This window comes from Diadema antillarum, unplaced genomic scaffold (assembly GCF_040938485.1).
Source record: "Diadema antillarum isolate AM-2024a unplaced genomic scaffold, OU_Dant_1.0 seq00001575_RagTag, whole genome shotgun sequence".
In the NCBI taxonomy this organism is placed as follows: Eukaryota; Metazoa; Echinodermata; class Echinoidea; order Diadematoida; family Diadematidae; genus Diadema; species Diadema antillarum.
This window is the reverse complement of record NW_027272295.1, coordinates 482,997-555,085: the sequence shown is the minus strand read 5'-3', so window position 1 is coordinate 555,085 and position 72,089 is coordinate 482,997. Positions and strand designations below refer to the sequence as shown.

Here is a 72,089-nt window from a genome sequence, read left to right as displayed (position 1 = left end):
CGAGAAATGTTTTCCTGGAAGACACGGTCATATAGAAGAAGTCTCTTCCATCAATTTTTTAGGTTTGATTCTGGATAATAAACTTACCTTGGGTTTGCATATTGATTCTGTGTGTCGTGTTATTTCAAGGAATATAGGTATTATTAACCAAGTTAAATTTTATCTTCCCAAGAATGTACTTTATATGTTATATTCTACTTTGATACTACCTTACTGAAACTATGGTATACTCCCATGGGGAAACACTTTTTCTACTTATACAGACAGAATATTATTATTACAGAAAAAAGCTCTTCGTATCATTTGTCACGAATCGTGGAGAAGTCATACTAATAATTTATTTCACGAAAATAATATTTTGAAAATGTTTGACCTTTATCGTTTGCAATTAGGACAATTCATGTATAAACTCACTAACCATTCTCTCCCCCTTGTGTTTGATTCCATGTATATGACGGGACTGCATTCTACAAGCCCTGCTTTGTAGCAGTCCCCTCCATTTCCAGCAATATTGTTCATGCATTCACAACAGTGACGTAAAAGTTATTTGCATCTTTGTTGATAATTTACCTGTATCTCTTTTACAATGTTATTCTGTTCATCACATTGTGGTACTGATTTCCTGACATTTGCGTAATCGAGTATTTCATTGTATTTCTAATTATTTTGTTTGTTGGAAGTGAAATAAATCAACTTGAAAACTGAGAACGAATTTAGTATTCGTCTATAGTCTTACCCACTTTATGTTCCATGGAATGTGTATTACATTTTTTTTTTTGTATATATATTGTACTTGGGTGTGGGAGGGGTGTTTGAAAGTCTTGATGTCTTTTTTTTTTCTCTGGAAATTTAGTAAGCACTGTTTTGTTATAAAGATTTCCTTAACATAACCAAATAAGTCATGAATATCGCTGCACAACGACAACGTAACCACAGTTTGTCTATTCCATGACCGTGAGTAATAATTTTCTTACTCTAATGTTTAACTTATCAATCTATATTGTATTATATTTGTGGTATAATTATGTTATGTATTCTTAACATCTATGAAGTTTATTCACATTTGAGTTGCACAAATAAGATTTAAACCTCAAGTTCAAGATTTCATAAATCTTTTATCACTGTAAAGCAAATTAAAGGATTACGAATTTTTTCACAACTTGTACGTAATTCAATTTCAGTTTTCCCCAGTCATACCAGTGTACAATGTAAAACAGTCCAATATGTAATAACCTTGCTGTCATGATACACTGACTTAGCAGGGATCGTCACAGAAAACAATACTGTCCATAATCATTTATAACAATCTGTAACTATCCGTAACTATCCGAAAATATCTGCAACTCTCCGCAAGTGTTCAGAACTATTATGTGCCAATTCGTAAGAATATCCGCAAGTGGACGCAAGTATTCGCATCTGGTCGTATTTGTCCATATCGCCCGCATTTTTCCCGGTATGTTTTGAATAAATTTTCTAGTGACGGCAAAGGATCCGCGGGAGTCCGCAGAAAAAATGACTTTTTTGGACGCAACGCCGGACGCAGAGCATTATGTGGGGCTTAAAAACGGGAATGAAGTGTACTGAGAGCGTCATACAATCAGGCCTGGACTCGATACGAGAGTAGAAAACGTAGTGAGAGCATCGTTAAAGCGGGAGATCGAGCTTTGATCAGGGAAGAGCGGCGCATGCAGCGGGACCACGTCGTCGGTGTCTAGATTACTTCCCGTTCTTGTGCCGATGTTACTACGCTCAAAACCATGTTACGCTCATCCCGCGATGTTTACACTGTCACTATGCTCTTGCCTTTATACCATTCAAAATAGGTCAATTTTGATCGGGGAGATCGGGAAGAAATTTTGAACAGGTTCAAAATTTCTTTCCGATCTGAAAAATTGCCTGCTCCAACCCAGTCCTCCAAACGCTGCTGATACGATGCTTCCGATCCCCGTACGCTTTTGCCACTCTCTCCCAATCTGCTAGATGGGTATAGATCGGAGTCCAGGTCGTGATAGTGGAACGGGGGCTTAGCGTTTGTGATTATGTGTTGATTTCAGAGTCGATTATACATATTTCATGCTATGTCAAGCACGGGAAGTAGTTGTTTGCAGCAGTTTCAAAATAAGCCGTGATTGAAAGGTTGTGTTTTGCCGGCAGCAAGACATTTTGGTATTGGTTGTGATACATGTCTGCTCCGTGGAAGAGTAGCTTCGCAGTATATTTCATGCTTCATCGTACACATAAGATACCAGTATCGCATGACAAGACTTTTCAGAATTCTGTTGTAACGCCCTTTGCTTGTCTTCGAGATTGTGAGATATTATCCATGGACATTAAACAGTAGGCACGAGATGTGGTTTTTCACTTTGTCGTACAGAATCTGAACCTGAGATGGATATCCACAGACACTCGATATACCTACTTATGAAAAAACTTTTGTCACTTTGTTTGACCGATGGAAATGAGAAAGGTGGCTTTTGAACTTTCCTGAGGAAGCGATGTCACAAACTGACATCTTGCTGTAAAGCAATAGGTCTTATCATTATTGTCAATTTAATTTACAGTCAGCCTGAAAATTATTGCAAAATTAGTGCAGACACTAGATTTTTCATTGGATATGAAATTGAAGTTGAATCAAACTTAAATTTCATGTCAAAAGACATTTAGCTTGGTGTTTATATTCTAATATGTTGAGAATATGGCAGGCCATGGGACCAAAAACAAAAAAGGTTTTCTACATTGCCTAACAATAACAGAGCCTAGAAATTTGCAATATGACATATCTCTTCACGTACAGTGAAAAGGCGGCTATGATTACATGCTTCCAGGACATTTTTCTGACTTTCAAATCACAAGAATTCACTTTCATTCCCAGAATAGGAATGAGAGAATTAACACCCCCCCCCCCCCAAAGCAAATTCTTCCAAACCCTGAATATGACCTATTATGCAGTTGAGTTCATTGCGCGACACATGTCGGCGCGATCTAGGCGCCCAGTCAGAAGGGTAGTGATATGTAAACATCAACTCGAAAATATATTTGCCCATCACACTCCATCAGGCAGGTGTTTGCTCCAGGGATGTTAAAAATCACATCTTTGTATCTCCGCTTGCTTCAATTTGTCCATATGTTAGGGAAAGAAAGATAGATATAGGAAGAGAGAGCCGGAGAGAGAGATAATCTATGTATGAATTGTACAAGTGCACATATAAGACTTGTCAACATAATGATATGTGCTGTTTGAGAGTATAGTACTCGCCTGATAATCTCAAACTTCATTATAGAGATAGCACCGCCTAAATGCAAAGACATTCAATGTCACATTAAAAAAAAAGGGGGGGCACTATAATTCTCATCTGACAATCAGACCTCAATAGCAAGACTACCGCCACTGTGCAAAGACATTTAGTGTAACCTATTTTTTTTCCATGTATGTTATTCCTATAGCTTTATCGGTGTATCAGGGCAATTACCCCCCCCCCCCCCCCCCCCCCGCCTAAATACTGGTTAGTGATAAGGTTGGAGTAAAGATTAGGGTTGGGTTTGGGTTTAACGTTTGGGTTAGGGTTAGAATTAGGTTTAGGGTCAGGGGAAGGGGCTGGGGTAATTGCCCAGGGGATAATTTCCTAGGGAGTAATTGCCCAAGACCCCTTTATCGGAACTGGCAACCTGCTTTTTGGGGGACATATTTTGACTGCATCATGTCCATTGTCTGTGATTAGTATCTGAAAATTATTACTAAATCCAGAGATATAATCACAAGAGCCTCATTTCATTAATGGAATGGTCATTTCTGACAAATCATAGATGGATTATGCAAATTGCAGAGCCTAAACATTTGCCGCTGGGCAATAGGACAGCACAATAGGACGGCACTATGCTAGCATTCATGGGATATTTGCATCAACCAGCCACCGTCGCGACGGAGCCCTGCTTAACCCGTTGAGGACGGGCTGATTATGCTATAACACGCATTTCCCATAGAAACCTGCCCGAGTATACTCGGGACTCGTCCTCAACGGGTCAATGGGAAAAAGTTAACTTGTATCCAAATCTTCTGAATGTACATGGGGCCACTGTGTAAAACCAGTGAGCAAATCGCTTTCCTTTACACCTTTTGATATTTTACCAGTTATGTGAAACTGTCATCACACATTGTCAAGACGTACTATAGACCTATTAGGAGAACCATGGATTAAGGCGGAGGCATACCAGTCGCCATAGCGATATTTCTAGTTGATTTTTTATTTTCCTCTTGGCATTCCGACATATTCGATTTTTCATCATCCATTTGGCTGGTTAGGAATATCAATCACGATCAATTAATTATATCTATATATTTTGACCCCTCCCCCCGAAAAAAAAAAAATATATATACAGAGCGTATCAAAAAAAAAAAAAAAAAAGGTAATCCAACTTTAGAGGGCTACCATTTCTTAATTACCATGCTATGGGGAGAGAAATGTTGGTTGTGAGGAAAAGGAAACTTTGAGTAACAAAAAAAAAAATGACGTTCATCACAAATTGGTAAAGAAAATTGAAAAATGCTTATTCACAATAACCTCATCTACCAGATCATAAACTTGCATGCATTATGTAACTTTATGTGTGTGTGTGCTTTTTTTTAATTTTATGGGAACATTTTACTCTTGTAAGTGATTTTATACTTATTTAAACATTCATTAGAACAACTCAAGAGTCCTATTGACTCCAAATATTTAGGACCCTATTGATCTGATGTCTTAAATCCTCTCCCTAAATGATCTAAAGCAATTCATATATATTTTTTCAACACTTATTAAATGAAAACTACAGGAAATAATGATAGATAATAGCTGTTGTTTTTTTTTTACTAAATAATCAAACCCATGAAATACATTATTGAAATACAGAGTGTTATTGACAACTACAACAAAATGCATATCTATTTTAATTCATTGTCCTTCTCAGCATAACCATATTGATTATGAAGATCCAGCCGAACCATTCCTGAATCCTCGTACCCCCCCCCCCCCGCCCACATCTTTGCCCCTTCTTTTGTAAGATAATCATAGAGAAATATTTTGTCATTTTGTCATGAAGAAAAGGCTTGCAACTTTCAATAAAAACATGATTTCTTTTGTAGAAAATCAAATTTTACAGAAATTTGTATTAGCATTTTTGTGTTTTCTTTTTTTCTTCATACCATATTCTTCTTGGAAAGGGTTGCAGACGCAAACTGAAATTAAGAAATGGAATTTGAAAATATAGAGAAGTCTTTACCAAAAAGTTTGCTTCCGTCTTGGTTTGTTCGGTCTTCCTGTATACCTTTATTGTATTGTTTATTTCCAATTGAACAAAGTTCAAGTTCAACTTCTTCATCGATGAAATGGATATTATGTTGTCACAACAACCACCACATAATTAATTCAACTTCGCGCACGGAAAAAACCGCGGTTCGACATACATAATACACTACATGTGCACTCACCTGTCATATCACCCTGTCCCGTTCTTATTCTTGTTTGACACAAACAATATAATGCATTCCAGTTTGTATAGAAAAGCTTTTCCTGATTTTATGAGGTATGAAAATGAATGACGTGTCAGATTGTTAGAATGAAAAAAGAATGAATAAAGAATGGGCGCCAGTAGACTTGCGCACTTCAAGTCACCTTCGATTTTTTTTTTTTTTTGAGGACCACTTTACTACAAAATAACTCTTCAAGCTGAAACCCCACCTATTTGTTTTCTTTAGTTCTTTTTAATGATAATGTGTCCCCAAACTCCTATGGGGGTTAGAGCATCATTACACTAAGAGGGTACTTCTAGTTACTTCTTAGTTATACACACTCCAAGATCTTTCACTATTATTTATATTATCATTGTTACTATTGTTAGGTCTGTCACTATCGTTTCATTATCATCATTTTTAACATCATCTTCTAATGTCGGCTAGCAGGACTTTCATTGAAGACAATTTTGAATTTATAGATATTATTTGTTCGATGGCAAAATCTCCAGACGCTTCCATTATTTCAACAGAGAAAAAGGAATGTGAATCATCCATCTCCCCTTCCTAGTTATGTAAGTAATTTACAATGCGAAGCTATTCATGCCTTTTTATTAATTTACGATTAGCGATGAAAAGGAAAGAAGAAAGTAGTCAAACAGAGAAGGCAATGCTTATTATCATCTTTCGTGAATGATAATGTTTCTACTTTTCTCCTAGCGCTTGAAAAGCGTTTTCCTAATCATTATGACACAACTTTGATTCGATTTCATCTCGCTGAAAGATCGATGCTTTTAAACAGGGAGAAAGGATTTAACATGATCATTTTTCTTTCTTTCTTTATTTGAGCATACTTCCATCAGCAACGAACTACTTCTTCTGCCTCTCTTTCTCTAATATTAGGTCTTGAATAGCAAAACAAACCGTCAGGAGATTGCAGCTAAAATGTCTCCATGACCATTCCATCAAAGCATTCAGACGCACGAAGTTTTTACAGTGTAATCAACTACAAAGGACAATTTCCTCATCAATTCAAGGCATTCCACCAGTATTTCTTCAAATCACGTTACCATTACGCTTCCCAGGATTTGAATGGGTTATAAGAAAAGTATAACAAGCCCTTGCCAAAAGATTTTATACAGATTTTTGTTGTTGTTGTTATTGTTGTTGATTCAAGCTGTTTTCCAGGTACCGTTAATACTTGATGATAGTGGTTCCATTGGAAAGACTCAAACTGGCCACATTAGTATTACCAGGGTAACCGCGGTCCATTCGTTTGTAGCCATCTGAGACATGTGATAATTGAATTATCACATGGTTCTTTCTTTGCCATGATTTCTAAGGCGTTACTCTTTCAAATTTTGTTGGTGAAAGACTAGCTCGTGATCATCAGCAGATGTCAATGTACTTTTGCTGAGAATGGGTAATGTTCTGCCTTGAGTGCAACCAGATGTCGTGTGTTTCTGATGAAAGGCTTTGCAAGAATGTTTCGGGTCCGTTTTGTGTCAGTGTCTATGTGTGTATGTGTGTATGTATGTGTGTGTGTGTGTGTGTGCTGTGTGTGTGTGTCATTCTTGTTCTTTTGATGTGGCAAGATTGGATATACGTTAACACTTTAATTTCTCTCACTTCGGAGCAACAAGAATATTGCTTGTTACTTCAGTGTAGAGATTTTGACTACTAGTGTAAAAAAAAAAAAGTTTTGTTGAAAGAAGGTTAGTTTCTTAATTGGCAAGTGCATGGCAAATGAAGTGGAAGCCGGTTTCTCATTTCACGCGTGGGTTACGTAAACCTACGCAAAATTAAATGAAACCAATCACGAGAGGTTGGGATAATCAGTACGAACGACCAGGTAATGACAAATTTAAATTTTACGCCGATACGAGTTACCAATCTGAACACGCCTATCAAATGTTCACGTCTCCGCGAAGAAGCCTTCGTCGAAGTCATCAGAAGAAGTGTCGACAAGCACAAAACAAAACAATAAAAAAGATAAGCAAAGCGCACACACAAACCACACGCAAGCACCAGTGGCGTATCTAGGGAAAATGGCGCCCGGGGCAAGCGCGAAAATTGCGCCCCTAATTTCTTAAAGGACAAGTTCACCTTCATAAACACAAGGATTGAGAGAATGTAGCAATATTAGTAGAACACATCATTGAAAGTTTGAGGAAAATCGGACAATCCGTTCAAAAGTTATGAATTTTTGAAGTTTTTGTGCAGTAACCGCTGGATGAGAAGACTACTGCAGTGTGTAATGTCACATGCGTACAACAATATAAGGACAATATAAAGAGAATTTCACAAAAATATCATCTTTTGAAAAAAGTACACATTCCCTTGACTCGTTACCGACATATGTTATGGGTAATATTATTCCCCCTGCCTTTAGAAAGCGGCAAGTCAAGTGCTCTTTTATTATGCGAAAAAAGTGAAAATATGTTGAATTTTCTTTACATTTTCTTTATACGGTTGTACGCATATGACATTGCAAGCTGTAGTAGTCTCCTCACCCAGCGGCTCCAACACAAAAATTTTTAAAAATTCATAACTTTTGCATCGATTGTCCAATTTTCCTCAAACTTTCACTGATGTGTTCTATTAATATTGCTGCATTCTCTCAATCCTTATGTTTATGAAGGTGAACTTGTCCTTTAAAAAGTGTTCAACCCCAACCCCATCTCGGTAGGGACTTTAAACAAAGTCCACATGATATGCTTTTTCAAGCACTTTAAAGGGGTCTTTTGAGGGTGATTCAAATGTAATGAATTTTGATAAATTTTGGCGAGCGAGCGCAGCGAGCGAGCCGAAAATTTTGGTATTTCAGCTTACAAAAGATGGAATTCTTGTCATTTTTTGCTAATCAAATCTTACAATTCCAATCAAGATATAGTGACGGCCTTATAGATAACGATTTATACCAACAAACTGCATGAGGAATTTCAAAAGTACTCTAAATTAGTACGCGCGAGTTAGCCGAAATTTGTAAATTTCCACGTCATCATCACGTTTTGTTCTTATCTCTTTGTTCTTTTTTGTTTTTTTTGTTAAATTTTTGGCGAGCGAGCGCAGCGAGCGAGCCGAAAATTTTTGTATATCAGCTTGGCAAAACATGGAATTCTTGTCATTTTTTTGCTTATTAAATCTTACAATTCTAATCAAGATATAGTGACGACCTCATAGATAACGATTTATACCAATAAACTGAGGACTTATAATACTAGTACTCTAAATTAGTACGAGCGAGTGAGCCGAAATTTGCATATTTCCGCGTCATCATTACGTTCTTATCTTTTTTGATTTGTTGGTTTTTTTTGCGCCCCCCCCCCCCCCCCCATAATTATGTTCGAAACTGTTGGCGTCCTCTCTTGATCCAATCGGCGATCGCTTCAGAACGAATGAAATTGCAGCCGCTGCTCCGTGTAACATTTTTTCCTGCTTAATATAAAATGACATATGTGAACACAATAGACATTATCATTTTGTGCGCGTCATCGTCACGTTTTGTTCTTATCTTCTTCTTTTCTTTTTTTTTTTTTGGATAAATTTTGGCGAGCGAGCGCAGCGAGCGAGCCGAAAATTTTTGTATTTCAGCTTACAAAACATTGAATTCTTGTCATTTTTTGCTTATTTAATCTTACAATCCTAATCAAGATAATAGTGACGGCCTTATAACGATTTATACCAACAAACTGTGGACTTGAAAAAAACACTCTAACTTGTACGAGCGAGTGAGCCGAAATTTGCATATTTCCTCGTCATCATTTTTGTTCTTATCTTGCTTGATTTCTTTGCGCCCCTCCCCCCCCCCCCCCGTATGTTCGAAACCGTTGGCGCATTCTTTTGATCCAATTGGCGATCGCTTCAGAACGAAAGAAATTGCAGCCGCTGCTCCGTGAAACATTTTGCTTGCTAAATATAAAATGACATGTGTGAACACAATAGACATTATCATTTTGTCCACGTCAGTATCACCTTTTGTTCTTACCTTCTTTATTTGTATAAATTTTGGCGAGCGAACGCAGCGAGCGAGCCGAAATTTTTGTATTTCAGCTGACAGAACATGGAATTCTTAATTGTGTGAACACAATAAACATTGTCATTTTGTCCGCGTCATCATCATGTTTTGTTTTTATCTTGTTTGATTTGGTTTTCTGCCCCCCCCCCCCTTTCCGGGCGTTTTTTTTTTCTTCTTCTTCTTCTTCTTCTTGTTCTTTTCTTTTTTTCTTTTTTCTTCTTCTTCGTTTTTTTTTCTTTTTCTTCTTCTTTTTTTTTTCGTTTTTTTTTTTCGTTTTTTGCGCCCCCAAGGATGAGTATAGTTAAGCGCCATAAGTGACAATGTACTGGATGACATAACAAGCAAAATAACATATGATATTTAAAGTGATTGTCGAAACGATCCGTACTCTTCTTCCATCTTTCTTTTAGGTTTGAGGATTAGAGTCTATATATTCAATAGCCCGATGTTAATTGTTAGTGGTGGTAAATATTCGAAATTGGAAAGAAATCTGTATCGGGTCATTGTATTTGACAAACGAACATCTAAATAATTTGAATGTTGCCAAAATCATGTTTAGTCTAGTGTAGTACAATCAGTCATTCGTTTATGTCGGTTCATATAGATTAACATTCACAGGCAGTCCGTTGTCCTCATTCATTATTTGAATATGTTATGAAATGAAATGAAATTTGAAATGAAATGATATGAGCGTCGTCTTCATTTCATTTCATTTCATCTCATTCCCATACGTATGTAAATGTTCAATAATTTGACTAGAAAAAGCAGGGTGAAAGTATACGAGTGAATTTATCAGTTAATAATGTCTATGTGATACTGGCAACACCGCTTCTATAAGCAAAGTGGAATTAGATGAGGTAAAAATGTATTAAACAATTCGTAGTTAGCATAAAGACGATGCACCGCTTTCTCCTTAGCTCCAGTTTTCCACAGACATTCTAACTTCGATGAAGAATTACTGCAAACAATTGATAATTTTTATCCACCTTTAAGGATGAATTAAATCCTCGGAATATCAAGAACAGATCTGCAAGGAGGTCCTTAGTTATAGAGTTGGAATCACTTCATGCTTGAGCAGGTTTATTAACCAGAAATTATGATATGAAAATTGAATATCTTGTCTGCCAATTTTCACATCTTAGAATATGCATTTATGGACGTTTGAAAACTTTGCATTCTTGATACCGTAATTGGAGCACAGTCATGAGCGTCGTTGAAATGCAGAAGAGTATCAGGCGGAGACAAGAGCAGAAGGCCGTATTTCTCATTAAAGGGATGACGCAGTTTCAGTTGAGACGGGGATTACAGGTTTTCAACATTTTTTGATGGTTATTTTTTGAGATCTACAATGAAAAAACTTTCATGAAATATGGAAAAGCATATAATTCTTTAAGATGAATTCAAAGTTTATTTGATAAAAATTGGTTTCGAAATGGCTGAGATATCCTAAATACATTGTATAGCAATCCAAATAAAAGGTGGGACTCATCTTTTATCAGGATCGCTTCGTTTACTCCGTTTTGGGTTATCTTAGCCATTTCAAAATCAAATTTAATCAAATAAATTTTGAATCCTCTTAGAATTGTATGCTCTTTTACATTTCGTAAAGTGGTTTCGAAGTATCTTGCAAAAAAAAAATAGTTAAAAGCTGAATCCTCACCTCAGCCAATACTACGATCTCTCTAAGTTATACAATAGTTAACTGGGTATAGTCTTCTTCTTCTTCTTTTAATTGCAATTACACCTTACGACACCGGCCCGTTGAGGCCAAATCGTAAGGCAGGTTTTGCTGAATACCCACAATTCGCTTTCTTAAACAGAAGAACAAACGCAATTTCACCTTTGAAGAAGGGAAAGCAGAAGCCATACCTAACAACAGATTGTATAACTTTAGAAAATATTTTTCTTTTTTGTGAGGAGTTATGTAGTCACTATGAGAACATGTAAAGATAACAGTGTCTTTTGTCAGTAAACATAGCATACAATCATAATTTGTGATAAGCTGACGTGAATGCACTGTAATGGATTTGCCAAACGTGCAGTTCTGATATGGGTAAACTGTATTAATATTATTAGGCAGAATCTGTACAAGTGTTATTAGTTCTTGTCACATCATTATTACTAATGTTACGTAATAATGTAAATAATGATATTTACGCCATCCAGGGCAGTATATTTGGCGGACAATTGCTGACAGGAAACTTTATCTGTAATAAATGACTCTTTAGGCATCTGAAGACAGCAGAAGTGCCATCGCATCAACTGTATTGCAGACGTAATATGGTATAAAACCATTACCAATTCTTGGTGTATCTAGACCCGTTCTTCAAGAAGATAGTTATTTGGATCTTCGAGAAAGTGCACAGATCTTTCGATTTTGAAGTACAGTCACCTCAACTTTCCGGCGTCATCTAAAATTCAAGAATGTCGTGCACACTCTTTCAATATCCTGAATGTTTGATTCATGTTATTCATAATATCCAATCATATCGTTGTCACCCAGTTCCCTAAGCTCATTCTGGCAAGGCAGATTCATTTGCATTTTTACTTCTTTTCTTAACCTCACGCTGGCACGGCATACTCATTTGCATTCTCTCTTGTTCAGCCTAGTGCTGTAGTAGGTCTCCGCGCTTGGCTAATTTTATTAAAGTCTCAGTCAGGTGTTTTAGCTAGCTGTGCTGGGGCTGTGCACAGTTGATATAGGCATAGGAATGCGGTAATTAAAGTGTTTTTCAGTTGCTAGGTTACTTGGCAGGGTAGGAGATAATTGGTTAAGTTTTTTTGGGTGTGTGCAGTCCTGTGTTTCGGAGAGAGTTGTGTGAGGGAAAATCGGTGCACTCCATACTGAACCTTTGAGTTGAGAGGTTGAGCTCTTCATCCTCACAGTGGTGTGACTGGATGTGTGTGGATTCTGGGTGTGAGAAAGCCACGACTTGGATCCCCCCACTAGCAAGTAATTGTCAGACTTGCAATTTCGGGACTTCCTTTTGGCTGCCACAGCACACCAAATCACATCTCCAAACCCAAGACCACAGAGATTCCGTAAGTTGACATTTTATGTATTTGTTAAGCAGCTGTAATGATATAGAGTGTGTAATTTGATAGCATAAAAAGGAATAGTTTTAATGCTTAAAATTTTTTGTCACATTGCAGTAGATGTAACAGTTATAATTTCAAACTGGTATGAATTTAGGATAGCGCATTGAAAGCAAGTACAATAGTGTTGTTGATAAGTGCTACTACATTTTTTGTTAAAACGTTTGTTAGTCTTTTGTACAGAGCTCTGGAAATATGGCAGATGAAATTATCATGTTCATTTGGTGATAAGACAAAAGGACATTAATTGCTCCGTATAAGTATTATCGTATAGTGTTGCATTTGTTTATACGGTTGTACTCATAAGGTGTTTTTTTTGCATGTATCAATTGAATATAATCGGTGTAAACAATAGTTTTTATGTTATTTGACACTTTAAAATGTGTCCGCTTTCTGTGTGAATTGACACTTCAGATTGAGTCCACTTTTTACGCTCGTATTTGGCAAGTGGTTTTTCAAAAAAAAAAAAAAAAGAAAGAAAAACAATTGTTATACAGACACATTAGATGACCGTAAAGTGAAGTGTTTATAATTTTATATATTGATGGTTAATCGGTTTTCTTTTAAAGCAACAGTAATTGTATATGAGAATGTTACGAACACTTTCTAGAAAGCATTTTGGTATATTTTTATACAGTCATCCCGTTCCTCGTCTTACTACAAACTTAGCTGGGCTAAGTATAAAGCTCCATGTCTTCTTCGTAGACGCCGGCCATTGGCCAAGACTGTTAACTCCTCGAACTCCACGCTTTCGGCAAATTGGTCTCGAACGACCTCGATTATCTCCGACAACGACCTCGTCATTGATTTCGACTCGCCGACGAACTCTCTACCACCACGATTACTCACGCGTGATCTCCCCCATCGCGGAGCTGTATATTTCCGCCCCCATGTAAAGTCGGTATCATTTTATTGGTGCACCTTAGGGTTTTAGGTCAAGTTACCCAAAATATATTGTAAGATTTTTGAATACTGAAACTGTTGCAAAACCATAAAACCATCAAATTTATAATGAAAATACGGTCTATGTTGTAAACCAAAATAGTACATTTGACTGTGATTATTGTATTGATAGTATATGTTTTTGAATATTTGAGGGGAAAGATGTATCATATTAAAAATCAAGTTAATTGACTGTGTGAAACTTATCCAAAGTTTGACTGGCTTGATTCTTTGAAGTTGTGCCTTTTTTTGTACTTAAGTTCACAATTGACAGGTTGTTGTTTTTTTTTGCGATATTGAACAAACTTCACTAAATTGTTTAGTCGATATTCAATTGGCAACAATCAAGTGACAATCGTGGTATTGTAATTATCATGGCGTCAAACATTCATGTTCCTTGGAGAATATATATAAATAAATATACATATATATATATATATATATATATATATATACATTATTGAGTACTCAACCTAACGCAAGGCATCAATAGCAGTTTTGTATCAGTTACTATTATGAATGAAGATGCATTAGCTTTTCATCAAACTTTTCCCCTTACATGAAGCCTATGCATACATTCATTCGCAAGATACACCAAATCACGCGTATAATCGGAATGAACTAATTGCTGGGTACCTTTGAAAATTCTGTCGACAATGTTAGAAGCATATTTTGTATCAGCTTTCGGATCGTCAAGATTGCCAGTGAAAGATGTTCTTCGTATAATAAAAAACGCGATTTCCACTGCTAATATCATTTCAGCTGCATCATTTTATTGTATCTATTACTTTTGCAAGTATGTATCATGTGCAAAGGAATTTAAGATTCATAAATTTGACAATTATAATGGAAGCGCTGATGGTGATTGCATGAAGCGCGTTTGTGTTAATGTGTGCGAAAGAATGTGTGATGGTGTTTTAGTGTGTGTTGGGCAGTGTTGGGATTGTGTGATTGTGAGATTGTGTGTGCGTATGTTGTGTACATGTATGTGTGTGTGCGTGTGCGTGTGTTGTGTGAGTGTGTATGTGAGTGATTGTGTGTATGTATGTGTGTGCTTGTATGTTCTGGCGATGGCTGTTCATTTCTATTACAGGTGGTAAAGGCTTTTACCTCGGATGCCTCCTGGTTGGCGCCACAATCATGTCAAACGGACAAAATATTTAACAGCTATTAAAACCATCCGCGTTTTGGGGAGCTTGCAGTCAGTTCAGCAAGTGAATATGGAATTATGCAATAATATCTTCTTCTTATTAAATATCAAAAACGTTTTCAGTTGCTATGAATATAGAAAGAATAGTGTTAGGTGTTTGCGTGTCACCAGGGAGGTGTTTTGCACCTCCCTGGTTTCACGTTGGATATTCCGCATCGCATTAATACCGTGACATGTTTATTTCATTACTATTGTCATTCAAGGATACAGCGCACCTACACGACCGTAAAAGGGATTCGTCATGGGTGTATCAAACATTTACACTGCTATTTTCAAATGTACAAAATTGGATAACGATATACATTTATCCCAAAGAGATTTACCGCCCCCCCCCCCCCCCTTCAAAAAAAAAAGAAGACTTTTCATTCCATTGATGCACGGGCGATTTCATGCTCTAGGAAGCTCATATCTGTTTTCTCGACATTGGTCGTCTAAAGCGACAGTTCGAGTGGTTTCACATTTAGATTTTGTCTCAAGAACGGCTGAGCGTTATTTCTGCATCGGTCCTCTGCCCGTCTGTACCGAATAAAGCCCGACAACCATGCGATGCAGCTTGAAACTCGTTCAAGCGACCAGGGAATACGAGATACGTTTGTCAATGTGCCTAAAATGTTACTTGTATTGAAAATTTCAGGGTCTTCCCGATTATTCTGATTCCACATTCCATACGTTTTAAGCCTATCTGATTCGATTTGCTACTTTCGCGAATACTCTATGGAATGACCCGTCAGATATGAAAATGATCATTCTGCACGACATCCCGACAGGCGTTTCAATGACAGCGCATCATTATCAAATGAAAATAATCACCCCTTTTTTCACCTTGTCAAATTCCAGCATCCAATGTTGATTTTGATAAGCAATGAGTTTCAATCCTGTACTAGTAGTTATAGGCCTATCTGCTAAAATACTGGGAGACATTTCGAAGGGATCGACTTTTTGCCATAATTTATCAAAAGAACAGTGCTTAACGAGATTTTTGTAGGCGGCATGCCAGCTTGGCAATTTAAAAGGGGCTTTCCCACGGACACAACCTTCAGCGTTAAAACACACACGCACACACACACACACAATTGGTACCAACATTGAGTGTGAAAAATAATGAAAATATTTTCAGGCGCAAAATTGGTTTTACAGAGTTGTGCACGTTACATTCACTCTCATGTTTGTGTGTTAAATACTATTAGCATTTTTATGTGTGTATATGTTTCTGTACATATCGCCGTTATATAACAATCTTCTCACAGAACACAGTTACCATAGGGGTACATGCAATGCAACATGAGAACCATGAATAACGTATTTTCGTTCTCCTTTACCATAGCATTGCGAACATTTCACTTTTAAAAGATTTAATCTCTTCTCTCGCGTCCTCTATTTTCTCACTCATCTTTCAACGTGAACAATGCCATCAGCTTTCAGGCCATTATCCACCCAATACCCCATTTGATATCAAAGCAGTTCAATGAATGCATTCAATACAAAGACCTGTGTAGGGCGCGGCTGGTTTATTCATCATTACTGTCTACATCTCACAATCGCTACTACCATCAAGTCCCAGAGGACACATTTTTATGATTTGATGCCGTATTTTTTTTAATCATGTTATGAATAGTATTCCATAACGTAGAATAAACTCTTCTCTTTCATTATTTTGAAACCTATTTTGGTCAGAAACCATCGTTTACGTCAGTTAAAGATGAAGCCCTAAAATGTTAATTCTATGATTGGCCCTGACATTGACAATGCATTCTGGAAGAATAAACTTAATGTTATGTTTCGGTCTTATATTCACGAATTTTATATTTTTTCGGATGTAATGCAGATTTTATGCATTTAGGCAATGTCAATTAATCTTTATCTATTGTAGGATATGTGGTAAAAATTCATTACTGCCAATTTGACGAGATGATATTTTCTGAATCTATTGTCCCAGGCTGTGATGGTAAACCATGCACTGCTCTCTCCCATTATAGTTACCCATGGATACTGACACTCGCCTTAGCTAAAAAACAAAGTCAGCGTTGATGCAACCTCCCTATATACGGTGCCCCTTAAGGGTACGTCATTAACTGCTGGTCAAGTGCATCTACATTAACGGGCCTCACAAACAATTACAATGTATTATTCTTTACATGCAATGACCTACACGCAATACAGTTTATCATTTTCTTTTGCCTTATCTTGAGAAAATCAATGTTGATATAGCTGTTAATCACTTTAAAAAGTATGTGAAAAAACAGAAAGAAAGCTAGATTTGTGCAGTAACACGGGGCATGTATGAAAGTGACTGTGTAAAGCGAGAAACAGTGAGGTAAATATACAATCATGTAAGTGATATTTGGAACCAAAATGAAGAAATTAGTGTCAAAGGTCTGGCAAAAGTAGCCACCATATTGAGGAAGAAATTAAGTCTTGGCCTTTGATCCCAAGTTTGGCGTATTGATGGCAGCTGATGAGATGTGAAATGAAGTGGAGAGGCAGTAGAGGCAGAACTGGCCGAGTGGTGGACGCGCAAAGATGATGCACGTATTTGTAGCCTCATAGCCATCACGTGAATGGATCTCTGACGTTCGATGTACGTCTCATGTGTCGTCCATTTGTCCCTCGTGCGTTTTGTCCTGTGGGCATGCAGCTCATATTCGTTTTTCATGCGTTTGCGCACGTTCCACTGTCCTGTACTCAATCGCCCCAGGTACGTTGTATCTTCATTTTGTTTGGCCCCTAGACACTGGCGTAGCCAGGGGGGGCGATGGGGGCGATCGCCCCCCCCCCCCCCCCTAAGATTTGGACCGGGGATTTGGGAGGCGGAAAAAAAAATGCATGTATACTGTATATGCATGCACATGAAGCGGGTCTCCTTTGCAACCTTTCATCAAATAAGATATTTTTTGAATATTTCACTCAAAGTGTGCACCAGATCGTTGAATTTCAATTCAAAATATGCAAAATCTCTCGTGCTTGGGAGGGGGATACCCCCTCCCAAACCCTTCCCCTCTGTGCCTCTTTCCCTAGCTTAGTACACTTTTTAGATTTACAAAAAAATATGAATAATTCTCAGTGCACAAGACTTATAGTCCGGGAGCCAGCGGGGGTCAGCCTAGCTGAAAAGGTTACCAATTTTTATGTATATAGCAATTTAGTACATATGCCCCTAAGTATGGAAATGCACGTCTGGCTGGTCATCGGTGGTGGGTGTGGCCAGGAGGGCCAAAAAAAGGACCCCTCAAAATTAGGCTAGCCTAGCTGGAAAAGTAACCCCATGAAAACAGTTGGAACTTGTTCGTTACACTTACAGGATAAATGAATGACCATTGCCAGACGTTTTAAGTGGTGGGGGGTAGCCGCCAGACGCTCTTAAAGGCCCAACTCCAGCTAGGCTAGCCTAGCTGAAAAAGTAACCTCATGAGAACCACCGGAACTTGTTCGTTACACTTACAGGATAAATGAATGACCATTGCCAGACGTTTTAAGTGGTGGGGGGTAGCCGCCAGACGCCCTTAAAGACCCAAATTTTTCCAGCTAGGCTAGCCTAGCTGAAAAAGTAACCTCATGAAACCCACTGGAACTTGTTCGTTACACTTACAGGATAAATGAATGACCATTGCCAGACGTTTTAAGTGGTGGGGGGTAGCCGCCAGACGCTCTTAAAGGCCCAACTCCAGCTAGGCTAGCCTAGCTGAAAAAGTAACCTCATGAGAACCACCGGAACTTGTTCGTTACACTTACAGGATAAATGAATGACCATTGCCAGACGTTTTAAGTGGTGGGGGGTAGCCGCCAGACGCCCTTAAAGACCCAAATTTTTCCAGCTAGGCTAGCCTAGCTGAAAAAGTAACCTCATGAAACCCACTGGAACTTGTTCGTTACACTTACAGGATAAATGAATGACCATTGCCAGACGTTTTAAGTGGTGGGGGGTAGCCGCCAGACGCCCTTAAAGACCCAAATTTTTCCAGCTAGGCTAGCCTAGCTGAAAAAGTAACCTAATGAAACCCACTGGAACTTGTTCGTTACACTTACAGGATAAATGCATGGCCATTGCCAGACGTTTTAAGTGGTGGGGGTAGCCGCCAGACGCCCTTAAAGACCCAACTTTTTCCAGCTAGGCTAGCCTAGCTGAAAATATAACCTAATGAAACCCACTGGAACTTGTTATTTACACGTACAGGATATATGCATGGCCGTTGCCAGACGTTTTAAGAAGTGGGGGGGGGGGGGGTAGCCGGCAGATGCCCTCAAAGACCCAATTTTACCAGCTAGACTATAGCCCTGGCTGGAAAAGTAACCTCCTGAAACCCACTGGAACTTGTTCTATGTTGGTATATCACCTGATAAACACTGTCTACATAGTATTCTGCATGGTGTTCTTTCAATAATTTTCCACACTTTTGAGCTATATGACCACCAAATTCACTCCTCAGATCATCTAATGATTGCTGTCAAGTGTTAATATTGGTGAAGTCCGACTACGTCAACAGTCAAAAAGTCAATGAACTAGGCCTTTACCATTTGAAAATCTCTGTAATCACAAAGTCGATACGTGGACGAGACATCACTTCGCTTTTGCCTTGTTAGATGGTGAATATTTGTAAGCTTCCGTTTCTAATTCATACAGCACCAGCATACAGTCATGTCTGAGAATAGCGGTAAAGAAGATTAGAGTCTTTGGCAACAAGTGCAAAATTAAATTCTGTGCCTTATTTGCTAAACAAACGTGGTAGGAGGACAACGACCTGTTAGGCAATATGGCGGACCAATAGCTCTATACTATTTGTGTTATAGAATAAATGACAATGATGTAGTTCTGAAGCATACTTTTCATTAGATGCTTTTGCAGTGACTCAATGTATACTTTTAATCGAACTAAGTATATATCCATGACTTGCTCATGAATTACGGCAGAACGATTCGGTGAGGAAAGTTTTCTGTCATGTCATTACGGAAGTAGTGAACGTGTCAATATTTTGCTATTTGTTCCATAATTATTTCTGAAGTGGTTAAAGGTATTTTCCTAAAACATTTTTTCTTTTATATAATACCTACGTTGCATCCAAATGCCTATTCGTTAAAAAAATGCGGGCCGTGTATTCAAAGGTCAAAGATCATAGGTTAATGGAAGTAGGGCATACATTGTACAATATTTCACTAAGTTGTTGGTTTTTGTTTTTGTTTTGTTTTGTGTGTGTTTTTTTTTTTTTTGGGGGGGGGGCATGATTCAAAGTGTCCTGAAACCTTGTATAATACATGTATTTAGTTTTGTAGTCACGACTCTTGCTATGTATGATGCCAAGCTCTTCCCGCTCATACAAGTGCAGCCGTTTCAGGGAAATAAATATGATAATGATTGGTAATGCTGAAGTGGTTCATAACATTCCATTGATACTATGTATAGAACAGAAAGTGAATTTGACAATGGTATATGATATCCGCAATTTACTCTTTGACAGGTTCTATCATCCGATTAATAATGCATAAATTGAATATACAGTATAGTCCCCTATTCAGTAACTACAGGTTAAGTTCGATAAGCTGCATTCATTTTGCACGCGACCATGGCGTTATAGCCAAAGATGATTGAATTCTGTAAATCTCTGTGTGCCTGCACAGGATTGGAAAACGAAACAACTTTCTGTGTATAGAACAACGAAACAGAAACTGGTGCATGCATTATTCTCAGTCACTTTGTTATGCATAATGATGGTTTGCTCATCGCAGTTCCGGAATCTCAGCTCGAGGGACTCGAAATCCCAAATCAGTCGGCATGCGTATATCACCCAAAACAATATCTGAACACAATTATAACTGCAGTCCTCCATAGTCTGTATTGGTTGCCGATAAGGGCTGGTATCAAGTTTGATTTTCATATTATTTACAGTACCTTGTATTTTAATGTTTTCATCGAAATGCCCGTATACGATATGCGTATCTCAGTTAACTCTTTAAACCATAGTTGTAATCTACGTGCCAAGAATTTCATGTTTTCAATAAGCGTGAACTCCAAGACATGTCGAGATAAGGACTTTAAGACAAAAACGGTTTGGCATCGTCATTATAAAACGAATTCCCCTTTTACAAGACACGTTTTAGATTTTAGATAGAAATATGGATTCGTTTGAATGCATACAAACAGCTTCTTAAATCCTCTTACATTTTGTTTTTAAGATATGGTGTATACTTTAGAAGTGTAAGAAGCATTCTCTTGTTTTAGAGGCTTTGAGTACTGGTAAGAAGCATATGTTATTCTTATAGATTATGTGAATAAGTACGCATTCAAGAACGTTTTGAATAAAACGTATCCAGACAACTGCATTATCATATTTTCACCTCTTCCTTCATGCAGATGTATACTCTTGCCGAGAAGGTTAACTGTTTGATAGATATGATAGTGCTCACCTTATTGAAAAGGTAATTGGGTAAATTTTGGGTTTCAGTATATTATTCAAACACAACTAAGTTAACTTTTACATTAACATTTTCACAACTCACAAATTCCACACGCACACACATTTCATGATTTACAAGATTCAAGTTACACTAATCCTATTTACTTTGCAGAGTGCAACAACAACATAAGTTATATACTGAGCAAATAGGCTTACATCAGTTCGCACTATTCAAGGTTTAGAGTAGTTAAGGAACTAAATCGTACCCGATTATGTGATGCTAAGTTGCACCTTGAGATGATGGACAATATTGCCCCTATAAAGGAGCAGGCAGTGACACTGACTTGCTCCTTTAAAGGAGCAATTTTGCAGCAGTTATGGAGCAAATAAGCACCACATAGGTGCAACATCATACCAATAAAACACAAGATTGCACCCTCACGAGAGGGTACATTCTTGCATCCTTCGGGCATAAAGTTGCACCTAAAGGTACGAGGTTGCGCCTTTTTCAAGGGGGCAAAGTTGCTCCCGAGGGTGTAACTTTCACCCTTTCTTGCGGGTACAAAGTAGCACCCAAAGTTCCAAGATTGCACCCTCAAAACAAGGCACAATCTTGGAACTTTGGGTGTTTCTTTGCACCCTCACGAAAGGATGTTTAAGTTGCACCAAGATGTAAAGGCTACACGGGGTGCAAAGGTGCGCCGAAAGGTAAAGGGTGCAAGATCGCGCCCTCAAGAAAGGTGCAACTTAGCACCACTCAGTGTGGGTGGAAAGATGCACCCTCAAGAAGAGGCGCAATCTAGCACCACTTAGTGTGGGTGGAAAGATTATACCAAGGGAACATTTTCGCACCCTCAATAAAGGGTTCAACTTTGCACCCTCTCTGCAGTATTATTTTATACACACGTGAATTCCTTGTTCCTGTGAGCTACGTTTAATATGAGCGTGACCCAGTATTAGACACGTGTCAAGCCTTTGCAGACACAGAATTTTTTTCTTCATATTGTTTAAAGGTCATTTAAAACAAATTTAAATATATATTCATTTCTTTTAAGTTAAGAGGAGCAAATGTGGAGATCATGACCTGTGATACATGTTACGGGAAGTCTATTTTTTTATGTGTACTCTTTTTTTTTTCAACTACAAGGAATTACCTATGAGCTAATTGGATAAAGAAGCTGAGCATTCCTTTTTTTTTTCATCAGTTAATGTCAGTGCTGGTGTATTATTCTTGAAAAGTTGGCATCTAAATGTCCTCCAAACCAAGTACTTACTGTATAAAATTATGTTCCTGTGAGTTACGTTTCTTATGAGCATGACAGATTTGTAGACACGTGGTTACAAACACTAAGTTTCCTTTGCTTTCATCGTTATCAAGAAGCGATTTTGAACAATTTCAGATGTTCTGGTTTTTTCAATTTCGTTACGAGAAGGCAATAATGATTTCATGTAAATCATGTTAAGGAAAGTTGATAGTTTGGTTATTTTATCATTACTCATCTTCGTCTTCTCAACAAGAAGATGATACACATGAGCTCATTTGCTAAAGAAGTTGAAGGATGTTTAATTGCTGGTAACCACGTAGGGGCTTTTGTCATAACATTTTGCATCTTAATCCCTCGAAACTAAGTACATGCAGTATTAGTTTATAGATAACATAATATTTTTGTTGTTGCTGTGAGCTTATTCATATGAATTTTAGACATGTTTCTCGAAAGGTTTCTGTCATATGCTTTACTGAAGAACAGCAAATGTTGAGTTTATTGGCAAGAGAGGTTGATCATTACTTTACATTTAAGTTCATTGAAGTGCCGGAGCATAAACTTGTCTGAAATATTAGCATCCAAAACCCTCCAAACCAAAAACGTGCAATATTAGACACGACAGGAATTCCTTGTTGTTGTGAGTTATGTTTCTTAAAAACACTGATTTTTTTTCTGCTTTTGCAATGTACTATGTTCAAAAACACTCTTGAACAATTTTCAGATTTCGTTTCTTTCTTAAGAGAAGAAAACGGTGAGGTCATGTGAAGCATGTTCCTATAAATTTGATTTCGTTAATAATTTTTCTTTACCCATCTCCTCAACCATAAGGTGATACGGTACCTAAAAAGTCATAGGCCAAAGGTGTTGAGCTTTACTTCCCCTTTTTAAAGCAAATTTAAGAGCTGGAGCATTATTTTTAAAAAGTTGGCATTTTAAGCTATGTACACCGAGGACGAGTCTTACTGAATGGATTTCTTGTTGCAGTAGAATTGTATTTTTTATGAGCTTGATGGAGTATTAGACAATTGTATAAAGTGTTTGCAAAAACTGTTAATGTATTCCCTTTTGCTAATGTCCAAAGAGTTCATTTGCCAAGTTTTGATTGTGTTTTGTTTTAATCATCGGGGGTTTGTTTTATCATGGTCATAGAGGAAAGAAACTTGATTATAAAAAAAGCCTTCATATAAGAAGAGATACTGTAGGACACAATTTCATAAAGAGTTGTGATTTTCAAAATTTCCAAAATGCAATTGATGAATATTTCTCCCCAGGGCACAGAAAGAAAGTAATTTTTGGTCTTGTTTTTTTTTACGTCAGTATGTTATAATACCCGCGGGTTTACGCCCATCCCACCAATTTCCATCCGGATACTGTACCCGGCCCTGTTTTTTTTTTTTTTTTTTTTTTGTTTTTCATTTTTGTTTTACACTGCAAAGAAAATGAGAACACTGATGTTTGAGAAAAATCCCGACATGTTTGATTGGGCAATTCTTTTTTATGTCTATTATTCTTTCCAAATAAGTTTTTTGGTTATCACTGAGGACAAATACAGATACCCTATTTCTTCTGCCAAAACCACAGCACTGTATATTCTCATATTTCTACAGTATTTCGTCTCAACACTTGCATGCCCTATTGATATTTCAAAGCATGTTTCCCTGTGCGCTCAAGAAACTCCCCCATTAAAGGGCACCTCCGGGTGATTCTCAGATTTTTACATTTGTACAACTATGAATCAGTTATACTGAGGACAGAGTTTCAGAATTTGTGATAATTGGGATGAAGAATAAGAATATTTTCAAAAAATAGAACAAATTGCAATGAACAAGGATGATGACATGGGAGAGTCACCATAAGAATGCATGAGTTGGGGCTCAAGGAAGCAGAACAAAAGAATAAGGCAATGCATAAATTATAGACAGGTGAACTCGCAAGCCAGCGGTATTGTTATGGAATTACATTGCTATCATTTCTGAAATATGTGAACCTTATAGCTGGTAAAATTGGGTCTTTGAGAGCGTCTGGGGGCTACGCCCCACCACTTTTAAAAAGCGTCTGGCAACGGTCATGCATTTATTCTGTAAGTGTAAGAACAAGTTCCAGTGGGTTTCATGGGCTTACTTTCCTAATTTTCAGCCAGGCTAGCCTAGCTGGTAAGAGTTTGGTCTTTGTGGCGTCTGGCGGCTATTGTCTGGCAACAGTCATTCAATTATCCTTTGAGTGTATCACAAGAACAAGTTCCAGTGGGTTTCAGGAGGTTATTTTTCCAGGTATATATAGGCTAGTCTAGCTGGTAAAATTGGGTCTTTGAGGGCGTCTGGCGGCTGCCCCCCCCCCCCCCCCCCCCCCCACCACCATTTAAAACGTCTGGCAACGGTCATGCATATATCCTCTAAGTGTAAAGAACAAGTTCCAGTGGGTTTCACAAGGTTACTTGTTCAGCTAGGCAAGCCTAGCTGGAAAAAGTTTGGCCTTTAAGGGCGTCTGGCGGCTACCCCCCACCACTTAAAACGTCTGGCAATGGCCATTCATTTATCCTGTAAGTGTAACGAACAAGTTCCAGTGGGTTACATTAGGTTACTTTTTTTCAGCTAGGCTAGCCTAGCTGGAAAAATTTGGGTCTTTAAGGGCGTCTGGCGACTACCCCCCACCACTTAAAACGTCTGGCAATGGTCATTCATTTATCCTGTAAGTGTAACGAACAAGTTCCAGTTGTTTTCATGGGGTTACTTTTCCAGCTAGGGTAGCCTAATTTTGGGGGGTCCTTTTTGTGGCCCTCCAAGTTCCAGTGGGTTTCACAAGGTTACTTGTTCAGCTAGGCAAGCCTAGCTGGAAAAAGTTTGGCCTTTAAGGGCGTCTGGCGGCTACCCCCCACCACTTAAAACGTCTGGCAATGGCCATTCATTTATCCTGTAAGTGTAACGAACAAGTTCCAGTGGGTTACATTAGGTTACTTTTTCAGCTAGGCTAGCCTAGCTGGAAAAATTTGGGTCTTTAAGGGCGTCTGGCGACTACCCCCCACCACTTAAAACGTCTGGCAATGGTCATTCATTTATCCTGTAAGTGTAACGAACAAGTTCCAGTGGGTTTCATGAGGTTACTTTTTCAGCTAGGCTAGCCTAGCTGGAAAAATTTGGGTCTTTAAGGGCGTCTGGCGGCTACCCCCCACCACTTAAAACGTCTGGCAATGGTCATTCATTTATCCTGTAAGTGTAACGAACAAGTTCCAGTAGTTTTCATGAGGTTACTTTTTCAGCTAGGCTAGCCTAGCTGGAGTTGGGCCTTTAAGAGCGTCTGGCGGCTACCCCCCACCACTTAAAACGTCTGGCAATGGTCATTCATTTATCCTGTAAGTGTAACGAACAAGTTCCAGTTGTTTTCATGGGGTTACTTTTCCAGCTAGGCTAGCCTAATTTTGGGGGGTCCTTTTTGTGGCCCTCCTGGCCACACCCACCACCGATGACCAGCCAGACGTGCATTTCCATACTTAGGGGCATATGTACTAAATTGTTATATACATAAAAATTGGTAACCTTTTCAGCTAGGCTGACCCCCGCTGGCTCCCGGACTATTATCACTTACATTCCGAAAACTCAAGGTTCCCTCATGTATGAGGGGAATTTCCCCTTTTAATCGACCCTTTCCTCCCTCAGCCCCCCCCCCCTCCCCCATCAGTTTTGTGTGTGTGTGTGTGTGTGTGTGTGTGTGTGATTTCCCAAACGTTGATTCCATCAAAAATGCGTAGATGAGATATCTCAATTTCAACCTTAAAAAGGCAAAAGCTCGATCGGAAGGGAAGGGTGGGGATAACACTCACCCACGCCTTCTCCCTGCTCCCCCGCCCCTCCCCCCCCCCCCCTTCCACCATGCATAGAAGCATAGACTGTGCTATACCCAGATCGATTTATTTCAATTCTAAAAACGCAAAAGCTCCGCGAGCGGGAGGAGGAATCCCCCTTCCTCTATACACCTCACTAGACTTTATACATACACACAGATGGTGCACATTCGGAATAAGAGCTAAATTCCGTGATTTTATCACTTCGATGAAAAAGTATTGCACCAAAAATTTGCAACAGATCGCTGAATTTCAGGTCTGAAAACGCAAAATCACCTTCGTGTGGAAGGGGATATGCCCCTATCTACACCCTCGTGTGCATGCTTTTTCTGTTTGGCTGCTGAACAGACAATGTTCATGATATCCAGTGTAAGAATTAATACAAGAAGATTATTTAAATGATACCATTTTATAGGCAAATTGTTCAATAATAATCTACACTAAATTATACTGCAACTTAAAACAAGTGGGACTGTTTCATCTCGTTAAAACACGCAAAAACATGCATCAAATTGCACCATTTGCAACATCAAAATGCAAAAAGTTCTCACCGTGGGAGGGGGTACACCCCCTCCCACACCCTCCCCTCCCCCCTCGCTCTCTCCGCTCTCTCGGGTTCAGTCGCGTTCATGATATTCAGTGAAAAAAGTAATACAAGAAGCGTATTTAAATGATAGCATTTTATAGGCAAATTGTTCAGTGATAATCTACATCAAAATATACTGCAACCTTAAACAAGTGGGACTGTTTCACGTCGATAAAACGCGCAAAAACATGCATCAAATTGCACCATTTGCAACATCAAAATGCAAAAAGTTCTCACGTGGGAGGGGGGACACCCCCTCCACTCCCCCTCGCTCGCTCTGCTCGCTCGGGTTCAGTCGCGTTCATGATATTCAGTGAAAAAAGTAATACAAGAAGCGTATTTAAATGATAGCATTTTATAGGCAAATTGTTCAGTGATAATCTACATCAAAATATACTGCAACCTTAAACAAGTGGGACTGTTTCACGTCGATAAAACGCGCAAAAACATGCATCAAATTGCACCATTTGCAACATCAAAATGCAAAAAGTTCTCACCGTGGGACGGGAGACACCCCCTCCCCTCCCCCTCGCTCGCTCTGCTCGCTCGGGTTCAGTCGCGTTCATGATATTCAGTGAAAAGAATTAATACAAGTAGTGTATTCAAATTATACCATTATATAGGCAAATTGTTCAATGATAATCTACATCAAAATATACTGCAACCTTAAACAAGTGGGACTGTTTCAACTCGTTAAAACACGCAAAAACATGCATCAAATTGCACCATTTGCAACATCAAAATGCAAAAAGTTCTCACCGTGGGAGGGGGGACACCCCCTCCCCTCCCCTCGCTCGCTCTGCTCGCTCGGGTTCAGTCGCGTTCATGATATTTAGTGAAAAGACTTAATACATGAAGTGTATTTAAATTATACCATTATATAGGCAAATTGTTCAATGATAATCTACATCAAAATATACTGCAACCTTAAACAAGTGGGACTGTTTCAACTCGTTAAAACACGCAAAAACATGCATCAAATTGCACCATTTGCAACATCAAAATGCAAAAAGTTCTCACCGTGGGAGGGGGGACACCCCCTCCCCTCCCCTCGCTCGCTCTGCTCGCTCGGGTTCAGTCGCGTTCATGATATTCAGTGAAAAGACTTAATACATGAAGTGTATTTAAATTATACCATTATATAGGCAAATTGTTCAATGATAATCTATATCAAAATATACTGCAACCTTAAACAAGTGGGACTGTTTCAACTCGTTAAAACACGCAAAAACATGCATCAAATTGCACCATTTGCAACCTCAAAATGCAAAAAGTTCTCACGTGGGAGGGGGGACACCCTCCTCCCACACCCTCCCCTCCCCCTTCACTCGCTCCACTCGCTCGGGTTCAGTCGCGTTCATGATATTCAGTGAAAAGAATTAATACAAGAAGTGTATTTAACGTATACCATGTTATAGGCAAATTGTTCAATGATAATCTACACTTGACTGCTACCTTAAACAAGTGTGACTGTTTCACGTCGATAAAACGCGCAAAAACATGCATCTAATTGCACCATTTGCAACACCAAAATGCAAAAAGTTCTTACCGTGGGAGGGGGACACCCCCCTCCCACACCCTCCCCTCCCCCTTCACTCGCTCCGCTCTCTCGGGTTCAGTCGCGTTCATGATATTCAGTGAAAAGAATTAATACAAGAAGTGTATTTTACTTATAGCATTTTATAGGCAAATTGTTCAATAATAATCTACATCAAAATAAACTGCTACCTTAAACAAGTGGGACTGTTTCACGTCGATATAACGCGCAAAAACATGCATCAAATTGCACCATTTACAACATCAAAATGCAAAAAGTTCTTACCGTGGGAGGGGGGACACCCCCCTCCCACACCCTCCCCCCACACCCTCCCCCCTCGCTCGCTCCGCTCGCTCGGCCTCGGTCGCTTCGCTCCCTCGCAGACTAACCGCCCCCCCTAAGATGAAATCCTGGCTACGCCGTTGCCCCTAGACCGTGCATGTACGCTCCTCTAAAACAAAAAAAAAAAACAAAACAAAACTTTACACTTTGTCCACCGGACTGACGATTTGAGCAACGAATGAGCAAAATATCATCCGCTTCTTCTACGATGGGCCTATCCGGCACAGTGTGACAGGGGCTTAAGCAATTGCCTGCGAGCAGCAAGCAATTGCTTGTTTTTATGCATACGGATTCAAGTAAAAGGCTAGCACAAGCAATTGCTAGCTTCTATGCATCCGGCCCATTCTTTAACGTTATTACCAAATACAATGGAATAAAAGAAATCAGCAATACACTTTTTTTCTGGTTATAAAGAGAGAAAGTACAACAAATGATATATATATATATATATATATATATATATATATATATATATATAATATATATATATATATTTTTTTATTTTGATGGGAGATCTTGATTGATTTCTCGAAGATCACAGGGGAGTTTTTCAAATAATCTAGTGATTTTTCATTAGTCTTCTTGATCTCTCAGCGAACACTCTGCTGTCTTTAAAGTCCCATATAGAGTCCTGAGAAATTTGTTGGAATGGTACTTTTTGGTCTATCAATGATCTCCCAATGGCGTTTAAAAGCCATTCCAAATAGACAGTATTATGGTCTTGGAGACTGCTGACGGATCTTGTCAATTTGGGGTCTCACACCTACAGTGGTCGCTCAAGGGTCTCTTAATGTGGAATGTGGGTCTAAGATACGTGCATAAATAAAAAAAACATTTAAAAGAATCTTGACTGAAAAATCATTAAAGACACCAACTAGAAATGTCGCTATGGCGACTGGTATGCCTCCGCCATAATGCATGATTCTCCTACTAGGTCTAAATAGTACATGTGGACAATGTGTGATTACATTTTCACAAAATTGACAAAATATTAGAATGACAAGTTTGTCACAAATGTGCTGAATGCTCACCTTCCTTGACCTAGGTTTAATTGGATGAATAGGAGAGCATGTATTTGGGATTTACGGACTTTAACTTGACTTTGACCCATTCATACCTTTATGCATTGAGTAATTTTCAAGGTATGGAGAAAAGTGCAATTTCTGTATTGAATAGTAAATTGTTACCATTTTCATATCACCTTTGACTTTAAAATTCATAAGATAATCACTGTCAGGCAGAAGATGCATAAATATGTGGTACGTTTCAGGATAACCGAGATATGGAGGAAAAATTTAGTTTAGCACTTTTACTTGATCTTTGACCTTTTGACCTTTGAGGCAAAAACAAAAGAAAAAAATTTCCAGATAGTCTCTATTAGGTTAAACATGCATACACCTAGTGTAAACAAAAAAAATCCTGCTGGCATTGCATAAACATGAGGGAAAAAGTAAATTTTGAAGTGTTGCCCTTGACCTCTGACCCCTAACCTTTGACCCCATGAACCCTAAATTCTCTAGATAATCACTGGCAGTCAGTACATGTATATACACTATGTTCCATGAAGAGACCTTAAACAGTTTCCAAAGTACAGAGAAAAAAGGTGAAGTTTTAATATTTTTACTTGACCTTTGACCTTTGACCTCATGACCAAAACTTTTACCAGAGAATCTTAATTGGGTAATAAATGTATACACTCAGTTTCAAGACAACATCTTCAGGCATTGCATAGATATGATGGAAAAAGTGAAATTTTATGTATTTTACCTTGACCTTTGACCTTTGACCTTGAGCATGTGCACCCAAAACTTTATAGGCACAACTTCACCCCCAATACACATACATGCCAAGTTTCATGACCTCATGACCAAAACTTTCACCAGAGAATCTTAATTGGGTAATAAATGTATACACTCAGTTTCAAGACATCTTCAGGCATTGCATAGATGTGATGGAAAAAGTGAAATTTTATGTATTTTACCTTGACCTTTTGACCTTTGACCTTGAGCATGTGCACCCAAAACTTGATAGGCACAACTTCACCCCCTAATACACATACATGCCAAGTTTCATTAGGATACCTCAAAAGGTTTTGATAGTTACCTTGTCCATAAAATTCATTACGGACGGACGGAAGGACGGACGGACGGACGGACAACCCGAAAACATAATGCCTCCGGCACCACTTCGTGGCGGAGGCATGAAAAGCCCTTGTATTAAAGCATTCCAAAGTTGGAAAAAATACATTAATACGAAAACTGTATTTGCATACATCTATACTAAACTCATATACAGACGCACACACACCATCATCATCATCACATCATCTGAATTCAGTTGATTGGCACCTTTTGCATTATCGGATAATGTCGTACAATACATCATTTTGTAGTTTTCCAAATCAACAATACATTTCAATTTTTCCTTACGTAAGTGTCATTTCTCCATTTTTGTGTTTTTTTTTTCTTTTTTGCAATCCAGAAATGTTCTTTAAATCACGAAAAGACAGTAAAGCCCCTTTGACCTCAGAAAAAAAAAATCAACGTTCGTTTAGTCATTTAATACAAAATACCTGGCATCCAATAACACATGTTTCAATATTAAGTTTTCACAAAGAACGCATATTATCTTTAAAAAAAAAAACCAAAATTCAAACAAAGTTATGTTCTTTTGTGTAAATCACCCATGGAAGGAGTATGAACTAAAATCAGAGTTAGAACTAGTCTTTCAAACCAGAAATAAACTGGAAACCATGATGGTCAACCCCGTATCTCTGAATGGTATGACTCTTAAAGACTGATTGCAAAATGTTCCTATCTCCTCTTGAAATATGTTGCAAAACCTATTAACAAAATAATATCCCGTATCATTATTCTCATCCAGATATCTTCATTGGTCACTGAAGTGCACTTAACACCAACGACCAATTGTGTATCTACCACTTTATCATATGAATGCTCTTTTTGTTTGTTATACATGTGATAATACGCATGAACTTTACTTTTGTATAATAACCCGCCACTGGATACTTATATACTAGTTCTAACTGTAGTTTAAGACTTTTTAGTAGTATTTCAACTTTCTGTAGTTTCCAGGTTTAAGCCTGATATTATACTCGTATTACCTCGTATATTGTGCTTACTTACTGTATACATCAATCCTACTATAGTTTTTCATGTGTATGATTACATACATGTACACATCATGACTTAGTTTTCTCTTTGTTTAGAATTAAAACTATTGTATATGAAAGTATTAATGTTAAGTCACACTGTCAGTCCTTTTTAGGTATAATGTACATTTACCTATTCTTTATCATTTCTTTTTTTTGCAACCACTTGTTCAGTGTTTGATGTCATGTCAACTCTCATGTAGTACGTACATGATGTGGTCGAAAATATATCCATATATCATGATAACTTGTTTGTCTTAGCCCCCCCCCCCCCCCATTTTAATATAGATATTGCCTTAAATGAGTTACTACATGAGGAGTATTGTTAAAATTTTTACTCTGGCTTAGTTTACTTTGGTATGTTAAGGACATATTGAGCGATGGCTCCCAAAATCTATAGCAATACAAAAAAATGTATGATAAGATGGAAAAACAAGGAAATACAAAGAAAAATAACCTTGGCTTGTATATTTCTTTTTGATAAATGCCAGCTCATATTAAAGAGAGTGATAGTTAATTGTGGTTACAAATATGATAAAAATTCTAAATTTTCCATATGTATAATACATGTACGTCCATCACGGACAAATTGTACGTCCAACCGTGTACGTCCGTCACGATAATAAAACGTAGAATATCTCCGTATGAATGAATAAACAAAGCTTGATTTTGGTATACCTTACTATCATTTGACATCTCCTTTCTACAGTCATACCTGAGTTTGAAGAAAAAATCTGAATAAATCACAGAAATTTTTATTTGAAATCAAGAGATTGGAAAACAGCGTCCATTTTTGTACGTCCAACCAGAGGGTGTTTTTCCACTTTTTGAAGGTCACAGGAAGGGTGTTGCCCCAAAATTTTATGTGAATGTTTTCTTTTCATAGAGGTACATCTTTTGGTAGGAAAAAATTGTCTTAATAATACTTGTTTTTTGTCAAATGTCATTAAAGGCTGTGAAATGTACGTCCGTATTCACGGAATTGCCCTTAACGAAATTATCATTTCGTGGACGAAATGTTCATTTAGTTACAGACGAAATATTCCATGCGACACTTGGCGCTCCATGGTTTTTGTCCATGGTTTAAACCATGGTTTCATTTGTACCACCTTCGTGAATTCGGGCCTATTGTGTAACGCTGGACAGAAATGAACATTCATAATTTGACCTTCATGTTAGTAGGCCTTATAGGGCCTACTAACATTGAGGTCAAATTATGAATGTTCATTTAAACCTTTTTTTTTCAATTGAATGGTCTGATTTTGATAAAAGAAGATATTAACAGCTCTGAAATTCGACTGAACATTGTGTTTTATACCACTTCTACATTTAGTGTCGAACATATATAACATGACAGACCAACTTGTCGCATTCTGGTCTGTCCATCATGCTAAATGTGTATTACATACATGTAGATCAGTACACCTATAAGAGGCCTAATGAGGCACCTATCATCTTTTATCTTTGTGTCATTATGTATAACATTTATATTCACAAATCTGTTATGCTTTTATTCCATGTTTGCTTGTATTTTCATACATCGAGAGGGAGGTTGAAGGATTGAAAAAAGACAAAAAGCAAAATAAAATTATGGTACAAATTCTACTACAATAAGCTTAGGTTACGCAAATTCTTGGCCCCTAATCCCTGTATTGCCCTTTTAACAAAAAATGAATAAAATAATAATGATATACACAACAAAAGAGCCCGATGAGATATTAAAAAAACAACGAAAAACACCCCCCCCCCCAAAAAAAAAAAAAAAAAAAACCAATCACACAAACAAACCACGAAATCAGTATTTTACCTGCAACATGTTGTGGATCTACAGTAGAACTTAGAAGTACTAACTTTAGTACAGCTGTACTAGTAGAACCTAGTATTATAATTGTACCTGATACTACTAGTACTACATTACTATAGTAAACTCCAAAAGACTCCAATCGGTACACAATGCACGCGATCAGTCAATGCCCAATGGCGAGATGACCATTCAGCCGGCTACGGAGTCTTTGATTAGAATATGTTCTTTTCTTTACAGTACTTAGGCCTATAATTATTATAACTACTATAACTAGTATGGGGACCGAAAATGCACACGTAGGTAGCTTCTAAGGTTGGTGACTGAAAGTACAAAGTCCATACATTTCGACGCACTTCACGTTATTTGACGGCTCATCATATAAATACAGATTAGTGCTATACTGCTTACAGGCAGATACAGGCAGTATGTCTAAACATACTGTGCATTTCACTTTAAAACAGCGCATCTCATTCACACGTTTGAAAGTTTCAAAACGAGGAGGTTGTTCACATACGTTTCAGGCTTGTCCTACATCACCCTGCTGATAGGTTGAGTGGTAAATCTAAGAAGTTAGGCCTTTTATTTTACACATGTTAGTTTCACTTCCTCAGTACAGTACACCAGTGAGGGTTTTTTTTTTTTTTTTTTTTTTTTTTTTTCCAACGGATAACGCATATGCTCTACCCTTAGACTCACGGTATGTACGCACAGCTGACCGCGGGTTCTGGTCGCAGTGGGTTTTCCCCAGTTGCCCAAAGAGCTTTTCCCGAGTAATAAGTGCGGAGTTTAAAGAGTCCGCACTCTAGCAGTCACTGGGAAAAATTTATTTGGTATAGGGCTCAAACGGGTAGATAATTCCCCATATATAGAGGCGTGTGTTAAAATTCAAAATATAGTGTACAAAAAATTCTGTAAAATAGCTTCGAGAAATGAGGTGTTTCATCTTCACTATCCTGGATAAGTGAGATATACCTTTTCATCCATCAAATTTCCAAGGCGGGTTCTTCGGCTCAAACTCTGTCCAAGGGTTCGCAAAGCCAGACTAGGAGTTCTTTTCACTAAAAAAAAAAAAAAAAAAAAAAAAAAAAAATCACCTATTTTCTGTACATGCACCCAATGAAATATATTAAAGTCCCCTCAAATTTAATGAGAAAAGCTTTTATCTTCCAACCAAAATGCAGTTAAAACTTTCATACTCAATATCTACAGCTATTCAGTTTTTTGTTTTTTGTTTTTTTTTGGGGGGGGCAAACTGCATTATCGATTTTCAATTATTTTTTTCTTTATTTATTTTGGTATCTTTGGTACGAATTTGTGAAGGGGTCTGGGACATCCCATTTCATTTACAAGTCAGAGCCCTAAATTGTTACTTCAAGTACGCAAAGTCCGCCTTTTCTAAATGGGTAATGGCAGCCCCCATGAAGTCTCTAGTACCATTATATTCGCCCTCGAGAGGAAGAGAGGAGAAAATAACTGGTTTTCCCCGTTCGATTTCCGCTTCCGTCCTGGAATGTCAAAATGCAAATCCGCATGCGCAGATGAACTCAAATCACAAACGCCAATGTGTGTGTGATGCATGCACTCATTTTTTTCTTTTCTACTAGTATTCACAATTCTTAGTATTTTGCTTGATTATTTTCAGATGAGTTATTTTCTCAACATTTCATCCAGCGACATGTCTGTGCTAGAGCACTTTTCTGACTCGGTGTTCAACTGTGTGTTGTGTGTGTGTTGTGCGTGTGTACGTATATGTATGTACAAGTGAGTATACTATATATATATTGTAGTTGCTCCGCGTATTGGCAGTACTAGAAATAGCAATGATAATGTCTCAACAGAGGAATGCATTAAATGCCAATCTTGATTTTAATTGAAAATCCGAATTTTTGGAAAAAATTCGGATTCTTAATTAAAGTCAAGATTGGCATTTAATGCATTCCTCTGTTGTGAAATATATATAGATATGTACATTTATACATACACTGTATAGGCCTATATATTCCCACGTTATGTATGCGTGATGTATTATATATCCCCATTTATTCCCACGTTAATTACAGCTTATATTTTGTATTTATTTTGTATCCTCTGGTAAGTTCATACTCGACTGGAAGAGAATAAGTAACAATGGTTTACATTATAGCTTCAGGAAATTTTAGGGAATTTGTAGAGTTATTAACTAAATCCAAGAACAGGAACATATAGTAATAAATCGTAATACAATGGATTACATAGGAATTTAGGAAGTGTTTAATGGGCGGCCGCGTAAATGAAATTAATTGACTTTGGCTGAGATAGGATTGCTTCCAGCGTAAGTACTAGTAAGTTTAAAAAAAAAAAAAAAAGCAATCGTGGAGATTTGCTTTAACCTTGTGTAAAAAAACAAACAAACAAACGTTTATTTTCTTCATTGTTGAATCCTGAAATCTTGAGTTGTACAACCTTAATTATGTGATTTTTTTTTTTGTTTCTGTACGACTCACTTGCTCAGTTTCTATTCTCATACACCACACACCCCACCGACGAAGAACATACGTACATCATTCATACATACACCACATTTTACTCCTCCCCTTGAATATTCCATCTTCCCTCGATGGTCCTATACTTTCACCAAAGATGCACAAATTGTATATAGAAAGTTGTATATACAGCGATTACATCAACTCATTTTGTATATTCGTATCAATTGGCTGCTGTGGAATAAAGTCAAACTTCACAAATTTTTAACTTCCCTGTTTTTCATCAAGATGTTTGTGTTGCACCTCTCATTCTTTAAAGATTACCTTTTTATCTGTCCAGAACTGTTATTTGATTTTTTTTTTTAATGTTTCCAAGAATGGAACTTTAACAAGAACAAAGAAAAGGATGAAACGTGTTATCTTGGGTTAATGATTATTTATTTTCACATTCAATCACAGCGAATGAACATATCAAGAGCCATCATCTGGGTGCAATAGCCCGTGGTACCTATGCATGGTAGTAACATGATAAGAGTACGCGCAATTAACACAAGAGGTACCACCGCATACTTCTTGAATTTACTGAAATAATGCAGCACAGTATATATTCACCAAGCACCTATGTTTAAAGATTTGACGCATAGCATCTACTTTATCAGACCGTTTATGACTGCTTTACTGCAGGAATATGAGCATGTCAATAACACAGAATCAATCATGAGTTATACGTAGGCCTACAATCTCGAAGTGCATAATATAACACGATAGTGCACACTTAAATTACAAGTATAGCAGGTCTACAACTGTTCTATTCATTAGGAAAACTGATCATCGAAGACATGGCATACAGACTCAGACAATAAAAACACACAAAAATCCATGGACACAAAAATGAATTGCAAGTGTTGCATTACCATTACAGGCTCTTAATAACACCATAATTATTCATGCTCTTGATAGAAGTTTGTTATTCCATACAAACGACTTCAAACACAAAATGACGATGTGTATAGGATTAATACAGTTAACCTTACCTAATCGAATCAAAAGGGACCGGAGAAAATCGATCTACTTGCGTGAAGTTCAATTTACATGATATACGTAATTAACACGTGTAATTATATCCATCCACTGCAGGGTAGAATTTTCCTTCGACTTAACCAGTTTTTCGATGTCGACTTAGGCGAGGTTGACTGTAGTACGTAATCTATAGAATTGTACAATAGAGGGGTCTACAATGTGTAATAATCATCACTTTCCTAATTTTCACTAGCAAGGTTTTTAAGGAGTGCCTAATAAACATAGACAACAAATCACTGTTACACATTTTCTCAAGATTTCACTCTGAAGAGATTGCATGTATAGTTGTCCCATTTTCATTCTCCACCCGTAAGTACATTGTTATAGGTTGTTACTGACTATGATGAGGAGCCACAGGTAACATCGAATAATGACACGGAACAGTTACCACTTTTAGGAGAAATTAATTTTCATGGCCGAAAGCTTTGGACGAAAACATAGTCAGCCACTTTTCTCCCCATGCTAGCCTCGTTATCCACACACAGACACACACGCACATACATACACACACATACACACACACCCTATACGTAGAAAGAGCCACAGCAAAAAAACAACAACAACAACAACAACAATGCAAATCTTATGAAAAGACAGTTTGGTTGATTTGGACAAACAATACATCTCTGTATGGTCTACATTTTCAGATTAGAAATAGGATTTAAAATGTAATGCAAGAATTCACTACTTCATAAGTTTCTTTTTTTTCCTTACGTACAGTGTACACGAGCTAGATTACAAGGGATAGCAGGTTCATTCCTCTCAAGTCGCATTAGGACTTGTACACTACCGCCTCTACAATTCTGCCTAACCACTTTCTATCTGGTCAATGCATGTTATGATGCGTCTCAAACTGCTCACGGTAATTCACCACAAAGTACTTCTCTGGCAGTTTTCTTTAAAAGAACAAGCTTTCGTAGCAAATAGGGTTTTTGTTCTTGTTTTTCTTAATATACATGAATTTGATGTCAAAACTAGCCCATCTCCACATCTTCTCAAAATAATTGACCAGAATCTAACAAATGGCATCTAATATGTATTCACAAGTGGGTCGGTCTTTTCTTTTTGTATTACATCTTTACAAGTTATAGACAGCGTAATGCAAACTACAAATCTGAATGGCATTGCCGATTGTGTAAAGAAGGTTTATTGACTTAACGACAGCCTTTACTGCTTAGAAAGGATCTTGCACTTCCCTACCACACACTTAGTGGACACTTTTGGGCAGAGGTAATGAAAATAAAAGGCAGCAAAAGCGTCACTAATATCAGGAAAATGAGGCAGCTTTGGGGATTTGAATTAAAGCGGGTCACAGAATCACATGTGCGTATGAAAAAGAGTGACAGATGTCATTGTCTTTCAGTCTCCCATATGTTTGTACTAAATTACTCTGAAATTTTTCTCTGTCAATAATTCAACAGCTAAAATCACCCCCCCCCCTTCCCCCCCCCCCCCCCCCCCCCCCATGGTCATCACTGTTGAGGTCAAAAAATGCAAAATCTCCTTGGGGGAGAGAGGGGAGGGGGATACCTCCCTCTAACACCCTCCTCTTGCTCTGTTGCTCCGCTCCCTCACATGTATTTTCCTAAGTTTTGCCTCCCCCCCCCCCCCATCCTAAAGACAGATCAACACCCCTGTCACTGTTAAAGAGAATTGCTAAAAGTAAAGAACAGTTTGATACAAAGAATACAATATCTTGTAGAATTCACTGCAGAAATCATGAGCAAAAAATCAACCAGAGTATAATATCATTTGTGAGGAGAGGAAGAGGAAAACTTGTGGGACCATGACATCATCAATTAATCTGGGTGCCGTGTAAGATCATGACATTGGCGGCAAAATCAAGTCTTCCTCTCTATTCTGGCAGCACTTGATGGACTCAAAAGAGGAGATACCAGTGACTTTCTGCAGCCATTCCCAAGTATGTTCGGTGTTGCCGTCCACATGACGTTCAGGTCTCAGTCTTTCCTTTGAAAGCTACGTCCTCAAGCTACTCTTTTCTCAAAACATGTCTCTAAGAAAATGGATCTGTCTTGTAATAATAGTCCTGGTATAGGCTGTCTATTAGTGCCAGCTTGGCCAGGAACGTGGTCATTTGTTATGCTGATGACATCCCCACCTCATCCAGTACCCTATTCAGAGTCTCCTGAAACCTCCGGAGGTTGTGCTGTGTTTACCTCAGACGCCTGGGACACTTTATCAACGGTCACAGCACAGAGCACAAGTCTGGAGCGAGTTTGGAGATGGTCAGGAGTGAATCGGAGGTGTACTTTGCATCCCAACTGTGACTAACGTATATATTGTGGTGAAAACGATTTGGAATTTTTTAGTGTATTTTGTGTTTGTCTCTTCTTAATTACACTTTCACTGGCATTGTTATGTTTGCTTGATTGTACAGTCAACTTGAACATGGAGTCATTTTTATTTCTAAGTGTAGTCAGCAACCAGGTACCATTATCAAGACATCTATTACACTGCCAGTACATTCAACTAGATTCTGCCACCCAGATGTTAACTTTTCACCAATTCTCCATTCGTTACATTGGCTGCCTGTAGAAAAAAAAAATTATCTTTAAGATTCTGATATCAGTACCTCATTCATTTCATCCACCCCCTCCCCTCCCCCCCCCCCCCCCCATACCTACGTGACTCTATTCTGAAATACAATCCAACATGAAGTCTACATTCATCATCAGATGTACTGTTACCCAAAACACCCACAATAAAACATGGATTGGGGAATTGTGCTTTCCAAGTTATGGGACCAAAATTGTGGAATCACTTTCCTATTCAGTTACGGCAATTATCATCTACACAAACATTCAAATCCAAACATAAAATATATCTGTTCCTCTCACACAATATAAACTGCAATCACACACTACAACTGCAATCTATAATATTCGGAACATAATTGTGTTCTTTATCTGGTATGTGTTTGTTTGTCGTTTGATATTTTCTTCTCTGTTGTCATGTTTGTATATGTATGTATCATCTATCTTTTCATTTTTTGAAGTGCCATGAGCACCGAAAGGTGGACCTGTACACAATACAAGTAGCCACTATTATCATTAGTAGTAGTAATAGTAGTAGTAGTAGTAGTAGTAGTAGTAGTAGTAGTAGTAGTAGCAGGAGCATTACTCTTCACAAACCAGCCTTTGTCAGGTTGTTGTCCAATTAATGATGCCTACATTTCTTTCACACAGAATTTACTTTATATACATATACACATACATACATATTATGGATATACATATGCTCTGGATTCAGCTTTAGGGAGACATGATATGCTCATAATTACTATATATTAAGGATCAATCACATGCTTTACTGCTGACATTGCTTATCTACACACTGTCTTCCTAAAGCCATATGCAGAGAGATAAATACATGTATATATGTATTAAATGTACACCAGAGTTTGACATTAGCAGTGGCCCAGGGACACTACAAGCTGATGTCAGACCACCAAATTTCCTTCATAGATGTCTGATCAGGCATCTTAAATTCAAAAGAAATTTTCACATTTCATTTTATTTCGGGTTACCAGAATTTTATATTTAGTGGCCTGAACGGCCCATTAGTGAAAAAACTTAGTGTCAACCCCTGTATACACACACACACACACACACACACACACACACACACACATACACACACACACACACACACACACACACACACACACACACTTATATGCAATTGTATATATATATATGATACTCACAGTGTAGCATACAGATTATAATTAAGTAATCTGTGTCCGCAAAGGAGGTGAAACAAAAACATCTTGTCTCACAAGAACAATATCAATATTGACACAGGTTCAGTGTTGTCCAGTTGAAGCAAGAATCATTGTAGGCAGACACATTCATAATACTCAGTGACATATTCACATTTTGTCAATCTCAGAGCCCTTCTTTACATTACAAGTATGCATGATGACAACACTTTAACTTCTCATGTACAACCTACAATCTAACTATTTTCTATTCAGAGTCACAGTTGAAGCTCGATTAAATATACTCAAGTCAGTATCATACGTGTTTCTTTTTGCACAATATAATATGAGAGACTTTTATTATAGACTATAAAGCTGTATATCAATATATTCCTCTTGTTATCTACATACAAGGTAATACATAATTATGCAACACTACTGGAATGGATAGTTTTGAGACGGGTTGGACACATTCACACCTCATGTTGATACAAGATATCCACTGTTGATTTGTAGTCGACCGGCAAGTCAAAATCCACCTCCTGGGCACCCAGTCTGGCAGCACCGATAGCGGACGATTCTTTCAGCTTCAGTAAAGTGAAGCTCTTGATGTCTGGGCAGGAAGAATCTCCTGACGTCAGCCCCGCAATGAAACCTGCAGGAGAACATCAGTCATTTTTTTGGTCATCAGACAAGGTTCTTGTAATAGTGTACATATTAGACTCCTGTTATGACAAACTCTTTGGAACAAAGGACTTTGGTTTTTACACTTGTATATCATACTCTGTTACTGCATCAGTGTGGCAAAAACAACAACTAAAAGAAAAAAATCAAACATTGAGTCCAGTAAAAAAGGCTCATTGACAAGTTTTTGTTATATCAGTTTGTTTCACTGCATTGTACTGGCCCCTGTTTGCAAGCTACTCTGTAAGGTTGGTTCAAGATCATATTCAAATTTAAAGAACACCTCCAAGCCAAATGATTGTTCCTAAGTACTAAAAACCAGTGAGGTTAGCATGATGGGGCAACAACTTGAGCATGCAAACTAGATTCCAAAATCTGAAATGTATTTGGTTTTACAGGTTCAACAAGGTAACTGAATATATGAGTCAGCCAGCCAAAATCATACTGAACTCACTGAAAGAAAGAAAAAAAAAACATGCAAAAGAAGCATATGTGTCTAATTACATTGTCACCTAAAGATTGGGCAGAAAAAAAAATGTGAGGCATTGCATAGATATAGGTGAAACAGTGAAATTCTAAGAATTTGGCCTTGACCTTTGACCTTGAACATGTGCAACAAAAGTTCATGGGCACAATTTTGTTTGCTCATACATACATATGCCAAGTTCCATGAAGATATCTTGAGCCATTTCAGAAAATGGTTTTTAAGTTATACTGTCCACAAAATTGATTACGGACGGACAACCCAAAAACATAATTATGCCTCTGGCGACACTTCGTGACGAAGGTATAAAAACCATGAACTTACCTTCCTTCAGAAGATCCCAACTCTTCCACACTGAGCCAACACAAACAATCCTCAGTCCATTCTCCCCTTCCAAGAGACTCTGTAGAGAGCATGGTGCACAACAAGATCCAGATCATTGAACATGTTTCCTTTCATTAAAGTGGAAATGTGCCCTCGCATACATTGATGGTAGAATGTGGGACTGTAATGATTTGTTTTGTTGTTTAACAACATCTGCCACACATGGAGAGCAAAGCTGGCACGACACCCCACGACCTGCCCAACTCGTTATCACACACAATACATCTGTCCCCCCGGGTGCGAACCTCCCAAGGAGGGAGTGGGTGTCATTAAATCGGATTCAAATGGGAGTTGGGCTTTTCAACGCAGCCATGCATTGGTGGGGGCTACGCCCGTCAGCAGCCTGCCCGTGTGGTGCACCAGAACAGACTGCTCAACACATCGTGAGTGAGTGCCCTGATCTCTGAACACCTGACAACATGGACCTAACACACCCTACCCCTGAGACTGTACCTTGGCTAGAGCAACTGAAAAATGTTACTTAGCTGCCGCTGCCTCATACGAAGTTGTTTAATACCTACATCATTATAGTATAAGATATCCCACTGTACTTGAGGACTGTGCAGTGACATCAGTAATATGATGTCGTACACTCCTGTCAAAAAGAGTACGGTTGATAATGAACTTCTTGTTACACAGAAGTATGACGTCAGGTCTCCAAATCATCATCTATATACTGTAAAAGTGGAAAGTTTCATGGTGTTGAAATTTGTGCGCATTTCGCGCAAAGAGAAATTAGTGCAAAAATAAAAGCACACAAATATTTTTCCTCGTCTATATGTTCCAGTGGTTGATGTCTTGATTCTGTGGAATTAAAAACACGTGAAATTCTTCTTACCCAGCCAAGTGCGAAAAAATATCAACTCTTACAGTATCTCTGTATGCTTTACCATTTGGCTATAATGCAATTTTAATATAACAAAAGAAAACTGCTAGTCCCAAGGAGTTTGTTATGTTACTACAGAGATATTACAGCTGAGCGTGATACAAAACATGTGATTACATCATTCACAATTGAGCAGTTTAAAACATCTCCGATCAAACGTGCCGAAGCATTACACGTACACTCACCTGATCTATGTGTGGAGAGACAGCGACTATATGTTTGCCTAGCAGTCTTCCAGCTTCGCGGAAAATCCATATACAGAGGGGGTCCTTGTCATCCCTGGCACCTGACACACACAAGCACACACAGCACAATATTACAGGTAGAATCACTCCTTTGTGTGACCTTTTTTAATCTCATAAAAATTAATTCTCATTACTATCGCCCAAAAGCAACCAATACCACAACACTTACATCAAACTGCCCAGCTTGAGGGAAAAATTCACAGAATGATGCAGAGATTTTTTTAAATTACAAATTGCCTGTGCAATGAGTGCAATTTTTTTTCCTTAAAAGAAAACAACTCTTAAAATACTTCAATATATGTTTGTATCTAACTGCTTCAAATGCCAAATAAGGAGTCACTGCTTGTCTCATAGTCCCATGAATGGTGAACATATGAGGCCTGGTGCAAACTCTTAGTACACTTTATCTATGTGGTCAACTGGTTCTCATCACTCACTGCCCAGAAGGAAATATACTGTAGTGTCAGTTTCAGCAGTGCCTGAACAGCTACATCCACAAAAACAACCTATTAGATGATTTCCAGCAGTAACATCCGATCATCGGTACAAGGATCATGTTCAGTGGTGGTAGTGGGGAGGAGGGGGGGGGGGGGGAGGGGGGAGGAGGAGGGGGATAACATTTTAATCAAGGGCAGATTCTGAAAGAGCAGACACTAAGCTTTGTATATCTCAATACAAATTGACTTTCCTGATCTATTTTAATAGTGGGGTGGCTTAGTGACAAATATACTGATAATCGTGACACGCCGGACAAAAGTGTCATTTTTTCCTCAGACATTGGTATATATATGAGGATCAAAATTAGGGGGTGCTCCAAGAAATCCGCTAACAGAAAAAATGAGAAAATGCCCTTAATTTGTACATAACAATAATGTCTGAATTCAAAGACTATACACAGGGCATTCGCCAGGTTTCTGTACAATGCAATGCAATGTACATGGTTGCTAGTCTTAAAATTCAGACCCATAATACGACATATTATGTGCATGTTTACAGTAATACACCATTTTTACTGGTTTTCCTATGGTAACAGGTGGTTAGTCTGTGTTGCAGACCTGAGGGAGGTGTGTTGGAATAGTCCAGTTTTCTTAAGCACCTTTTCATTGAATAATTTCATATAATTTCTGGTAAAGGATTTTTTTAGTACTGTCTACCTCCTGTAGAGAAATGGCAAAGAGTGACATGTGACTCTGGCTCAGATACTTTAAATCTTGGGCAATGACTGAGCCAGGTGTAGGACTATGTCACAGTTCATTTTTTCTCCCAGAACTACTAGTTTACCAGTAGAAGAGCTGCATATTCCATTGAGAACTTAAGGTTTTGGGTATTGCCCTACATATTTCCTAACAAATTTAACCCGTTTCCTCCAAGATTGTGTGAATTCCATAGGTTTAGCGCAGGGATTACCTGGTTCCCGTAAGCAATTTTTATAGTCCGCACCTCCCCTCTTTATATGTTTCTTATTTCTTATGGGGGTTATTCAAATGTTTAAAAAAGTTAAAAGTCTGCTTTCATAGATAAAGTTGAATTTAGACAATTTGAATATTTTTAAAGATATATTGATATTTGTAATTTCACTCATAAAGACTTAAAGCGGTTTGAATATTTTTGGTCTGATAGCTATGTATAGACATGTTATTAAAAAGTAAAAGCAATGTTTGATTGGTTCACATTATCCAAAGAGGGTGGGATGTAGTTGGCTGGTGAACAAAGTCTATGGGGAAGTTTAAAAAGTTGATAGAAATAAAACAAAATCGGCATAGAGCAGAATCTAAATCACAATATGATATGACAAAATTCCCGACCCCAAAGGCGGTTGATTCTATGATGCTTTATGTCAAAATACATTCCACCCAAAAATACATGTGATTGATAGGAGGAAAAAGTATAGCACATTAAAAACAATATAGTTCAACTAACCCCATTAGTCCAGCAGCATAATGAAATGATTGTTAAGTTTTATCGCCTTGTCAATTGAAGATGATGTTACATAATGACAATTATCAAAGTCAGGTAGATCTACTAGTATATCAAGAAACCAAAAAGAAGGGGTGGGGTGGGGAGAGAAGAATGAAGTAAGTTATTAGTATCTGTAGTTTTGGTTTTCAGTATATTCATTTTAATTTCCTTAATTTCCGTTAGGTCATCATGGATTGGAGCATTTGTGTACTAGTAATCTGCCAGGAACAAACACAAGAAAAACTTAAAGGTCCTATATATACACTTTTGGGAGAGTGACTTGAAAAAAATGTTCAGGATATCACATTTTATGCATAATATGTGTAGGTCTGGGGGCATTTCATGAAGCATTTTGTCCGACAAGTTGTCGGACAAATTTGCTCTCTGCCAATCAGATGCAAGGATTTCTGTAGTTTGTAACAGTTTGTCAGAAAAATATCTGACCAAACTGCTTCATGAAATGCCCCCCTGTTGTATCACAAGACATCCTACCATATACAGTTTTTGCAATCAAAGCAAACATATAAAGAGATATCAGTATTTTTCTCATTAAAGCATAAATGCGGACGGTTTAGTCTGGAAACATGTTATCATAGAAATATTGTTCACATTTTGTGTTATTAACAATACTTAACATTGATTATACAGATTCATTTTTTTTTTTTTACAGAGGTTCTTTCTATCCGTAACTCACACTTAAGAATAATTTTCAAGCACTAATTTTGGGTTTTTGCCTTTAATTATCCACAAAAAGGAGGACTCAATGCATAAAAGGTGTATGCTTTATTTTTGGAAAATGTTGAGGAGATCAGGAAAATAATATATATTGATGTAGATTTTGGACCTGAAGGAGCAGTTGAAGCATTTTTAAGAAACAATGCCTTGTGGAATCGTTCTTATCATCAAAAATTAATAATGACAAACTCAAATGAAAATTGGAGGGGGGAAGAAAAGATGAACATAATGACATGAGACAGCTTGGTAAAGATTAAACGCTAAAATAGACAATGCAGCCTCTTTTCTCAGTTCATACTTATCCAGAGTGTGTGCTTTCTTTCCAGTACCGGTATTATTATTTAGATAGGTTAGGGGAATCCCTTTGAATTGTGTGATACATCATTTTAAAGCTTACAGTCTGCTCTTTCAGAATCTGTCCTTAAAGGACAAGTCCACCTTCATGCGCACGTGGATTCAGTGAATACAACAATATTAGTAGGACACATCACAGAAAGCTTGGAAAAAATCGTACAATCCGTTCAAAAGTTATGATTTTTTAAGGTATCTGCACAGTCGCGGCTGGATGAAAAGACTACCACAGTGTATGATGTCACATGCGCACATTCTAAGGAAAATGAAATGAGAATTTCACAAAACCATACTTTTTGAATTAAGTTCACATAGTTTCTTTGACTTGCTAGTGACGTATGTCAAGGGTAATATTATTCCCCCTGCCTTCTGAAAGAGAAGTCGAGTATCCTTTTGTAAGCGAAAATAATTTATGTTGAATTTTCTTTATTCATTCTTTATATCGTTGTACACATGTGATATTACAAGGTATAGTAGTCTTCTCATCCAGCCTCGACTGCATGAGCAGAAACTTCAAAAATTCATAACTTTAGAACGGATTGTCCAATTTTCCTCAAACTCTCACTGATGTGTTCTACTATTGTTGCTGCATTCACTCAACCCACATGCTATAAAGGTGACAAATCTTTGTCTGGCGACTTTTTTGTTGATCAATAATACCAACCCTGATGGAAATCTCTTCAAATTCATAAGTTCTGAAGTCTCCTTTAAGTTTAACCAAAATCTATATATGTAGTTGCCATGGCAACATACCACTTAACACTAATGAAAAGTATTTCAAACCTCTATACATCCCGTTGATCAGTTGTACCTATTCAAATGGAATCTCTTCCAAACTGGAAAATAGCCTCCTGTAACTAACTTCAATTAAAAACCCTAGTTTTGGGTTGCCATGGCAACGCACAAATCAACAATTATATTTGACCCCTGGTTTATACTCTTGGTACCTTCTATACAACGTTCATATCAAATTTTGTGAAAATTGAATCTTCCTACCTGGAGAAATAAACAAAAACATGATTTTTAGAAAAAGTTCATTGACCTTTGACCTTTGACCTTTGGAAATTTCACCCCAAATTCAATCAAAATATTTTACTTGTTCTCAATATTCTTCCTGCCAAGTTTTATCCAGATTGGATATTCCTGACCGGAGAAATAGCCAAAAAACCTATTTCACAAATAAAGGTCATTGACCTTTGACCTCTAACCTCCTTCCCAGCATCAATTTTCTTGGAGCACCCTATTTTTTGAGAAGGTACATCATGAAGTACCTTTGGTGAAAAAATCATGCTTTTGTCCGCCGTGTCACGATAATTTCACTAAGCCACCCCACTATAATAAATAATGGAAAGAAAGTACACACTCTGAAAAAGTGTTTACTGAGAAAAGAGGCTTTAAAGTTTAGGGTCTATTCAAGTACACCAAGCTGTGCTTTGTGCAATGAAGAGGATAAAACACAGAATGTAAAACTCCACAGCAACCACAATGAAGGCATTATTACAGTAGATTAAGTTGAAATTTTGCATTACCTATTAGCACATTCTATTCGAGACTAATACTAACTCTCAAGCAGGAGCATCGTCCTTTAAAAAGTTTATTAGAATTGAAAGTGAAGAATATGTTAAAGGTTTTCAAAAAATGAAAAGGGGCCTCTACGATACACCTAATCACACTATTCCACAGAAAATAGTGTTCTCAGGAGGAAAAGCTGCAAAACACCAACTTCCCATTGGTTTCATGACTGCAAACTTTAGAATTATGTAGAAGGAAGAATTTTCTCTCAGAAAATGAGAAAAATTCAAAGATTGTCAAGGTTGACCTACAAATGTGCATTTCACCTATTTTGAGTCCTCATGTAAAATTCAGTCATGTGACTCTTTGTTGGTTTTGTGATGCAAGGTCACATACAATAATGACAACAGTACAGAGCTGGATCTAAGCCTGTCTCCAGCCTCACAATCCATTGTAAGAGCTATGGGCTTATTTTGCACAGCCAACTTCCTCTTTGCATATTATATCATTTCCTCACACCGGAATTGAAGCAGAATCTTCATGTGACACTACTAATAAGGGTGGGATTTCACGGAGCACGCGAACGATTTGCGAAGGACGCGAATAGCAAAATCCAGCATTCGTATTTTAGTCTGCAAAAGATCGCCAAACGAACGTGAGGGTTCGGAAGCGTCGTCAATTGTTCGCGAATGTCGTTTTTACTTCGGCGAGAATTTCAAAAAAGTTTGAAATTTTTTGCGAACCTTTTCCGCACACTTGGTCGTGATTTGCTTGTGAATTGTTCTCGAAAGTGTCTTTAAAGCCTCGTCATATGCACAAGACCTTCGCAAGACACGCGCGATGTTCGCAAAATGTTCGTGAAACCCCAAACAGACTCCGAAACTTTGGAGAATGTCTTGCGTATCTTACGCGAAATCTGCGAAGTTTTTCCGATCATTTTACGACTTAATCGCAAACTGTTCGCGTACCTTTTGAGACATTCTCGAGAACGTTTAGCGCACGTTTGGGGGATGTATGACCTATACGTTTTCTACAAATAAAAATCGTAACATACATCTAAACATCAAACAATTATTAACAACTATAGTAACAAAAGAAATTAAAGACCAGCAAAGAGAAATAAATGTTTGATATACAAAAAAAAAAATCGCAGAATACACTTAAAATTAATTTAAAATATGTAAAATTTCATTTGAACTATAAAGATTATGTGTTGGAGGAACTGCAAAAAAAGATCAAATGCTTTACTAGTGGAGATATGTCCTAGGAAAAAAATGTAGGCAAGCACACGATAGAGAAATGAGAGAAAAAGAAAGGAGAAATAGAGGAAAGAAAAAAATTCAACTCAAGACAGCTTCCACCTCTCCTTGGGTACATTTTCTCCCATGATTATTGAAAATTTTTCATTGTTCGCATTTCCGTCGCGTGTTCTTCGTGTACGTAACATGCTGTACTTTACCAATGATACACACGACATTCGCACATACGTCGTGGAAACTTCGCACAAATTTCGCAAGAATAGTTTACGGCGTCATTGTCGGAAAACATTTGGAGAAAAACTTTTCCGAATGTTGGATTTTGTCATTCGCGTCCTTCGCAAATCGTTCGCGTCCTCCGTGAAATCCCACCCTAAGAGAAGCAGCATTTCATACATTTGCTTGCTACATGAGTGCAATGAGCTAGTAGCATACAAATTAAAGCTGATTTTTCGTTTGTTTCCTAGGACTGGGCCACTCAGCATCTTGACAGTCATTGACAAGTTTTTCTTTTGACAAAGCAAGGGTATTTTCAATAGTTCATAATTTTAAACTCAGATGGAATGCCTTGCCCTCTTGTGTAAAAATGAAACTGCAGTGCCTATGCATACATACATTACTGTGGCTTGTAGTTGTGTGGTAGCTTGCTCATTCACAAAACAGTTTTAAAATAATTGTGAAACAACACGTAAGAGAAGAGACAACCTGATGCATACATAAACAACTGAAACTATACCTGTGATTTACACAAGAATGCATGGGGAGCTATAATTGTGGCTTAGTGGACATAACCATTGTCTCTTAAGCCTGACTTCCATGGTTCAAGTCCCACTACAGCAGCAGTTCTGCCCTTAGGCAAGACATCTAATCCTCACTGCCTAGTCCTTTGGCAGGGAATTACTGGTAAACCCATAAGAAATGTGGCAGCTTGCTCATAAACTTTGAATGAATCCAAACACACACAAGTGGGTGCATAAAGGGAAAAGGGTTAAAGGGATGGTATAGTATTGGTTGAGGTGCTGATTCAGATTTTAACTTTTTGCAAGATACATAGAAACCACTTTATAAAATCTAAAAGAGCATACAATTCTAGAAGGAATTTAAAGTTTATTCTATGAAAATCAGTTTTGTTTTGAAATAGTTGAGATATCCAAAAACAAATTAAAACAAAGTGATCCTAATTAAATATGGGTCTAACTTTTTATTAGGATCACCTTGTTTTGGATATTAGCTATTTCAAGACCAAATTTCATCAAATAAATGTTGAATTCCTATGTTGTGTACTCTTTCATATTTCATAAGATGTTTCTCATTACAAAAAAAAAAACACACCCAGAAGCCCATCTCAACAACAGGGCAAGTGCCGTAATGTGTCTCGCCCACAAATGTACACCTTTTTTTCAGTTTGTTCACAAATGGACGTATGGATCAAAAGTTAGGAGTCATAATCAAATCCACAGTACACTGGGCCCTAAAAGTTCATTGACCCCTGCCTGTGACCTTTGACCTTGTGGTGACTATCAACTCTCCAAGGTACATCTACGATCCAAGTTTGGTCACAAATAGACTTACAGATCAAAAGTTATGACCCATAATCAAAACGCGCCCTACAAACTTAACATTGGGCCCTAAAAGTTCATTGACCCCTGTCTGTGATTTTTGACCTTGTGGTGACCATCAACTCCCCAAGGTACATCTTCCATCTAAGTTTGGTCACAAATAGACTTACGGATCAAAAGTTATGGTCCATAATCGAAACACGCCCTAAAAACTTTACATTGGGCCCTAAAAGTTCATTGACCCCTGCATGTGACCTTTGACCTTGTGGTGACCATCAACTCCCCGAGGAACATCTACCACCCAAGTTTAGTCACAGACGGACTTATGGATCAAAAGTTATGACCCATAATCAAAACGTGCCCTAAAAACTTAACATTGGGCCCTAAAAGTTCATTGACCCCTGTCTGTGACCTTTGACCCTGTGGTGACCATTAACTCCCCAAGTTACATCTACCATCCAAGTTTGGTCACAAATAGACTTACGGATCAAAAGTTATAGTCCATAATCGAAATACGCCATAAAAACTTAACATTGGGCCCAAAAATTCATTGACCCCTGCCTGCGACCTTTGACCTTGTGGTGACCATCAACTCCCCAAGGGACATCTACTACCCAAGTTTGTGCACAGACGGACTTACGAATCAAAAGTTATGACCCATAATTGAAACGCGCCCTAAAAACTTAACATTGGGCCTTAAAGGGTGTGTAGAGTTCTGGTCGAGGTGAAGATTTAGCTTTTAACGTTTTGTGAGATATTCAGAAACCACTCTATGAGATGTCAAAGAGCATGCAATTCTAGGGGGTATCAAAAGTTTATTCGATGAAAATCGGTTTTGAAATGGCTGAGATATCCAAAAACAAGGTGAAACAAAGAGATACTAATAAAGTTGGGGCATGTCGCCTTTTACTATTAGCACTTTTTTGGATATCTCAGCCATTTGAAAACCAATTTTCATCAAATAAACGTTGAATCCTTCTTAAAACTACATGCTCTTTCATATTTCATCAGAGGCTTTTCATTATCTCACTTAGGAATGTTCAAAACATGAATCCCTACCTCAACCAGTACTGTACAGTCCCTTTAAAAGTTCATTGACCCCTGCCTGTGACCTTTAACCTTGAGGTGACCTTCATACTTGGTAAAAGGTAAAACTTTGTATGGCTACTCTTCCCTCCAAGTTTGATTCAAATTGAAGCCCAGTGTACAGAGTTATTCAAGTTTTTATAGCGTTTCGGACAGACGACGGACGACAGACGGACAGACGCTGCAGGCGATCCCTTAGTCTCCCCTCACCTCCGGTGGGCTCGACAAAAACTGTACTACACCTTTAAACTGAACCTGCATATTTTTTCTTTGGACACACACACACACACACAGGTGGGAAAAAAAAGGACAAGAAAACTACACAGGGAAAGAACAAAAGTGTGATGTACTCACCTTCAGACAATCTTTTACAGAAACCAGCAAACTTTGACTTGTCAAAGCTGGTGTAAACATGATCTAGTAAGCCAAATCGCTCTGTTATCTGGAAAAAACAACAACAACACAAGGCGTTTGTAGAGACCTTAATGCATGTACTGTAAGCAGTTTGACCTACATGAAGAACTTGAACAGCAAAATAATTACTGGTGATTTACGTATTTATATGGTACAAATCTAGATACAAGAAATTCATGGAGCTGTATGTTAATAGAGGTCTTGGAATTCCAGCGTTCACAAGAAATTGAAAATTTTCCTGAGAAATACATACGAATAATCAAGCTGGAAAATGTGGATGAATGATAGACCACACATACCAACTTTCACCTTGAATATATGATTTATATAATATATGAAGATGAATGTTTCTATTTTCTTCTCTTTGTAAAGGTCACTATTATACTGTGAATATCTATAATTTCTTTGTCCTTTTAAGTTAACATAGAATATTACCAAATGCATATGTCCACACCATGTACATAAGAATTCCGTCATATTCTTTTTTCAAATATTTATACGGAGAGACGCACAAAATCAATTATTTGATTCATTAAAACACATATAAAACATCAAGAGCATGTAAATTATTCTTTTTAATTTGATTTGGAAGTAATACATCAATTTCCTACATTTCCAGCACAAAGTTTAAGCACTAAACAATCTTAAAAGTGATGTGCAGCAAATGAAAATAAAGGAACTTTACCCCATAAAACTTTTCCATGGCACCCTTCACATATTGAATGTCATGCGGTGGACTGGCAAGATTATCAATGGCATCAAACACAATCTTGACAGCCTTGTGTGATATCCAGTAGGCTGGGATGAGGAGTGAGAAAAAAAAAGAAATAGAAGTAAAATTCACACAGATGAAATGATATCAAAGTATCTAAAACTAGATATATCGCTACGGCGACTGATATGCCTCCGCCATAATGCATGGTTCTCCTAATAGGTCTATAGTACAATGTCTTGACAATGTGTGATGACAGTTTCAAACAATTGGCAAAATATTGAAATGACAGGTTGACACAAATGTGGTGAATGTTCACTTTCCTAGAACTAGGTTCAATTGGATGAATGATTAAAATGTCAGAGTGCAGGTATTTGGGGAACTGATGATTTTTTACTTGACTTTTGACCCTTTTATAAGTTTGTGCATTGAGTAATTTTTCAAGGTATTGAGAAAAAGTATAATTTCAGTATCAAATGGGAAAATAGCATTATCTAAATCTGGCCTTTGACCTTTGACCTCACAGTTCCAAAGAGAATCACTGTTAGGTTGAACATGCATAAATATGTAAGTCTCATGATGATACCTTGAGTTACTTTTGAGATATGGAGGAAAAAGTGCAATTCAGCACTTTCACTTGACCTTTGACCTTTTGACCTTTGACCTTTTGGCAAGAAACTTCCCACAGAATATATATTGGGTAATACATGTGTACATCAAGTTAAAAAAAAACCTTCATTCATTGCATAAATATAAGGAAAGTAGTGATATTTTGAGGGGTTGACCTTGACCTTTGACCTCCCTGACCTATGACCCATGACCCCCAACTTCCCTAGATAATCACTGCCCATCGGTACAAGCATATATACTAAGTTCCATGAAGATACCTTGCACCATTTGCGAGATATGGAGAAAAACATGAAATTTCAATTTTTTTTCACAAAATAACCTGTGACCTTTGACCTTTGACCCTGTGACCCTAAAATCCACACAAAGTATTATCCCCCAAGGATATACCCTCATACCAAGTTTGATGTAAAACCACCACACGGTTCTTGAGATATTGACAAAAACAAAACGGGACGGACGGACGTACGGACGTACGGACGGACGGACGGACGGACGGACGGACGACGGACGGACAGACGGACGGACGGACGGACGGACGGACGGACGGACGGACGGACGGACGGACGGACGGACGACCCGAAAAACATAATGCCTCCGGCCACTTCGTTGCGGAGGCATAAAAAACAATTAAAAAAAATCATCTCTTACAGAAAGACCAACAATACTTAAAGGATGGTATAGTATTGGTGGAGATGAGTATTGGGCTTTTAACTTTCTATGAGATACCAAGGAACTACTCACAAAATAATAAAGAGCATACCATTCTAGGAGGAATTCAAAGTTTGCATAGATGAAAATCGGTTTTGGAATGGCCGAGACATCAAAAAACAAAGGAAAACAATGCGATCCTAATAAAAGGTGAGTCCCACTTTCATTAGGATTGCTCTGTTTTGGATATCTCAGCCATTTCAATTCCAATTTTCGTCAAATAAACGTTGACCCCCTTTTGGAATTACTTGCTCTTTCATATTTCATAAGACATTTCTCAATATCCCACAAAAAAGTGTTAGAAACCTTAAGATAGGTCTTGACCATAACTGTGCGATCCCAAGGATGACAAGAAAACAAAAAATATGTCTCCCATCACCCCCCCCCCCCCACACACACACACACACACACACACACGATTGGCAACGAGGAGTTTGAGTTTAATCAGTTGGCATGACCAGAGGAAAACATTTTGTGTCCTTGCATTTTGACAATAATGACTCAAAACCCATGTTAAGCATTTTGTGCTGAAAGAGCATTTTTCTGCTGGGTGTGTAACCACCACTGTAAGGAATCTGTGTGGAATAGCAACAGTATATGTAACAGCATTAAGTGACGACTTTTCTAGGTGATTGGCACCTAAAACAAAAGACAGGTTGTGACACCCAATCACTAAATCAATGGGTGAAGGGCCTATCTCACTGGAGGAGATGTCACAGTGACTGCCATGACTGATAGACATCTCCACAAGAAATGGAGACTCGAGTCCCTACCAGGTCACCACCTAGCCTCCAGGCTAATGAGATTATCTTTCCACCACTGTAATCAGATGCTCCCTTATCAGGGAGAATCAAACACAATGTTAATTATACAAATCTTACTTAAAACCAAACATAATCTTAATTATCTTAATTTTAGATGTTCTAACTCTTCCCAAACAGTGAGAACATCTAAAATGCGCACAAAGAAGATGGATGAAGTGCTCATGGCAGACTGATTGTAGCAATGAACAGGAATTGGGGGTGGAGGTGCAGATAGAAGGGACGAAGCAATCCTACCTGAACTCTCGTCTCCGAGCATGTGGCCCCATCCACCGCAGGTGTGCACCGAGCCATCGGGGTTGATCAGTTGGCAGTTGGAGCCGGTGCCAGAGATGAGCACAATGCCACCTGGATGATGGTGAAAGGAACGAGAGAGCAGCAGCATCTGTCATTGGCTGAGCTGGAGAAGTGTGGTTGCCCCGGCAACCAAGCCCTCAACATCTTGAGAGCAGGCATTTTGGCAAAGGGAAACCAGGATGCTACTGTAATTGAAACCTGAACTTGAAAGGGCAATACTGAAAAAAAAAAATGCTATTCTCTTGCAACATTTGTAGCTAGGTTGGAAGTGTACAGTACATGTTAATGACAGGGTAGAAAAAAACATTGCTCTTGTTGTTGTTTCTTCCTTTTCTTTTACAGGACATTGTGAAAAAGAGCAGAGATCTTCTGGGCCACACAAACATGACAGTGCTGAATCATTAAAATCTATCATTCTTCTTCATGTGACATCATGACAAGAGAATAACAAATATAAAACTAAATTTTGAAATTGAAGAAAAAAACAATAATGAAAACCAAACATTAAAGTTTTTGCAAGGAAAATTCAATACTACAGTTCTGCAAACATTAACATCTGAAAAATCACGAAGGTTACATAGAGCAATCAGAGAGATATTTGTGCATTGCACGCAGCCCAAAAGGTGATAACGATTTCCATATCAGGAAGGTTTGGATATTTACTGGTCTGGACACAAGGAGATGATTGTTTGTAGGAAGCCTTCTGCAGAATCAGTTCTGTTCAGTTCAGTTCAATTTTTTTTTCATATTTCCAATTACCCTCTCAAAGAAATTACAAAATCATTGACAGTAATACAAGTAAGAATACAAGATAAAAATATACAACCACATATCCAAAAAAAAAAAAAAAAAACGGAACATAGTCATACTCAGGCCTCGAATTTCGCCAGTTTTAGGGACAGGCAATTTTGGTTTTAGGGGCACTCTCTCTCAAAATTTTTCAAGGGCAGCACGGAAAAGTTGCAGTAAGCATGGTAATTTTGAGAGAGGCATTGCGGCAAGTAGATAGGGCATTGCTGCAAATTGCCTTTTGCCTCCCGGGTAATTCGAGGCCTGCATACTTACCACAAATGCTAATGGTTATATCATGATACAATGGTGTTGCAAGGAAATATTAAAACAGAAATATGATGGGGCCTACATAAAAGCTAGCTCGTAAAATTGTTGGTCCCAAATTTCATAGGCGTATAATTATTACGCAGAACAGATGTATGTATCTTGACGTAGAACAGATATGTGCATCTTGACCAACTAAAATTATTCCAGTTATGAATACTAAAATCAATATCAAAGAATGAACTAATAGACCACATGTTGCTTCCACCAGTCTGTTACGTTTCGTGATGTTTGACAAAAGAATACTATATGTGACCCTGCAACCTCAAGCAAACAAAAAGTCGCCACACATTAATTTTTAGTTAAGACCATATTCTGAAAGAGCAGACTTTAAGCTTTAAAATGATGTATAACTCAAATAAAATGGACTCTCCTAACCTATCTAAATATTGGAAAGAAAGCACAAACTCAGGAAAAGTGTGAACTGAGAAAAGAGGCTCTGAAGTACAGTGTCTATTCAAGCGCTTAATCTTTACCAAACCGTGCTGGCTGTGCGATGAATGGGACAAAAAACAGGAAGTAAACCACCAGAGTAACAACAATGAAGGGATTGTCAGATTAAACTGAAATTAAGCATGCCTCATTAACACATTCTTTCCATAATTAATGCCAACTTTCAAAGCAGTAGCATTATCCTTTCAAAAGTTATTAGAGTTGAAAGTGAAGAGTGTGGACATGGCTTTTCAGAAATGAAAAGGGATTCTAAAGACACACCTAATCACACTATTCTACCAAAAATGTTCGCGATAAACTGCTCAAAAAACACACTTTCCTGCCCGTTTTATGATACCAAATTTTAGCATAATGTAAAAGAAGACCCGCTTTTTCAGAAAATATGAAAAAGTCCAGTTCGGCTAGGTTGACCCATTTCACTTATTTTCAGTCCTCACGCAAAATCAGTGTGTGCGACTTTATGTTCGTTTTGAGGTGCACGGTCACATAGTCATTATGTTTAAACTCAGCAGTCAGTGCATACAAACAAGGTAATATTCAAAAGGTGTATACACATAGTAGAACCAGAGAGGCTTGGCAGCTCAGATATCACAAAATAGCATCATGGGCAATCATTTGAATCAAAGTAACTGAATGCAATTTACTCTAAAGAAATAGATCAACATTGCGTGGTAACAAGACCCTGACATGCTGCTGTGTTCTTTCACTTACAAATCAATGTACATGGTTCAGGCTTCAACATAAAAAACGTATACCTGCTTTGCACGCCGTAGCAATAGCCCCATAGGTGTCCGTACACATGTGGTAGTGTTCACTGACATTGGGATATTTAGATTTCATTCCTTCAATGACCTTTCGTTGACCTTCCTTTTGTTCACCACCACTCAATGACAATCCTATAAACAAAAAGACAAACAAACAAACAAAAAACAACTCAGTTCCGCCCAACACCATAACATTTCCCCTTCAGAGGATATCTGATCCAGTCCTCACAGTGGAATTTCCAGCTCATACATCATTATACCAATCGATGTACACATTTGTACAACTCATAAATCAGCCTAGATATACAGCATCACGAAACAGAGTTATGTGAAATGCCCCTGAAGGACTACCATTCTCTTGTAATGGTATTTCGAACCTACGGTGTATATATTCTGTGATACTAAAGATTTGTGCTTCAGTTTGAGTTTAAATTCACAGTCTCACTAAATTTCTGATCTTGAGTGCAGTCATGTTGTAATGTACATGCAAAGTATGTAATTTGATGGTATTTCATTTTCAATAGCCTAGCGTACTTATAAAAATGCAATGTTTAATAAGTCAAACAAATTGCATACAGTGCTTGACATTTATATGGAATCAAAAAGCAGTATCACCATTATTCATTTCATGTGACCACTACGGAAGTACAGTATTAGACACTAATGGATGCAAGTCCTTTCAATGCACCAGACAGAAAAGATGTATTTCCTTGCATACGGGCACTATCACTGCAGCTCAGGAGAGAGCTCACACTTGAAAGTCTGTCTTGTAATAATCTCAAGATGCATCAAGCAGCCATGTACATCTTGGCAGAAAGGTGTCTTGTCATGAAATAGTCAATATTAATTGAATGCTTGAACTTCTTTCATGAATGTTGATTCCAAATTCACTCCACTCATGACAATGATAGGTTAAGGGGGAATGAAACTCAATTACATGTGGATTGAGTGAAAGCATCAATTTTTGCAGAACACATCTGTGAAAGTTTCAGAAAAATCAGTCAATCTGTTCAAAAGTTATGAATTTTTCAAGTTTTGGTGCAGCCATTGCTGGATGAGAAGGACACTACAATTTGTGGAATTACATATAAGAACGACATAAAGACACTATAAAGAAAATTCAACATATTTTCACTTTTCTAGCATAATAACAGAGCGCTTGACTAACCTCTGTCAGAAAGCAGGGGGGAATGACATTACCCCTAACATACAGTACAATGTATGTCAATAACAAGTTGAGGGAATGCATACTTTTCATAGTAAATGGAATTTTGTGGATTTAAAAAAAATATATTTTCTCATATCATTTTTTCACTAAATTTTCATAAAATTACATGAGGTGACGTCATCACGATCTCACAAGTCTCCTATTCATATACACACAAATCTTTACCTACACGTTGTATGTATTTATTTTCTTGATATTAAAAAAAAAAATGTTTCATATTTTAGATGTAATTTTTGTTGCAATGCAATGATTCAGTAATGCTACTGACTTTGGGGGAGAAAGGATTGTAGTTGTAAAAATTCTTTATAGCCAAAAACATAATGTTTATGATAATTTTGTTCACAAACCAAGGGAAGAGTCCATGACATCATCATGACAGCTACATGGCCCAGTCGGATGCAGCCCATATCACTGTTCATGAAAACATGTGAATTTAAAAAAAATTTGATAATCTTCTCATTTTATATTCGCTTGCTTTTATGAAACTACACCCTTTTGTTTATGTGATATTACTGTTTGATTAACCCATACTGGACCAGATTCATAAGCAACATCCCTCAGCTGAAAAAAAAAGGAGAGATGCAGCCATTCATTAGAACTTTGCTGAATGCTGTTGTCACTGAATAACCTGAATTCCAGTGATTGATACATTGTACATGTAAATGAAGACCATTTTTCCTCCTTAAAACAGTATGTACATATAACTTATCCATGTTTTATTTGCTGTTTGCCAATAAAGAGTACCAGCAGTTGTTCTGGGAGCTACAAGTTAAACTGCACTCATGAATGTGGAAAAGTGGCTGGCCTCTTTAGGCGTTTTATGTGCACACATGCATACACTGGCCTAATTTGGGTTAAAAGCTATGAACATACATGTAATAGTGCAATTTGCACTTCCTTTGAGGGTAGGCTATCATGAAAAGGGTACTAAATATTAAACTAACCAGTGCTTTGAGTGGCTTGTTAATATCAATCCCTGCTTCCTGCTTGGCCATCTCTGCCATGCTGTTGATCCTTGCTAAGCACATGTTGATTCCAATGAGCTGGGTAGTGAGACATTTAAGGAAAAGCATATTGCGGTCATTCCACAGTAATGGACTGAATTCAGTGCAGACAGGACAGAATGTCGCACAGGACAGAATGTCAAGTACCACTACCAGCATACATTCATAACACATGGAAAATCAAGATATGCAAGAAGTTAATCTTAGATGAAATACATAAGTAAAGAAATATTTGGAGAAAAAGAAATAGAAGTCCATGAGGAGAATGAAGTGGATTTCAAAAATGGCATCACATCTTTGGAGTGAAACATATGACCTACATGTATCAGCTATCATATGCCACATAGTGTATTTTAAATCTATTTGCATGGGTGACACTGATGCTATGCTTAGATACGGTAGTTGACTGGATATTTCCTGTAAACAACTTTCTAGGCATCTAGACAGGAACACTCTTCCAGAGAAAATATAATCATGGTCCCCAACGTGGGATGACCTCTCATGTCTGTACAGAGTTGAGGAGGTCATTTTGAATTTGGATACATGTTCATAGTCCAATACAATGAAATGCCCACTACAGGCTACAAGCTAAGCTGTTTATGACCATGTGTGCAATGTGTGCATTAAAAAGAAAAGCAGTGTTAATTCATTCCTGTGGCTAATGTGAGAGATCGGCCTTTCAGTATAGGGGAAGGAAAATTAACAGAATTTACCATTTATATCTTCAATTATTTCTACAATTAGTGTAATTGTTCCTTGTCACCACTTTATTCTTTGGAATGTGTATCTATGGGTAAAAGAGAAATTTGTCACCCAATATTTACTCCCCATATCTGTTTGTTACTGCCTCAAAGCAATACTACCCCACCATCTTTCAAGCATTAGAACTACCTATACACACTAAACAGCTTCACAGATTTGTGTTGCCATGGAAACCATGCTCATGTCTTGTTACTTCCACAATAAGTGTTCATGGGAAGCACAGGGTTATAATCAACTTTCATTCTTTCTACTTCATTTTTTTTGACATGTACCCATACCTCCCACCTTTCTGTCTGAAAAAGAGGGATGATTCAGCTCAAAAGTAGAAAAGATAGGGCAGTTCCCATAGGAGTGTGTAGTAAAATCATCAAGAAAAATAGGAAAATCCTATTGAAACAAGAGCTGGGAATTTTCAAAATTCAGATTCTTTTCACCATTTTCAGAATGGTTTGGAGGTCTGTGTACCTAGCATTATTAGCCACATTCAACATTTTTCACTTTAGAGAAACTGTTTATTGATGATGATGATGATTATGATGATGATGATGATAATGATGATGACGATTGTGATGATGATAATGATGACGATGATGATAATGATGATGACGATTGTGATGATGATAATGATGATGACGATGATAATGATGATGACGATTGTGATGATGATAATGATGACGATGATGATAATGATGATGACGATGATGATAATATCAAACAATGCAGTGCTGTTAAAAGTTTTAAAGTAAAGTTGAAAAGATATCTATTACAAAAGTTTATATCAGATAATTAGATAAAATTTCTTAAATCAGGCTAAGTTATTGTGTGTGTGTGTATGTACATGTACAAATGTCTCAATGATCTTGATGTGCATGTCAATGTATGTTGCACCCTTTAAAAAAAAAAAAAAAAAACTTATACTTTATGACTATTGTTGGATCTTCAAGTTATAAGTTATTTCATTACTTTCTGGAGATCCATCCATGAATTTGCCATTCATATTGTCTTATTTTTTTTTTTGCAACCGTTTATGTAATTTGCATTTTTACTTGTGCGTCAATGTTAAGTATCATGCCTTTTGTTCATGTTGTCATCGAAATGGAAAATAAATTCAACTCAATTCAATTCAATTCAATGATGATGGCGATTGTGATGATGATAATAATGATGACCATTGTGATAATGATGATGACGATGATGATAGTGATGATGACGATTGTGATGATTATGATCATGATGATGATGATGATAATGGTGATGACGATTGTGATGATGATAGTGATTAACCAGAGGAAACAAACTGGACCTGCAGGCATGAGGACGATTGTGATGATGATGATGATTGTGACGATGATAATGATGATGATGATGATGATGATGACGGTGATGACCTCATCTCACCCAGTGGTTGGTGCTTTCAGCCTCACTCCAAGCAAGAATCGTCCCTCGGTCATCCATGATAACCATCTTCGAATGAGTTGCCCCTCTGCCAGACAATTTGAAAACAAGGAGTACAAAGCAACATATCAAGTACAAGTTAAGAGTTAACATGTAAAATCTATTCAGAATGACTTCAATCAAGGAGCTACCATAGCGAACACTTAGCTAACCCTCTCTTGTCCCTTTAGTAACTTACATGTCAAGCAAGCCAATATTTTCCTTGCATTTGTAGGGATTTTTTGTTGTTGACATCCTTGTTAATATGCCCAGCTGCCATTTTTCTTCTTGAGCATGTCACACATGTGATCCACTGATTCAAATGTGAGAATTTACAAAACATCTCTGATCACTGTAGAGTAGACTTTCCTCCTTTCAGAATGACAGGCATTTTAAATGTACCTACTGAAACAGCCAGCACCACAACAATGCTTTATTCTGTCATTCTGGTGTAGTACTGTATGATCTGCATCAATGATATCATCATTGATGTGTAAAAAAAAACACTCAGTTTTGGTGCAACAAATAGCACTTCATAAGGATTGTTGTTATGTGGTAACATACTACAGTACTGTACGCCAAGCGAAATGTGTCAGGGTCACCAGTGCAGTTAGCAGTACTGTACATGTAAAAAGTATGTGCTCCTTGTTTTTAAGAAGTAGCCAATTTTGGTTGGCGAGATCGTACATATGGCACCTACAAGTACCTTGTACAAGATGCACATTGTCATTAAAGCACAAGATGGCCACAGGTTTGAAGAACAAACAGGTACATCAATGGGCAAGTCCAAGCTCTGTATTTGATCACACAAGACTGAAAATTCAAAATGGGTCAATCTACATAAACTAGGTATCATTTTAAAGCTAAGAAGTTAAAATACATGAATTTCAAAAAGAAAAAGTAAAAATCCTTCCGCATAACCAGCAATAAATCAATTAATCTGCATAAATTAAAATTTAGAGTACCGGTAATGCGTGGGACATTCAAAAATTCTGCATTTTAAAATATTATCTTTTAATTTCTACAAGTTTTTATGAAAATAAGTATGGTGACCTTAAGTCTGACCAAGTTATCATGACTGTGATTTTCACTTTCTCAACTGATTAAATATGCAAATGAGGGATGGGCCAAAATTAGCATGTCCCACCCGTTACTTCTTTAGGTCATCATTTCTCATTTGCATAAAAGTTAATGATTTAATTGATTTGAAACTTTCAAAAGACCAAATTCACAATGGACCTAATCTTATCCAAGAGATAAAAAGTTAGTCTGATAAATCTCATACACTGTACTTGCAATTTTTAATTGAATTTAGTAACGTGTGGGACATTTCAGTAACGCGTGGGACGATTTGTGTACAAGTCAGTGGAAGTGTACTAAATCTTAGTCTTCTATGGGAAATGTGTACATTATTGAGGGATTTTTTTTGTAATTTTCTGAATTCTGACTTGAAATTTGGTGAAAAGTTCCACTTTGGATAAATAATTCACAAAAGATCATTCGGATGTTATTTTCAAGGTCACATTCAAAGTCAAATGTCAAAAAATAAAGGATAATACAGGCATTTCATATTTATCATACATTGTATCTATTGTTCTGGTGGGTCTAAATCATTGAAATTTGCAAGAATTGATTAGAAATACATCTATTTCAAAGGTAATTGCTACTATATACGTATTAAAGTTTCTCTGAGTAAATTTATGTGCAATTCACATCACAATATTCATAGCACAAAAATGTCCCACGCATTACTTGTTCCACGCGTTACTATACCTATCTTTCTATAATTGACCTTGAGAGAAAACAGTTTCATGATTTTTTCTGAAATATTTTGTTTCAGGTACAGTTATTGTTGTAGAAGTAATTCTGACATACTATTGTTGACCTTTAATTGACCTCTTTCAAATTACATACAATACATTGTTGTCATAAATTTTATATGAAAACAAAAAAATTGTAAAGCATAAAACTAACAAAAAAAAAAAGGGAATGGATGGGCAGTTTTGGGGTTTTGGGGGATTAATAAGAATCTGGCAGTTTCTGGTGTTTCACTGACCATGGACCTAATACACACGGACATTCATCGTATCGTTAATTAATTCATGCACCCGTACATCTCAAAAGCGCCACAACGACATTTTTAGCATGCTTCACTGCTTTGATCCCATGATCGTCATCGCCAGCAAGCCGGGAGAAGAACAAGACGGAGATTCAAGAAATCTAAAACTATATGCGCAGAAGAAAATAACTCACAAAAATCAAGTAAAGTAAATGTGCAGTTGTGGTGTATGTTAGGAAATCATACCTCAAACAATTTCAGTTGGGAGAAGCAGGCAGTTTTTAAAAGAAAGCTAGCATTTTGGCAGAATGATTGTCATTTGTGATCTCAATATTTCACTTTTCTCCAGCTTATTCCAGAGCAAAAAGGGACGGTAGTGGTAGAGAACAGATATATCTTGCCATTAGGCAAGGTCTTAAATGCGTGTGCCAAAATGTGTGAATCAGCAATTACCCATCTTTTGACACAAAATTTGTAATGATCTCAGGTTTGCTGCTCCTCATCATCTGTATAATAAATTCAAAGACATTTCCGTCTGAAAAAAGGCACATCAGCGAAACAAGACTGAAACGAGGGAAACAATTCTCTTGTTAGTGACGATACGTGATTACACAATCGTTATTGTCAAGAAACCTGAATGTACTCATTAAGAATCAGGTGTTGGTGACGATCATTACCGGTACATCAAAGAAAGACTGCCGTGAATAGTCCATGTTATATTAGGTCCATGCCCTGACTAAAGGGCTGAAACATATGAAAAAAACAAAGATTTGATAGATTGTAAAGTTTATGGTATTGATCAGTTTAGCTTAAAGCTGTTATTTCACACTTCCGTTTCAGTTTAAAATACCACGCACTAACCTGATTTCAAGCATGCGTAGTTCTTAAACATTCAGGTACCATGTACTGCACATAAATGCATGGCCGGACAAATAATGTATCCTATCTCACAAATCATATACACTGAGACTACGACCTCAAACCAGTTTATAATGATCAATTGCATTCCAGACTTGTGCGTGGACACAAGAAGTCATCAGTGACTCCAATCTGTTGATCAGGTGTGTTGAATTATATTTAGCCTCTCCACAGGGCCAGGGTAGACATCTTGTATGTCAGTATAAATATGGATGCAAACATTGTTTAGTGATAATAACACCAATCTGAACGAGAAATACAGGGTCTGTGGAATATTTTCAGTGTGGGGGGGCTGGTCAAGGACACAGTAGGATTGGAACCTGTGGAAATTAAGGGGTGATGAGATCCCCCTTTTTTTTTTAAGCCAATAAGAAGGGCGGATGCAGCCCCTGAAGTAGTGACGTTGGCCATTCATCCATCACAGGTGAATGTTCCCTAGCCAGACAGAGCTGAATTACATGTGACTCATACGAGTCAAAAACTGTTCTCTCTGTGACTTTCAGTTTCACAAGTCCAATTGAACAGATAATAAATTAAGTGTACATTAATTATTATAGATGCAAACAGTTTTTCAAATTCATGAAATCATTTTGTCAAGTTGTTTTTAGTGCAACTGATTGACAAATTCATCAAATTCCTGTGAGTGATTGGAAATACCGGGTAAGCTCTTCTAGTAATCTATTTTACCGGCTAGTAATCTATTTTACATGATCCGACTAGTCGGATCAGGCCGCTACAGGTGCGGCAGTCTTGCATTGTGTGAACACGCTGGTGGCCGTATTTTGATGGGCTCTCTGCATCGGTTGATTAAAACTCGATTTTTGAAGAAAAAAAAACAGACAGGATTTTTTCTTCTTTTCATCATGGATAGTGGACATGTGTGTGTAACAAAAAATCACCGTGCAAAGTTGCGACAATTTATACGTCAGATGTGAGATGAATAAGAAGTGAATAGGGGGCCTCATGAGGCGTTCCCCCCCGGGCCTCATGAGGCGTGGGGGCGGTCCTCGATCATGAGGCGGGGCAGTCCTCGTACGCGGGAGCGGTCCTCATGAGCGGGTTTCCCGGACTGATGTATAACCCATTAGTTAATTAGAGTTCTATCTTCTTCTAGATTTTATATCTTGCACATTATCATACACAAGTAAATTCTATGTCAATATTCATTGTCATGACATTGGTTGAGATAACTGGACGTTGGGCAAGAGTTCCTTTCCAAATGCTTACCCCTCGATTCCTCCATAGTAGTCTCTCTCTGCATCTCCCATTCTGATATGATGGAAATGAGCCCTGCCCCTGCACTGGTCGGGCGAGCGCAAGGCCAAGGATGTGAAATTGTGCTGTGGTGTGCGATAGCAGAGGCAACCTGTTGATCCTATCCACTCGGACAGTAGAAATCACCAACTTACTGTTTCAGTGACAATGTAATCTCTGCAATCTAGTCGCACGACCTTGACCAGAGCAGGAACCGAGGGCGAGGGTTAATTGTTGATTCGCGGGCGATACGTGTGTTCCAGGGTATGTTCACAGGTGACAATTTAAGTACATAGTCTATAGACCTAGTAATTAATTACAAAAGTCTGTTATGAATCACGATCACGATGTCGTCGGAAAGACCAGGCGGAACCAAATACCAGTGCAGCGGTCCTACTAATTGACGCAAACTAATGCAAACTAATGCAAACTAATACAAACTAATGCAAACTAACGCAAACTAATACAAACTCAATGCAAACTCAATGCAAACTCAATGCAAACTACTAATCAATGCAAACTAATGCAAAATACTAATTAATGCAAACTAATACAAACCATTAGCGGTGAAAATTAGGGTGAATTGCAGGGTAACAGGACCTGGCTCTTCCGAGGCCACTCTAACGTTTGTAAGATGCACAGTGGAAATACGGGTATTAATGATCGATCATTGAATGCCAAAATACTAATTGATGCAAACTCGACGCAAACTCCAAGACACAACGCTATCCTATGCGAAAACAACCTATATCGATTACAAATATCGGGAAATGACACCCCGAAATACTAATTAATGCAAACTCAACGCAAACTCCAAGACACAACGCTATCCTATGCGAAAACAACCTATATCGATTACAAATATCGGGAAATGACACCCCGAAATACTAATTAATGCAAACTCAACGCAAACTCCAAAACACAACGCTATCCTATGTGAAAACCACCTATATCGATTACAAATATCGGAAAATGACACTCCGAACGCGCAAACTACAAGTCACAACGTTTGCCAATGTGAAAACAATGTAAATTGATGATGATGATGATGATCCACAGCATTTGTATGGCGCCATATATCTGTCACAGAAACATTCAAAGGCGCAGACTCCTCCAAGACAGTTAGCAATTAAATGTCTGGTGAAAAATGTGAGTCTTGAGTGAGGCTTTGAAGTGATCCAGTTTGTCAATTTCACGGAGGAAAGATGCAAATTGATCATGAATAACGCAAATTGACACATCGAAACACTATAGTAATGCAAACTCCAAAACAAAAAGTTTTCCTGCGTGAAAACTACCTAAATTGATTACAAATATCGGAAAATAACACCTCGACACTAAAAAAAAAAAAATGGTCTCACAGTATTCTATCATATTCCTGTATCAAATTTAACTCTTGCAGAAGCGCAAATTTATTTAACACCAGATTGAATTGCAGTTTCAAGTTCAGATTGTTTCAAATGCTGTTAGACTGCCGTGGGAATATTTAGAATGCCGTGGGAATATTTAGAATGCCGTAGGAATATTTTTGATACAATTTTATTTATTTATTTATTTATTTATTGCAATTCTTTATCCAGAGTAGCCTGATCAGCATGAAATATAAACAGTATAAAATATTACATTTCAAAACAGTATAAAGTAATCACACACATCAAGTATTTAAATAAAATAATATCATACAATCACACAGATTTAAAATAGACTAACTATCGGTCTTCCTCACGGCTCTGTTTTCGTAAAAATCCATGAAACATGAACAACAACATCAACAACGGTAACAACACCAACAATAAGAAAACAATTTGTTTAAAAATAGATAATTGTGGCTGATCAGCAACGGGACACGTAATACAGTCAAATATAAAAATGAAGTGAACGCACATGTACAAACATGTGGAAATACGATAAAACAAACTGAACATCTAGAAAGAGGAGAGAAGAGGAAATGATTCAATATTTTCTATTAGGCGGCTGCAATCAGAGCGCAATCAGAGTCCAATTAAAATACTCTTCGAATGCAGATCAATACTTTCCATTTCGAATGCTCCTCGAATGTTTTAAGCATGGGTAAAACATTCGAGCTGGCCTCAAGAATGGGCCCGAACACACTCAGAATGTCGTCAAAATTTTTAGAATGCACTTTGAATATGTAGGAATGCAGGAAGAATTTTCATTCCAACGGCATTCCGGCTCATTCCGCCTCTGGTTGGACGGGGTATCAGAAAGAATTTTAAAATCCACATTAATTTCATCAAAGAAATGGGCCGATAAACATTTTTTTTTTCTGCAACACATCTTTACCTTCTTTGGTTATCAAAATAATCATCGCTTGTTTTTGAGAAGCGAATAATTCCCATATTGATATGTTTCACTCTACTACTAAATATCCTACGACCGGTCAAAATGTATGTATATATATATATATATATACATAATATATATGGGTCAGAATTTTGAACAATGTACAATTGAGCCAAAACAACGCAAAATTTAAAAAGTAGGAAATCCTCAAAATCATTTATCTTACCTGATAGAGTATAATTCAAACATTAACATGAACCCATACTAGGAATTTCCCAGAGGAACAAGTTTTTTATTCACCGCGGAAGTTTACCATGTCCAGAGCAGCGAACGTCCGTGAGGAATAGTACTGCACATACATTTTGAATACCATTTAACATAGCTTGCAACAATCTGATTCAGTTCAAAATCGTAACCAAATATCTTATGGGACATGTGTATGTGTTGGTAGAATATTCAGCTTGTACTCTTAACCTGTACGTAATGGTAGACAACTGATTATTTATTTAACCAAATACGTCATTTCTGTTGAAATATTACTCCTCCGCTATTCACAAAATGCTTTCTCCAATTTACGCGCATTTTACAGAAACTCAATATTTCGACCTCTTATTTCATTATCCCATACTTTAAACCTTACTCTAAAATAATAAGATACTTTTCAAAGATGTATCTGATCTGGGCAGTCTCTATAACCCAACAAATATAACATAGTTTTCATTACGGAGGTTCGCATATAGCTCACGGACGTTCGGAGCAAACAAGATATTGAACAATGCAGTTCTTTTGAGTTGGAAAAGCATTCTACTCACAACAAACAGCGATTTCATGTCGAGAACAAACTCCTCTGCAAAGTCCTAAATAATTACTACCGATTCTCAATTATAAAAGCTTGTTTATCTTTCCATGCTGAGGAATGAAAGAAAACACTTTTTCCATCTCTCGTAAATGAACGTAAAAACGTACGTGTAATCTCAGTGACGTATAGTGCATCCTTAAGAACGAATATATTTATCAAAATTTTGTAATCATGAAGTAAAGATTTAGCTCCTAAATTTGTTATCTAAAGTCTACAATGCAAAATTTGCTTATAACGAACATGGTCACAGCTAAATATGACAATTACGAATTGACATAGAAAAACAAAAGAAATGTGCTCCGTTATCGAATACGATGTTTAGCTCGGGAGGGCAAACGAATACCTTTCAATGTGTATAGGAAGAAATCCCTCTGCGTTTGCTCCTTGTGTTACACACTGTGGTTACCAAGGAGAATTTGTGTTATTTTATTATTCAGAAATGATACACGGTCCGATACTCCGAAGTTTCGTCATAACAATCCACAGGATAAGTCCATATAACTTGGATGAATGTTTGCGATTTCGATATTATACAATATTGTTCGTTATAACAAACATTTTGTACAAGCGCGTCATTTCGGAGGATCGCTATTCATACGGTTTGTCAATCCGAAAATTGGTTAAGGTTCGTATAATTATGAAGCTTTATTATTCGGTAAATGATAGGAATCTCCGAAGGTTAATCGAAAGGATTGTTAATTGGAACATGAAAAATCTGGTTCGTTTATCCAAATATGGAGAATCAAACTAACAACCAAATCCCCCAGATTTCAAAACCTCATAATAATCGCTTTCACCTAAACTAAAATAAGGCCCATTCCACTTTTAGAAGAACGCAAACCGAAAGGATAGTGAATCTTAATAATTCATTTTCGGATTAACAAACTTTCGGAATAAGAACATTTGTAATAAGAGAAATCCTGAAATAACTACGAACTTTTTTTTTTCATTTTCGGAATAACAAACCTTTGGACATTCGGAGTAACGAGTCTTTGGAAGAGCGAACGCATCAAAGTGCGACCTTACACTCTTAAAAAGAAAAGGGTAAATCAGCGTTTTAAAAGGGGCGAGGAGTGACAGCGTTTAAAAAATGTTGTATTCACCCCTTTTCTTGCTGTATCTAGCACATCTAACTGTTGGATTCAGCTAGATAAAAGGGTGAATACAACATTTTAAAAACGCTGTCACTCCTCGCCCCTTTTAGATGTTGATTAACCCTTTTCCTTTTAAGAGCGTAATCCTGTTATTGAATCATCACTTTTTTAAAATGTGTTTTCAAAGTAAGCACAAAAGCACAAACAACTTGAAGATCTCTCTGTCTCTTAAAGGTGAAATAAAAAAAAAAGCATCTGGGACAGAATTGCAAAGTAACATTGCTTTTCATTGATGAGTATAAAAAACACCATTTCATGATAAACGGAAGATTTGCGTGTTTTCATCAGACAATAAATCGTATAATGCATTATTTTTGTTCGCTTTTGACGACATTTCGATGAATAAAAAATGAACAAACAAACAAACAAACAAACAAAAAAGCTCCTCCAGAGGAACTTGGTATAACGGGACTACACCGGCAATTCCTTTCTCTGTGTGTTGGAGCTCGATCCCTTCTCTGTTTCTTCTCATTTTCATTCAACTGCTTCCACGTCCTTTTGAAACTTGTACGTTTCTTCTTGACACATGCCCATTACAGACTTCTTCCTTCATTTCATCCTTTTTGTTTCAATATATTCTGAATGTTACTGCGGAACACTTTTCTGTTTGGTCGCAGCATGTTCAGGCTACTTAGGGAATGAGAGAAAAATCGTTGTGAAGAGAAAAATAAGAATGTATTAAGGCATAAAATATTATGACAATAACAGCGAACGTCCGTGATGGAGACCAAAACTGGATGACAGCTACCTTACTCAAAAGATATACACGAGGAGCATCTGCCACTAAAAGGTGACACTGTTCTTCTATCTCCTACTATGTAATCCATGGACTTATTCTACCAACGAACATCCGTGAGCAAAACATTTTCCTTTTGTTAGTACAGGTAAATCGAATGCTGAACGTTATTCACTTTTGGGTAAGAGAAACTCAGTGATTTGGTAATATTTTCAAGTAACATTAACTTAATGTATACAGTTATATATTTGCAATTATCAGAAATTTCCTTTCTCCGACCGAACGTCCGTGAGCGAAATTTTCAGAACCTATTACAGTGCAAAGTATCTCCAAAACCTCATCAGAAAGAAATTTAAATGCACAGAAATTACAGA

The 72,089-nt window shown here is 37.6% G+C and overlaps 1 protein-coding gene across 1 annotated transcript; it reads right to left on the bottom strand.

Moving 5' to 3' along the window:
- Positions 1–40,491: 40,491 nt before the first annotated feature.
- LOC139710845 (N-acetyl-D-glucosamine kinase-like) lies at positions 40,492–66,876 on the bottom strand. Its single transcript, XM_071622766.1, has 11 exons — positions 66,636–66,876; positions 62,396–62,480; positions 60,176–60,274; position 59,723; positions 57,995–58,135; positions 55,611–55,721; positions 53,188–53,300; positions 52,443–52,530; positions 43,571–43,671; positions 42,440–42,518; positions 40,492–41,602 (listed from the first exon to the last, which is right to left on the bottom strand). The coding sequence occupies exons 1-11, from the start codon at positions 66,674–66,676 to the stop codon at positions 41,421–41,423; spliced, it is 1,041 nt and encodes a 346-aa protein (XP_071478867.1). The 5' UTR covers positions 66,677–66,876; the 3' UTR covers positions 40,492–41,420.
- Between the last annotated feature and the right edge of the window lie 5,213 nt (positions 66,877–72,089).

Bases quoted from the DNA above. Each gene is read 5' to 3' on its own strand.
- LOC139710845 (XM_071622766.1), bottom strand. From the start codon at position 66,676: ATGGGAGATGCAGAGAGAGACTACTATGGAGGAATCGAGGG. The intron at 43,672-52,442 runs GTGAGTACATCA...TGTGTGTGTCAG, and splicing joins CTGTAAAAGATTGTCTGAAG to GTGCCAGGGATGACAAGGAC. The intron at 42,519-43,570 runs GTGAGTGTACGT...TGCTCTCTACAG, and splicing joins TCTCTCCACACATAGATCAG to AGTCTCTTGGAAGGGGAGAA.